This window comes from Cydia fagiglandana, chromosome 4, assembly GCF_963556715.1.
Source record: "Cydia fagiglandana chromosome 4, ilCydFagi1.1, whole genome shotgun sequence".
Lineage (NCBI taxonomy): Eukaryota > Metazoa > Arthropoda > Insecta > Lepidoptera > Tortricidae > Cydia > Cydia fagiglandana.
In genome coordinates this window covers 11,361,983-11,434,071 of record NC_085935.1, presented here as the reverse complement: position 1 = coordinate 11,434,071, position 72,089 = coordinate 11,361,983, and the positions used below count along the sequence as shown (strand labels likewise).

The 72,089-nt window shown below is 37.7% G+C and overlaps 1 protein-coding gene across 1 annotated transcript; it reads left to right on the top strand.

Moving 5' to 3' along the window:
- Positions 1-40,005: 40,005 nt before the first annotated feature.
- On the top strand, positions 40,006-69,122 carry LOC134663720 (uncharacterized). The gene is made up of 9 exons (XM_063520179.1): positions 40,006-41,304; positions 42,921-43,071; positions 51,920-52,148; positions 54,251-54,347; positions 59,866-59,998; positions 62,273-62,490; positions 67,446-67,707; positions 67,922-67,997; positions 68,193-69,122. The coding sequence occupies exons 1-9, from the start codon at positions 40,006-40,008 to the stop codon at positions 68,422-68,424; spliced, it is 2,697 nt and encodes an 898-aa protein (XP_063376249.1). The 3' UTR covers positions 68,425-69,122.
- Positions 69,123-72,089: the final 2,967 nt, after the last annotated feature.

Genomic DNA, 72,089 nt, shown 5'->3' with positions numbered 1-72,089 from the left:
TAACGTTTGATATTACCTTACACTCTTACCTGCTTCTAAACAAAAGCGTACAGGGATACAATATTTTATATTTAGTATGTAATAAGGGTTTATTAATATTTAAAACTTTTGTCAATATCTATATATAGGTATGTACCTACAATATTTATATATTGTCCTCATCTCTTATCTTAAGCCCTTAAATGGTAAAAAATGGTTTAATGATCACAAAGCCGTCGACACCAAAGAACTTTAGATTTCAATGTACCTAAGACTGTAATTTACAATTCATTACCGCAATTAGAAATTAATTTGCCAATAAACAAAACCAATACCGTAAAGTTTGTGTGTACGTGGGCCTGATAATTGAATTGTAAGCATTCCATTATAATATTCGTACACCGCAACTTGTGTTCATGTGGTTTAGCTTAGCATAACACTAAATATTTGGAAAGAGCCTGCAATTATTTACATAGGTACCTATATAATTACATACCAATATAAGGTGTATTAATATTTGATGTTTATATGATGTAGGTAAATACCTACTTTTATAATAGAATCGTAATATAAACAGTTCCATTTCATTATACGATTTTTATGACCATATTGTTATTATCAATCATAAATTCATATTGAGCCATGAAATCGTGCAGATTGGCAGATCTACTTCACCAAAGGTTTTATTGTAAATATATTATAAAGTGACATTATATAATATTGTATGATTGATATAAGCGGAGGATTTTTGACATAAAATGAATTAATTTGGATATAGGGTAGGGGTTTATTTTAATTTACATTTAATAGTAATGTTTGAGTATATTATGCGTACAAGTGAGTTTTAAGTTAAAACGGTCTTGTGTCAGTATGGTATGGTAAACGGTCATACAAAAGTACTGCAATTTGCAATTACACTTATTTGGTGCAAAATCCGATGAAATATTTTATCAAATTGTTCATTTAATTAACGGAGCATCAGTAGTGTGTTTATGCCGCTCCGAGACCAAAACTTTTCCGCCAGAGGGCGACAGTATGTATGCGCAAGGTAGTGACAATTTAGTTCACCCTACTCCCCGCTAGATGGCGCCACTGTGTATGCGCAACGTTAGTTCCAAAGGTCGCCGCTAGATGGCGCCACTGGTTAGTTCACCCTACTCCCCGCTAGAGGCGCCACTGTCTATGCGCAACGTTAGTTCCGAAAATATCCGCCAGCCCCGCCGGAGGGCGACAGTATGTATGCGCCGCTGGTTAGTTCACTCTACTCCCCGCTAGAGGCGCCACTGTGTATGCGTAACGTTAGTTCCAAAAATCCCCACCAGCCCTGCCTGGGGGCGACAGTATGTATGCGCAAGGTTAGTTCTAAAAATCCCCACCAGCCCTGCCTGGGGGCGACAGTATGTATGCGCAACGTTAGTTCCAAAAATCCCCGCCAGCCCTGCCTGGGGGCGACAGTATGTATGCGCAACGTTAGTTCTAAAAATCCCCACCAGCCCTGCGTGGGGGGCGACAGTATGTATGCGCAACGTTAGTTCCAAAAATATCCGCCAGCCCTGCCTGGGGGCGACAGTATGTATGCGCAACGTTAGTTCTAAAAATCCCCACCAGCCCTGCCTGGGGGCGACAGTATGTATGCGCAACGTTAGTTCCAAAAATCCCCACCAGCCCTGCCTGGGGGCGACAGTATGTATGCGTAACGTTAGTTCCAAAAATATCCGCCAGCCCTGCCTGGGGGCGACAGTATGTATGCGCAACGTTAGTTCCAAAAATCCTCACCAGCCCTGCCTGGGGGCGACAGTATGTATGCGCAACGTTAGTTCCAAAACTGCAGTATCAGAGGAGAAACGCAAAAAGTGACGGGGTGGTCTCCAGTGGCGAAGGTCGGATTCGAACCGGCGCATCTTTAGCTAACCGGGGATATCGTCACCACACACTGTATGAACCCTCTAGGCCACCCCGTCACGGTAGGACCAGCCTCAATTTCTCGACTACATTCTCATAATCACCTCGCCCCCTACACCCTGCCCCCTACGCCCCGCCCCCTACACCCTGCCCCCTACACCCCGCCCCCTTCCCCCTGCCCCCTACACCCCGCCCCCTACACCCTGCCCTCCTGCCCCCTACACCCCGCTCTCCTATGCCGCGCTCCCTACACCCCGCTCTCCTATGCCGCGCTCCCTACACCCCGCTCTCCTATGCCGCGCTCCCTACACCCCGCACTCCTATGTCCCCGCTCCCCTCCACCGGGTTTATAAAAGAGCATGTTCAGCCATAGTAAACAGTCATTTTACCACATTCTCACTAGAGTGTCACTACAATTATCGTGTTGAAATAATATTCTACAACAATGGATCCACAAGCTTCATCACATACCAAATGTAAGTTTCTTTTCAAGTATAGTTGTATCATACTAATTTTTTGAGTATATGAACTCTGTTCTGTCTTTGTAATTAAAAACTTCTCAATTAGAAACACTTTTTGCTTACTTTTAATATAAACAATAACAATATTTTTATTACGTCTTCCCCAGCTGACATTAGCAGTACCATGACCGCTTGGTGCTGCCAGTGCTGGTTGTCCACGACTACAGGCGGCGGCGGCTGTGACGGTGGTTGCAGCAGCTCCACTTCACACTCACCACCCGCACAACCGATGGCAACAGCGAAAGCACAAGACGACGGGGGCCAGGAAAAACACACCAATCCCTTGTACTACGGCCACGAGAGCGATTCCAGCAATGAAGTGAAATCTTTTCATCAACAATGTAAAAACGAGTGGATGGAAGCGTTCCAAAAGAATACATTGATTAATAGATGGCGCGTGCCCATGCCATTACACTCGTTTAGAGCAGAAGTGGCGAGATTGTTGAAAAGTTTATATGTCGAAGGTCACCGTGACGATTGTCATATTTATCGTTTAATTGTAATGTGGGACGATTTAAACGATGAAGCGGAAGAAATAGTGGGAGACGCCCAAATCAATTTTCAAGACTGGATTGACTTGTTACGTGGTGTTACAGCGGAACTTTTTTCACGCGCAGTGTGCAATGCGGAATCTTTTACATATTTAATTAATGTCATATTTTGTGTGGTAGGTCCAAACATAATAGATTCTGGTGATTATTAATTATGGTGTATTTTTGTTTCCTTTTCATTGTTTACTTTTAAATTGCTAGCTCACTGCACATGTATTATAACTGTACACGTATAGGTATACTAATAATAATTAATAACAATAAATATATATAATATTACTGAATATAGAGATGTTTTATTGAATGAAACCTCATTGATTTAGAGTAGATAAATGTTTATTGAACATAATAATAGTTAGACAATGTTATCTTTATCTATCCAACTTTTTTCATTTAAGCCGAGCCATTTTACATACACTTTATTTCCACGACGTTTCAACACTTTTTCCACTAGATAAATGTCATGGTGTTTAGTTTTCTGCAACTCTTGTTCATAGAAACATCCAGAGATGGGTTGGTGATTAGCGTCTTGAAGTAAATATGTCACTGGATTAGTAGTTTGCACTCTAGTTATTGTAAATATCTCCGTAGTCCAATTGCCGGTGTAGCCTTTGGCGAAGGTGGATTTATATTTACTAATTCTCACATGTTGACCCACCTTGAACTTGGCCCGTGGTTTAATTTTAATGTTATCGTAGACTTTATGTAACAACTGTTTAGAGTTGTTTTTATTCACACTCGCCGGCGCCATACCGATAGTACGATGCGGTTTGTTATTGTAATAATGCTCCACTTGGCTTATCAGTTGTACCCATGTGTAAGAACCATTCAAGCTAAATTGCTTCCAAATCCAATGTTTTAAGGTTCTAATTAGTCTTTCCACTATGGAAGCTTTCATGACGCTATAGGTAGAGTAGTGGTTGATATGATGACGTGTCATGAGCGATTTAAACTTGAGATTGAAGAATTCCTTGCCGTCATCTGACTGAATATTCTTGGGCCTTCTCCCACCTTCACTCAAAATTTTGCTCATTGCCCTTGTAACATCGTCAGCGCTCTTGGATTTTAGCGGCTGCATCCAAGCGTATTTCGAAAAAGTATCAATGCACACTAGAATGTATTTATAGTTGTTATTATCCTTGGAGTACTTTTGCATATCAATTAGATCAATCTGCCATGTGTCATCGAGCCCCCTCTGAATGAATCGTCGACGTGGAAATGTCTTTCTCGCATACTTGTGTATCTCGTCGACTACTTGAGCCTTACTCATTTTTCTTCAATGCAATGCGCTTTCCTGGAACTGTTGCCGCTGTCGATGGTGGTGTTTGAGGTTGTGACGGAGTTGGTGCAGTAATTCTTTCTGATAATTTTTCAAGCTTTACCCGTAAATCTTTTATATCTTTAATATTCGCCTTTAGCTTTGTGTTTAAAAATACTACTTGTTCATCTAGTTCAGCTCTACAGATGGCATCAGTTTTGAGGAAAGACTTGTGAATTCCTGCCACTCGTCTATTTTCAAAATTGACTAAATCTCGTTCCACTTTTATATCGTCACGGATTGTAGATTCGCTGCCCAAGTATTGTCCAAACTTGTTAAGAGGCATTGTGAAAGTGAGCGATGGAGGGAGCCTTCATCAGTATTTATAACAAGGTAACCAGGGAGAAACAGATCGGTTTTACCGGAAAACAGCTTTTAAAACAACAAACAGAAGCGGGTCTGTTTTCTTACTTTAAAATTATACCGCTCTCAGTTAGTTCCTCAACGATTGCATTGATCTCGTTCGAATGAGAGGTGTTGCCAGCGTTTTGTGATGCTATCAAAAGCTGTAAACGGCTCACCAGCTCGTTTGGGTCATCCCAATAGATGTAATCGGTTTTTGGATAAAAAGTTTTAGTTGTTAATATATCTCTTTTACCAGAGTTCAAACACCCACCTTCTTTATGTTTCTTTGATTCTTGTGGTTGTTTAATGTAGCGCAGATACTTTAAACTTCTATCTCCACTCAATTGGCCGTTGGGTGAGAATCCTCTACGATGAGCGTTTGTCATGTCTAAAATCTTATTGTAATCATCTACATCTTTTTTCAAAATTACATTCTTGTTTGGTACTCGTTTAAAGATAAGTTCCAACAGTCCAGGAGTCATGTTGAATCGTGAATCTTTAATATACAACACGTCATCAATGATTCTAACTCGACTATTACCAATATGCATTTTATCATCCTCGAGATAAACACCAAATGGTATCTTTGGTGTTTTAACAAGATGTTTAATATATTTATTTTGTAGATCATCAATACTACTATTACCACCTTCATCAATTTCAAGAGCCGATTTCATATCTTCATCATCATCGCTAAGCTCTTCATCTCCCTCTGTTTTTTTCTCTTCATCTCCCTCTGTTTTTTTCTCTTCATCTTCATCATCATCATCATCATCATCGTCATAATCATTAGAATCAACATCATCATTATCAATCTGGTGTGTTTTTGTTAAAGGATGATTACTCCACTTGATCAGTTTACTATTGGGTTCTTCGGTATTGATCAGATATTTCCTTTTACGTGAACGTTGTGGCAATGGTGTGGAGGTTTTTATCAAGGGTCCATGAGGTTTATTCATAACTGCTGGTTTAGCATTGTCATCGTCATCATCATGATTCTTATTACCCTTGGATTCCAAAGCTTTATTCATTAAAACATTGAGCGGTTTTGTGATTGGTTCAAAGGTTTGCGCTAGCGAAGTGTCAAGCGATGTCTTATCTGCTCGCAACGCCTTTACTTTTCTCTTTACACTCTCAATTGAATTTACGAGTTTCCGTTTCAACTTTTTATTACCAAACATGTTTGCTTTTGTTATTTTAGATAAAGACGTTGTTCCTCAGTAGCTGACAACATAAAACTGATGATAAACCGGAGATGACACTAAATTTTATACAATAATGTAAACGTCAAATCCTTTACGATATCGACCCTTGTTAATGTCTCTCTCCTTGTCGATTGTTAAAAAAGTGTACTTTTTCTGCCAACACTCGCGACAAATTCCCTTAAACATTTCCCAACTCATGTCGGTGTTCACGTGATCGTCATAGGCATGTTTTAAATTCAACTCGTCCTGTTTGAATAGCAATATAAGATTGGCATTGTCACGTACCAACTGTTTAGGTATCCTACTATATGTCTGACACAAGTAGAAACAATCCAACCAACGATGCCGTCCCATTGCAAAGTACTGACGAATGGCATCTTGATCTTCCAAAGCCACATCATCGAATACAATGACGCTGTCCTCGGCGGCTTCCTCCGGTGGGACGACTTGACTCTTATCATTGTACGTGTGAAACGGAATGTCACCCGCTTGCTCTAAAACTGTACTCAGAAACTGGTATTTGGGTTGATTCAATGATTTAGAATAAAGATAAACATTATGAAACTTTACACCGTTCGGATGTAAGAGCAGAGTCAATAGAACATTTGTCTTGCCACAGTTGGAAGGTCCACAGATGAGACATCTAATGTTATTCGCCAGCAACGAGCCGTGTTTAAAGGAGCGATGAGTCACTGTTTGTTTCACATTATCATCCAGAACAACACTCCAATCTTTAATAGCGAGCGACGTGTTTTGTTTTTTAAGCTTCATTTCACTGTGACATATCAAATCATTAGGACGTTTATTTTATACTCACACATATACACACACAAATATTAAATATATATATATATAGGCATACTTTATACTCACGTACACAGTCAAGTATAGGTATTTGAGATGATAACACACACTGGTGGGGTTAGTGTTAAACATAACCCCAAACTACGTAGACGTAGACAGCAGACTCACATAAGCGGTGGTGGTATTATAAATAGTTTAATTAATAATCTACCATTCGAAGCGCACATACCCGGTTACAATTATTGCGGTCCCGGTACTAGATTGAAGGAGAGATTGGCTCGCAACGATCCCGGTGTGAATCCGCTCGACGAAGCTTGTAAATTACACGATATTACCTACTCGCGTGACAAGTCATTGGAGGGACGTCATCAAGCAGATTTACAATTGGCCAAAGCTGCTGAAAATCGTTGGCGTGGTCACAATCCAATTGGTGAACGCATTGCCGCGTTAGCGGTAGATAAGATTATGAAGTATAAAGTTAAACACGGTATGGGCATGGTCCCCATATCAAAAGTCATAAAAGCAAGTCGTGACGCTGTAAAAAAACACATTGCGAAAAGGAAGGATACAACTGCTAATAAACTACTCAAAGTGGGCGTAAAAGCGGCAAAACATTTTGTTAAAGGGAAAATTGTCAAGGGACATCAGAAACAGCGAGTCATCCCAATACCTAAGAGAGGCGGTTTCCTACCGGCTTTGATACCGCTACTGGGTGCATTAGCCGCCACGGGAACTTTGGCCGGTGGTGTTACCACTGCTGCTAAAAATATTTATGAAATGGTAAAGAATAGAAATAATAATAATAATAATACCGAAAGCAAGATTGTCGGTAGAGGTTTATATTTAGCACCTTATAAACGTGGAATGGGACTCTACATTACACCGGCTAATGGAACAGTAGCGGCAGCAACTGCAAAATTGATGAAGAAAAGAAAAAAAAAAACAAGAAAATAAATTTACCTCCAATGGATAAAGCTCTCACCGATTTGGACATTGTGAGATTTGCACGTAGAGAGAAAATCCCCTACTTTAGAGGTGTTTTCATGCGAGATAATCTCCCAAAGAATCCTCACTATTATGAAACTGGTATCATTAATTTAGACTCTCAGCGTGGTGAAGGTACACATTGGTGTGCCTATGCGAAAAAGGGTGATTATTGTCTATATTTTGATAGCTTTGGTGATTTGAGACCACCTCGAGAGTTTATTGATTATATAAACGGTGCCAAACTACAGCGCAACATGCGAATAGAGTATAATTACAATCGCCTACAGAAATTTAATACTGTAAATTGTGGACACTTGTGTTTGGATTTCCTGTGTACCAATGCTAAGCGTTTGTTTTAAATAAATATCATGAGCATTACATGTGTAGTTTCATTCTTACATTAAACTTCTACTCGTCAGCAGCAGCAGCAGGTATCATGTCCATGACATCATTCACAATAAGTCTGAGCGGTAACGAGTCTGTGTTGAATGTAGACTTTCAACCGGCTCTAGAATTGGACAATGATGGTTTTTACGAGTGTGCTCTCGTGTACTTTAAGACTTTCAACACTATTCCCAATGTTGATAAGAGCAATAATCTGTTTCACTATGGATATGATGTAATCGCGATTCCTGAAGGTTCATACGAGCTCTCCAGTATAATACACCTCTTGAAGGAGGAAATGACCAAGAGGGCTAAAGGCCCAGAGGGTGAAAGAATGGCGGTGGCAGATATCTTTGTAAACAACAATACCTCCAAGTGTATGATATTCTCGCCAAAGTATGATATTCACTTTGACAAACCAAACAGCATAGGATCATTGTTTGGTTATTCACCGAAAAAGCTTAAAGCAAAATCATCACATTGGTCGGATAAAACAATAAACATAATCATAACAAACACTATAAGAATAGAGTGCAATATTGTGGAGGGCTCATTCGTAAACAACAAGCCGTCGCATGTTTTACACGAGTTTTCACCTGACGTCCCGCCCGGCTATCAAATTATTGAACAACCTACCAACATTATATATTTACCTGTCAAGAAGAGTAACAATCGCATACAAAACATTGAGTTGCGCATTGTAAACGAGCACGGTAATACGGTGAATTTTCGAGGTGAAAGCATTGCACTTCGTTTGCATATTCGTAAAAAGTAAAAAATAAAAAGAAATGATTATTCATAACAATAAAAGCCTTGGTAACAACACTTCTACAATTAGTCGAGATCTTGCTCTCGTGGGGGCAAGTACTACTCGTCGTCGTCGTCGTATTAACAACGAGAGACAGCAACGCCAGTCACTACAACAGCCAAAGAAATTGACTAGAGAAAATAGTGCATTTTTACAGAGTATCGGTTTCCAAGTATGTCCTCATCATCTATCTTAAACATTGGTGAGAAGGTGTTATTCGATGATAGTATAGAAAGTATAGAATTTCACCCGTACACTCCGTATAATGACTCGTTCAAAAATAACGACAACATCCACATATGTATCAACCGTCAAGATTTAATTCTACTACCGAGTCACAGTCAAATATTAGTGGAGGGCACAGTGGAGAAAGGATGTCTACTGATCAACAACGGTGCTGCATTTTTATTTCAAGACATTCGTTATGAATTGAACGGTGTGGAGATTGACCGCGCGAGAAACTGCGGTATCACGTCCACCATTAAGGGACTAGTCTCATACACCAAGGAAATGGACCATAGTCTTCAGACAGCGGGGTGGGAAGTTGGTGCTAAAAAGATTCAAGACAAGTTTACTGTGACTATACCACTATCTCATTTCTTGGGTTTCGCCGAGGACTATAAAAAGGTTATAATTAATGGGAAACACGAGTTGATATTAAATCGCGCCAGTACAGATGTAAACTGTTTAGATTTAGCACCCGTTGATGCGGAGAAGGTACCGCAACCGCCAACACCAAATGGTGAGATTGAAATCACCCGTGTCACATGGAGGATGCCAGTCATAAAAGTATCTGATAAGGAGTAATTGCGTCTAATGTCGTATGTTGAGAGGGGCATACCGGTTCAGATAGCGTTCCGCACCTGGGAACTGTACGAATATCCCATACTGCCTGCCTCACAACGTCATATTTGGTGCATCAAGACTAGCACTCAACTGGAGAAACCTCGCTATCTCATTGTTGGTTTCCAAACGGCTCGTAGGAACGAGAAGAGCAAAGATATGAGTATATTCGACCATTGTAATCTTACCAATTGCAGGGTGTATTTGAACGCACAGTATTATCCATACGATCCCTTTTCGGCTGAATTTAAAACAAACAACTATGCGCTCTTATACGACGCATTTACCAATTTCCAACGGTCGTACTACAACCGTCATCATACCAGCCCTCAAGTAAATTACGCTCATTACAAGACACAGTCTCCATTAATTGTCATTGACACGTCAAGACAGTGTGACAGCTTCAACTCGGGAGCTGGTGCTATTGATATTAAATTGGAAATGGAGTTTAAAGAGAATGTGCCGGCTAACACCACGGCATACTGTCTCATCATCAACGATTCACTGTTTGAGTATAACGCTCTCACCAGTACCACTCGTAAAATTATTCAGTAGACCATTGACCGTCCTCACTCGTAAACGTGTCGTGGAGCCTTTAAAATAAAATAAAAAATGAATTATTCAAACATTTATTCACCTTCTTACACACCGTCGATTGATTGTTCCGGCAGCGGTGAAGGTGTCGGTCGCTGTGAGCTGAGCAAGAGTGTCTACAATCTCAAACGCTGTCCTGCTGGTGCAAGTGCTCTGATTGAAAATATCCATGTATACTTGAAGATGCAGTTTATTGAGGCTAAAATCAGACTAGATGTCTGTGTCAATTTTAATGGGCGATATGAACTCACCAGTGAAGAATGGAATGCAATGTTTGCGGAAAAAGTTGAAGTCATTGGAAACTTCTTTCATAACCCAATGAGTGTTTCACCGCAACTGATACAGTGCAATCGTCTTCAGATGTGTATCTCTCCGGTGCCGTTACTTTTACTCACCTGTGACGATTATCACGAACCTATGACAAACTCACACCCCTTGGTGATAAACCACATGGAATGGAGCCATATCGAACATGTCGTGGAGTGTATTAACGCACGTATCGGATACTTGAACAAAACAAAGTCTACCTACGAGAACCGTCTCAACTTTTTCAAGAAACATTTCAAGATATATCACCCCGTCAATATTCAACAGGCACGCAATATCATAGGTAGTTTGTGCAATGTAAACGATATTGTCGACTCTGAAATCAAGTGTTATGCCGCCGATATTTTGTGTAATACCTATATTTTCCATTGAATCGGTTAAATTTTGATGAAAAATAAAAAATAACTAAACGAAACCCATCTTCTTTTATTTCACAATAGAAACTTCCAGAGAATACTTACCCGATGACGCAATATTGAGTCACTCGCAGTCGAAAGAAACACGTGCAAATTGCACAACATTGCGCAATATTGCGTCACTCTCAGTCGACTGAAACGCCGTAAGCGCCGTGAATTCCCCGGCGCTTACACGTTTAGGTCACGAGATTCACACCCCGCTTCTGTAACGATGTAAGCGCCATGAATTTCACGTCACTTACGACGTTTTGATGTTGCGATGACCGGGGGGCCGCCCCACATCACGCGACATCGGCCTTGATGGCGCACCTGGCCGGCGAGTCTCCCCTCCTCCCTACGCCCACCGCCAGTTGTGGGTTTGGAAATGCTCCGCCATTTTGGTGCCACCCGACACCTGACACCTGCGCATGACGTCACTGCTCCGCCGGGGCAAGGCACACGTGCACATTCAAGGTCGATGTCGCGTGATGCAGCGCGTCTCCCCTCCCCCGCTCTGCCGCGCTCCGCAGCCGCACGCGCAGGGCCTGGCAGTTGCCCGCGGTCCGCCACACGGCACACCCGCAAATCATTTCCTTTCGCGTCAGTCTCAGTGTAGCCACGTAACAAGACAATTGAAAATGTTTCCGTGTGAATATTGTAATCGCAACTTTACTCAGAGAGCCAACATGCTTAAACATGTGACTTACTGTATGAAGTATTTAAAGTCGGATAAGTCAGCGAGTTTAAAACGTGAAAATACCATACCTACCAAATGTGAAAAATCAAATCAACGGTTGGTGGGGGAGAAACGCAGTCGAGTTAGCGATGAAGGGCCATCAGTACGAGCTAATGATGACGCATCACCCTCCAAAACGCAAAAATGTGATACTTGTGATATAGAGGTAAAATCATTGCATAATCATCTGAAAAGTGCAATGCATAAACACAGTCTAAAATGTAAGATGTATGACGAAGACACTGAAATATTAACATCAGCGTTCAAGAGCCGGATCATCTCTTATAGACTGTTTACCAAGGAAGAATATCTCACTCCTGACGATTTCATGGACAGTGTACGCCAACGAGTTGTTAATCTCATAGAGGAGAATATATCTAGGGTTAAGAGCGCTGTTAAGGTGAATTTGGAACTTTTCGGACGATATAGTAAATGGATCAAGGTGAATGATAATGATCAGGAGGTGGAGGAGGTGAAATCTTTCAACACCAAGAATAAAGTAATTTCATTAGATGGGTGCAACGTAAATGAAATTTATCAATTGTTTATGGAGGAGATCAGAGTTAAGGCTGAAGACTTTCAAGAACGGGACAGTGGGTGGGCTATAAGTAAAGTGTTACATCTAGAAGTGAATATTAACAAATATCAACCTTTGCGAGGATCATCATACCTGCCCCTACCAAAGTGGGTGCAAGGGAGGCAAGCCTGTATTAATGTTAAGAATGATGATGACGCATGCTTTGCGTGGGCCATTGTAAGTGCTTTATATCCCGCTGATAAACATGGGGATCGTCCCTCGTCATATCCCCACTTTAAGGACATACTAAGCCTAGAGGGGGTGTCTTTTCCCATGTCATTGTGCGGGATTAAACGGTTTGAACAGTTGAATAATATAAGTGTTAATGTTTTTGAAATTATTGATGAGTCAATAGCAGGACCGGTATATCATACAAAAAAGCGACGCGACCGTCATATAAACATGCTCATAATAGAAGATGGTGACAAAAAACACTTTTGCTGGATTAAAGATATAAGTAGGTTGATAAGCACACAGCTTTCAAAACATCGTCATAAGATGTGGTTTTGTGATGGATGTCTTTTACCTTTTTCCAATGAAGTAAAATTCAAGGAACATATAAAACGCGACTGTTCCCATGTAAAGACCATTTTACCGAATGATGGAGAAAATATATTAAAATTTAAAAACTTTCGCTATCAATTACGAGCACCAGTTGTCGTGTATGCAGATTTCGAGGCTATGTTAAAACCTATTATATCCACTTGCACGCCATCTCAATCTTCCTCATATACTGTAGACTATCAGTCACATGAGCCGTATAGCTTTGGTTATTATATCAAATGCTCATACGACGAATCAAAATCTAAATATGTGACATTTCGCGGCGAGGACTGTGCGAAAGAGTTTATTAAATCATTGGAGACCGAGTTAGCGCCCTTTGCGAGTAAGATTAAAACTATAATACCTATGCGTTCTCTTACACGAGAGCAGCAGGTAGAATTCCAGTCTGCAATAAACTGTCATATTTGTGGGGGAATGTTGGGAGATGATAGGGTACGGGATCACTGTCATCTCACAGGTGAGTTTAGGGGCGCTGCACATTCTAACTGCAACTTGAATTATAAAATTTGTAATGAAATTCCAATAGTGATGCATAACTTCAGTGGGTATGACTCACACTTTATAATTAAGTCCTTGAAAAAGTATGACAATGTTAATGTTATACCTCAGAATAAAGAGAAATTTATATCTCTTACTTTGAAGAGTGATGTTTTAGAGTTAGATCTTAGGTTTATAGATTCTTTTAGATTTATGGCGTCCTCGTTAGATACATTAGCGCAAAACCTTCCAAAAAATCAGTTTAACATTATCACCTCACATTTCCCTCATGATAAAATAGATTTACTAACACGCAAGGGGGTGTTCCCCTATGAGTACGTACGGGGGTGGACGCAGCTTGAGGAAACTTCGCTACCTCCTCAGACCGCCTTCTATAACAGTCTCGCCAGCTCCCCCATTTCCGATGAGGATTACCAGCATGCCCAAGATGTTTGGGATGCCTTCAAAATTGGAACTCTGGGGGAGTATAGCGATCATTACCTTAAGACTGACGTCATGTTATTGGCAGAAGTTTTTGAGAACTTCCGTGACGTCTGTCTTGAGACGTATAAGCTCGACCCGGCTCACTATTATACCGCCCCTGGACTCAGTTGGGACTCTATGTTAAAGCACACTCAAATTGAGTTAGAGCTACTCACTGACATGTCAAAAATAAAATTTATTTCATCCGGAATACGAGGGGGGTTGAGTCAGTGTTGTGGGAAATTTGCAGTAGCAAATAATAAATATTTAAAAAATTATGATTCAGATAAACCCTCTAATTATATAGTTTATTTAGATGCAAATAATTTGTATGGATGGGCTATGTCCCAGTATTTACCTGTAGGAGGTTTTCGCTGGCTATCTGAAGAGGAAACCATCAATTTCGATATGACTAAATTATGCCCCGAAAATGAAAAGGGTTACTTTTTTTAAGTAGATTTAGAGTATCCTACGAGCTTACATGATTTACACAATGACCTCCCGTTTTGCTTTGAGAATAAGGCTCCATCGATAGGGATGAGTAAAACAAATAAATTATTAGCTACACTAGAAGATAAATGTAATTATGTAATTCATTATATAAATCTGCTACAGGCTATAAGACATGGGTTGAAAGTAAAAAAAATCCACCGCATCCTTGAGTTTACTCAACGTCCATGGCTTAAATCGTACATTGATCTTAATACAGACAAAAGAATACAGTCTAGAAACAAGTTTGAGAAAGACTTTTATAAATTAATGAACAATGCAGTCTTTGGTAAAACTATGGAAAATGTTGAAAAACGACAGGATGTTAGAGTAGTAAGTGCTTGGGAGAGTCAGGGAAGACGGTTAGGTGCGCGCGCTCTAATCGGTCGTCTTAACTTTCATAGCTCATGCATAATCAATGATGATGTTTCGATAATACAAATGACTAGAAATTGTATAAAATATGATAAGCCTATATATGTAGGGTTTACAGTCTTAGAATTAAGTAAAACCCATATGTTTGATTTCCATTATAATTATATGCTACCTAAATATAGTGAAAATATACGACTATTATATACAGATACAGACTCATTCATCTATGACATTAATACAAATGATTTCTATGAGGATATCAAACCGGATGTACAAGATAAATTCGATACATCAGATTTCCAAATAGATAATATTTACGCGTTACCTAGAGTTAATAAGAATGTATTGGGAAAAATGAAGGACGAGGTTAGTGGGAGAATAATTTCAAAATTTATAGGAATAAGATCAAAGTGTTATTATGTGGAGAAAGCAGCAGCAGAGGATGTTTTAATGGGGAAAATGGGGGGTAAAGAGAAGGAAGGGGATAATGTTATTAAAAAAATCAAGGGTATAAAAAAATGTGTCATAGCTAAAACTGTTTCCGGTGAGGATTATCACAATTGTATTATGAACGCTCCACCTCAGTATAGGAACATGAATGTTATCCGTAGTAAAGGTCACCAGTTATATTCGCAAACTGTCAACAAAATTGCTCTCAAGAATTATGATGATAAGCGATTCCCAATCCCATCCAAACCGCATCAAACATTAGCCTTAGGACATAATGAAATAGATACCTATTATAGATTATTTATAGATTTATGCTAGATATAATAATCTTTCTTGATTTTACATATGTACTATAGTTAAAGTCTATTGACGAAATAAAAATATTATGTGAGTAAAAACATTATTTTATTATGCCTCTCCTTACCCATTGGGACATGTGAAAAAAAAAAGTTATTGAGTCTTTTTGCGGTCGGTAAACTACAAACTCCATACATTTGATAAGCACAAGCGACAAAACCAAACGCAAATAAAAATGCATCCGTGGTAACAATAGAATTCGCAGGCGTCCATGGGCTACGGTGACTGCTTACTGTCAGGTGGGGTCGTCTGCTTGTTTGCCACTGACGTGGTATTAAAAAAAACACCGATATATGCCTCATATTTTAAAACAAAGTTATTGAATCTTTGGGCAGTCGGCAGCGCGCTTGTATCCACCCTGGAGTTGCAGGCGTCCAAAGGCTACGGTAACAACTTACCATCAGACGGACTGTATGCTTATTTGCCACCAATGTGGTATCATAAAAGAAAAACCCCTTTGCAGTTGGTAAACTATAAACTCCATACATTTGATAAGCACAAGCGACAAAACCAAACGCAAATAAAAATGCATCCGTGGTAACAATGCAATTCGCAGGCGTCCATGGGCTACGGTGACTGCTCACGTGTCGCCGAGGCGCTTCCCCTCTCCCCTCACCCCGTTAGGCACCCTCCCCTCCCGGTCCCCCTCCCCTCAAGGTCACGCCCCCTCAAGGTCAAGGTCACTCAAGGTCAAGGTCACTCAAGGTCAATGTCACTCAAGGTCAATGTCACTCAAGGTCAAGGTCACTCAAGGTCAAGGTCAAGGTCACTCAAGGTCAAGGTCACTCAAGGTCAAGGTCACTCAAGGTCAAGGTCACTCCCCTCCCCTTCCCTCCCCCCCACCCCCGCGGGGGGACTTGAATACCTAAACTGAGGCAGCTCTCTCAAGCAGGCGTCCAAAGGCTACCGTAACAACTTACCATCAGACGGACTGTATGCTTATTTGCCACCAATGTGGTATCATAAAAGAAAAACCCCTTTGCGGTTGGTAAACTATAAACTCCATACATTTGATAAGCACAAGCGATAAAACCAAACGCAAATAAAAATGCATCCGTGGTAACAATAGAATTCGCAGGCGTTCATGGGCTACGGTGACTGCTTACTGTCAGGTGGGGTCGTCTGCTTGTTTGCCACTGACGTGGTATTAAAAAAAAAAAAAAACGCCGATATATGCCTCATATTATAAAACAAACATGATGGGCCTTTTTGCGTTTCTCCTCTGATACTGCAGTTTTGGAACTAACGTTGCGCATACATACTGTCGCCCCCAGGCAGGGCTGGTGAGGATTTTTGGAACTAACGTTGCGCATACATACTGTCGCCCCCAGGCAGGGCTGGCGGATATTTTTGGAACTAACGTTACGCATACATACTGTCGCCCCCAGGCAGGGCTGGTGGGGATTTTTGGAACTAACGTTGCGCATACATACTGTCGCCCCCAGGCAGGGCTGGTGGGGATTTTTAGAACTAACGTTGCGCATACATACTGTCGCCCCCAGGCAGGGCTGGCGGATATTTTTGGAACTAACGTTGCGCATACATACTGTCGCCCCCACGCAGGGCTGGTGGGGATTTTTAGAACTAACGTTGCGCATACATACTGTCGCCCTCAGGCAGGGCTGGCGGGGATTTTTGGAACTAACGTTGCGCATACATACTGTCGCCCCCAGGCAGGGCTGGTGGGGATTTTTAGAACTAACCTTGCGCATACATACTGTCGCCCCCAGGCAGGGCTGGTGGGGATTTTTGGAACTAACGTTACGCATACACAGTGGCGCCTCTAGCGGGGAGTAGAGTGAACTAACCAGCGGCGCATACATACTGTCGCCCTCCGGCGGGGCTGGCGGATATTTTCGGAACTAACGTTGCGCATAGACAGTGGCGCCTCTAGCGGGGAGTAGGGTGAACTAACCAGTGGCGCCATCTAGCGGCGACCTTTGGAACTAACGTTGCGCATACACAGTGGCGCCATCTAGCGGGGAGTAGGGTGAACTAAATTGTCACTACCTTGCGCATACATACTGTCGCCCTCTGGCGGAAAAGTTTTGGTCTCGGAGCGGCATAAACACACTACTAGCATCCATCATGTATTGTAAGCAACGGCCTCTTCCACCGTAACATTTCAGTAGAAATCCCGAAGGATACTCTGAAGCTATTCGAGTAATGTGCGTCATCTTGATGATGTATTAAATAAATTCTGGAAATGTTGCAAAAAAATGTTAAATACATGTGATGGCATTTGGATTATTTTATGGTCTGCAACAACAGTTTACCCTTCATAAATCGCAAACCTCGTAACTCAATCTGACCAAATTTTACAGGAGGCACAAAAAACAAAATTACCAAAAATTTTGCATGAAGACTCGGTTAGTTTTTTTTTTATTTAATTCATCTGAACCTGGAAAATTTGGAGTTACGAGTGTTTCTTAAAAAAATTTTGAAAGTTAATCGGGAGTTAAGATTTTTGCTATAAAAATCCTTGAAGATAGAGGATAATCTTTTGATCTGAACAAGGTAAATTGTGGATCAAAAAAAAATATTTTATTAAATTTTAAGCAGAAAAGCATCTTTACGCAAAGCTGACATGTAATCACAACGCCATCGCAGACTGTACTTAAGGGATTGGCGGGGTGGAGATACGAGGTATTCCTTTTACAAAATGGCGATCGGGAGTTGCGAGGTTTTCTATTTTGCTTTTTAAACGTAAACGGTTTCTTTTTGTTATCTAAGAGTTTTGCCGTTAGATACGAAAATATAATTGAAATCGGGTGGTTAATACCACTAGATTCCAAATTTATATCGCTCGTATTTCAAAAATCAGCATTTCTCCGTTTCCCACCGATTTTTGAGTGACGAAAACGAGCGATCGAAATTCAAAAAACGGCCCCCTGTACCTATCTCTCGCGTCGACTGATGGTCTCTATGACAGTTTTTTCACAGGGTGTCCCAAGAAGTAGTGATATACTGAAACTGGGAGGTAGAGGACCTAGAGGGCTATCTGAATCACCCCCATGTATGTTCCGCGATTTTTCGTATTTTCGGAGTTATGATTTTTTTTTTAATTTTTCACCTATCGCCGAGTACGATGAGATTTTTATTTATGGTGACGTGAATTATTGCGGTAGATGCTTGATTTTTTTTGTGTGCTAAGCTGATAGATAGGCCAATTCAGTATGGTAACATTTACTATCGTTAGATCTTTGAATGGAATTAAAAAAATATTTAAAGCCAAGAAAGATAAAATTACCCAGTATGTTCACAACTTCAAGGGCCCTTAAAAAATAAAATCACAGTAAAAAAATTACCGTTTGGCTTTAGCATTTGGCATAGGTGAAAAAAAAAATCATAACTCCGAAAATACGAAAAATCGCGGAACATACATGGGGGATAATTCAGATAGCCCTCTAGGTCCTCTACCTCCCAGCTTCAGTATATCACTACTTCTTGGGACACCTTGTATATTTTGGTTGGGTTTAATTTAAAATATATTTTTGTTAAATGTAGGTGTGTGCTCAACTTCCTAAAGACAAAACAGCGATTAAGGTAAAATAAATAAATATGGGTTCCTTATTCACCTTTTGGTACAGAACCCCGTTAAAGGTGTCATTTGGTACGTCTGGATAGGGTAGTATTAGGTAGGGTAGGATAGTACGTTTAAGTATTCCTTGACAGAATGTATTGTTTCCTTAGGCAATTACATTTTGTATGCAAACATAAAAATATAAAAAGTTAACGCAGCGGATAATAATGAATCTTCATACCTGCACGAAAACTCATTAATTTTGTCCGCCGGGTCTTAACTTTTTAAATTTAAAAAGATAAAAAATGGGCACTTCCTGTGTTTTACGAACAAATTGCGGGCACTGCCGAACATGTCTGAGCAATTTATATTTTACCACTACATAAGTACTACGTGAATCCCTCAAAACAAAAATCAGATAAGTGTTTCCACTTATATTGCTTTTAATTCACTTTCTTGGTCGGCACTGATTACCTACCACCATATCGGAAATATCATTTCCTTGCCGTGATGCAGTCGTCGAGTTCACGTACAAGCACATCTACGCTACACTCGGAGTAATTAACAATGGAGCCGCCATTAACAGGCGTTCCCCTCTGTCGAAAATAGGCGGCCAATGGTCAACCTCATGTCAACCATATGTATGGACTGACGTTTATCTGACATGACGTACCTATACATTTGATGTGCCCCTCCCCCGCAAAAAAAGGCAGACTATTTTGTACCGAAAATTTTAGACATGGCGTCTCCGTTGGTTATATCCTCCAAGACGCTACACCATGTTACACATCCCATTTACGCTCAAATGATTTCACTGATTTTATTTTATGGGTATGATAAGAAACAATCATAACGTGTGAGCAGTACCTTGAGTACATTGACATGCATGACGTAAAGTTAAATATTGTGAACGTAAACCCTTTTGCATTATCAATGTGCCATATATTTTTTGTTTAATCTTCGGAAAATGTGTTTCGAAACCTACTAATGAAGTAAATTATAACATTTATTAATTGAATAAATCAAGACTCGGGTGTCTCTTACGTATTTAAGTGCCTAACTAACTTCATTTGAAAACGCAAATAAGTACCGTCAAATGGGAGAACAGGGGACAAGAGAGGGGTGTAACATTAGATATAAGAAATATTCCCCAATTACCTACTTGAACATGGCTGACTTCTTGAATCTTTGGATCGGGGTTTACCAGTCTTAGGGTCAAATTTACAACCAGCTAGATGATTTCATAGACAAAAAACCGGGCAAGTGCGAATCGAACTCACGCACGAAGGGTTCCGTACTATAAAGCAAAAAAAAAAACAGAAAAAAATGCAAAAAGAAAACGGTCACCCATCCAAGTACTGACCACGCCCGACGTTGCTTAACTTTGGTCAAAAATCACGTTTGCTGTATGGGAGCCCCACTTAAATCTTTATTTTATTTTGTTTTTAGTATTTGCTGTTATAGCGGCAACAGAAATAAATCATCTGTGAAAATTTCAACTGTCTAGCTATCACGGTTCGTGAGATACAGCCTGGTGACAGACAGATGGACGGACGGACGGACAGCGAAGTCTTAGTAATAGGGTCCCGTTTTACCCTTTGGGTAGGTGTACCCTTGTTTTGCCGACAAACTTTTCATCGAATATTATTTCATCGACAACGATTCATCGAAAGGTTAGTACTAGTAATATTGTTTCGCGTTATTTTGTTTCATATACTATTTATTTCAATTTTTCTTACTGCGTAGAAATACTATTCAACGAATATTACTTGATCGCTGATTCGTTTCAAATTATTTTAATTGGCACAACTACTAAACATTGCAATTCATTTGTTCGACGTATTGCTTTAATATATTTTTATATGTCGTACTACTCATTTATACATTTTTCTGGTGTAACAATTTTAGGTTTAGGTTAGGTTAGAACTGCGACCCCACACAGAAACGAACGGCTATCTAAGTCGGTTTAGGTTAGGTTAGAACTGCAACCCCACACAGAAACGAACGGCTTTAAAAGTAGGTTTAGGTTAGGTTAGAACTGCGACTCCACACAGAAACGAACGGCTTTCAAAGTGGGTTTAGGTTAGGTTAGAACTGCGACCCCACACAGAAACGAACGGCTTCAAAGTGGGTTTAGGTTAGGTTAGAACTGCGAGCCCACACAGAAACGAACGGCTTTCAAAGTAGGTTTATGTTAGGTTAGAACTGCGACCCCACACAAAAACGAACGGCTTTCAAAGTAGGTTTATGTTAGGTTAGAACTGCGACCCCACACAAAAACGAACGGCTTTTAAAGTAGGTTTAGGTTAGGTTAAAACTGCGACTCCACACAGACACGAACGGCTATCAAAGTAGGTTTAGGTTAGGTTAGAACTGCGACCCCACACACAAACGCACGGCTATCAAAGTCAAATATTACATTTTGAAATAATTTTATGTGTAATAAATTGTATTAAATGCAATCCAAAATGAAATAAGAAAACTCGTAAAGAAATACCACGATATAAACTATATACGAAATAACTCGAGTGCCAATTAAAAGTCCTAGATTTAAATTTACTAGTATCAATTCTTCGACGCAATGACTTGTCGATGAAATGAAAATACTTGAAACGTTGTCTTCGAAATAACATTCGATGAAATGTCTGTCGGCAATTCAAGGGTAAACCCTTTGGGTACGGAACCCTAAAAATGTCTAAGTTACACCTTTGTCCTCCCCAATTACCCCACTTAAACATTTAACTATCTCCCAAACTTAGAAACATGCTCGGGGGAAATATATTTATTTAACCGCATTATTTAAATATTTTTTATGCCTTATTATTATGCCACGTCAGTATTGTCGGTGGTTTGCCCAAGTTAAAATGGAGATGTTCGCTTTCGCTCGGTCACAGAATAAGTAAGCTCGGTTATTGTTTTATGTTTCACCGCTCTAATTATTAAACACTGTGAATAAGAGGCACTAACAACCCTATAAAAAACCTGGCATAACCACGGATGGACTGACCGACAGATAGCTATTTGAGAGAGCTACGAAACTTTCATACAAATGTACATGTCAGTTGACGCGACCCGAACATCCTTTTACTACACTCTCAAGAGATGTATGGAGGTAGTGGCGTTTCATTCACTTTTCTTTTCTACTTGATAGCCCTTTATTACGCCGCCCCGTTACATTATATATATTATCTTGGAAAAATTTCCCCTCAATTAAACTTCAAGTTCCAAGAGTAACTTAAGGTACGAACGATTATCATTCAAAACTTTTTGATCGATGAGACAAAAAGTGTTCGTACCTATTACCTACGGGAGATTTTATTTTCCTCTGTTATTCTAAAAATGGAAAACCATTAATTTACTTCCATAAATAAAAATCTATTGAAATCAGCCGCGAACCAAGTACGAGAGCATTAAATCTTCGTGAAAAGCCATTTGAACACAAAGGATATGGTTAATAAACAAATGGGACTCTGAGCGGGCACTGGCGCGAGTCTCGTCGCGGATGTAACTTTTCCGTTTCAAGACTACCTGCCGCGATATATATCACGACGGGCCTCATTTCAGACCCTTTATCTGCAAGAGAGCGGTGGAAATCAGAAATCTTGTTTCTTTGGCCGACCACTAAATGCGCGACTAATAAACTGGTCACGTCAACGTTATTTATTATTATCGCAACAGAGAAGAACAAAACATCCAAGCCCAGTCTCATTTTATTTTATTGCTCAATTCCTACCGGATGAAGCGTAAATATAGCCTGACAAGAAATTGTAGAAAATTATTTAGGGCGCCACTTCCTAAGTAACTGTTATATTTTTGACGTAAAATGCTTAACATGGCAACAATTAAGTAGGTATGGAATTTTTTAGTTCCATTTTATTCTATTTATTACAATTTTATGTATATTTAGATAGGTTTTCTGAATTTTTAACTTTATTGCGCTATCTTAGCTTCGTTAGCTGTAATAAAAGGATTAATCGTTGCAAACCATTGATTACGTAATAAAAAATAACCAAAAAAATTTTTACTCGTTATATCGATATAACGAGTAAAGCTTTTACTTGTTTTTTGCTCTCCTTTGGGTTTTAAACCACTACTCATATTTTATTATAAACTTCATATACAGGATGTTACTGATCATCGGGCTTTAAATCCAGGGCTCGATTCTACTCGCTAAACTGTTTTATTTTTACTTTTATTATGGCACCAACCCCGACTTTTTACTTTTTCATATATTTTGGCTGATCAGATGTCGACGTTTTCTGGAAAAGCCAAAAAAAAATCCCCGATTTTAGGGTTGGTCCCATGGTAAAAGTAGCTCAGTTTAGCTAGTAAAATGAAGCCCTGGAATTAAAGCCCCATGGTCAGACACATACTGTATATTACAGGTTAATATAAATTAACTCTGGAACAACTAGTATTACCCGAGCCTTTTGGTTAAAGTCCGAAAATTTAAACAACATTAATCTGTATTTTCGGCGTTTACCCTTACACGTCTAGGTATATGGCTATGCAATGTCAGAAGAGATGCTGCGACACCTAACAGTACCCATGTTAAAATTTTCGGACTTTACCTAATAGGCTCGGGTAACACGAGTTATACTCGTATCAGGGTAAACTTGACTTTAACATTACCCCTAACATATACACTTTTCATAATTCATAGCAAAATAAATGATATAAACCGCCTCATACCTAAACTTCAACTCTAGTAAACTTTCCTTGAAGTTTCTAAGTCTAATATACCACAATATTAATTTACTTCTAATGCACATATGAAATAGTGTATCTAAATAACTGAAAGACGATACATGCCGTAAAAACGCATTTCGTTGCACAGATTCTAAAATTATTTGAAATTGTGTCAACATGCGGGGCGCAGGCGGCAGGCGGCGGGTGCAGGGCGCGGGCCTGTGGCGGCGGGAGCAGTCGGAGCCGGCTCGCGCGACCGCCCTCCGGTCCGGTAAATACAGCCTCCTCGCTGCTCCGGTATGGATTATTCGCGCCGAACGGCGAGCGGCGGTGGCAGTGCGACCCACGCGCTCCTCGCGGCTGCTCGCCCCACGCCGTCGCGCCGTTAGCGCCGCCGCCGCGACAGATCCGCTCACCGCTCCCGCCGCCGCTCGGGCCCACGCTGCCGCCGAGCGGAGAGCGCTCTCTCGTCCTTCTCACAGCGCCGGAGACGAACGCTCTGCGCGGCGTTAAAAGCATGCCATTAATACGGACCTCGTTGTGTTTGAATGACGAGACTAATGTCACATTACTATATCATGAAAAGCTTCCGTGGAGCAATTAATTTATACGACTTTCGTGCGACATTATAGTGATTGTTGAACATTATCTTCAAGTGGAGAAGAGGTAGGTATTTATATTAAAGAGAATTTGTTTACTAAAAGTTTACAACTTTTTACCAATTTAAGTTTTTGTCCTGTTTAACTACGGCACGTATAATTTAGATGCAGTAACCATTTTTATTCGAGACGTTATGTCGTGTTTTAATTCTGACATTCCACTTGTACACTTCGATAGGTACCTACTTATGTAACATAAGTAAGTTATAACGAAAAATTGGTTACAATACTACAGCTAAGTGGGATTCAAGCAGGTGGGTATATTTTGTAATTTATTTATGTACATAAAATAATAATAATATCGTCATTACAGACTGTACTGAACTACATATCGCTCATCACATAATATTTATATGTATTATCGTTCGCTGCTAGCAACGTACATTGGCGTTTAATTATTAAGTCGTGTATATTTTTAACCATCAGTAGCAGCTGCGTATTACCTGGATAATATTCTATTAAACCATTTAATAAACAAATCAATCCTTTTACAAACCTTTTTTACGAAACAAAACGGGACAAAATCAAATTTCGCTACGAGCTACAATGCTACGCTGCGCCAGCTGCGCCTACGCAGCGTAGCATTTAGAAAGTCGTAGCACTGCCTTCGCTGTAGGTACGATTGACCAATTTGCACCGATGAAGAGGATAGTGGACGACCGCTCGCTTCTCCCTACAAACAAAGTCCTCATTTTCCTCTCTGTATATTGAGAAGATTGACATTATGCTAAATATTTATACAGAATTTATGAATATTAACTATCTATGCCCCTTCGTTTGAGTTTTTTTAATTTCATTTATGCCTATAAATAGTTAGGAGTGAAAACAAATTCCATATAAAATTTTTGAAGCTCCTAACTCATGTAATAATTAAAAAATCTAAAGTCATCTTAACCATACAAATTGTTCGATAGGTGTTCGAGAGATAATTCTACAAAATTAATTTAATAAATTATAACATGTATTGAGATTATACTGGATCGCACAAACCTGCTTTTTCTAGTAAAAATAAAGCAATGTTCGTGCAAAAATATTTTAATTATGTTTTAGAACAGTAGACTAGAGAAATAAATGAATTAAAACGTTAGATTTCTATAGCGTGGCATCGTTGCTGAGTATATTTAGGACCATCCGAATATAACCAATTTCAATTCAAATGTTTATTAGAATCGTTAGGATGCATGATATAAATTATGTAAATATATTACTTAAATGACCATCTCGCTTAAACTTGCATGGTCGATTATTTTAACCCAAACGCAATCAACGATATTACCAATTTGTAAAGATTTATTTCTGAATATTATTTATTTTTGTTAATAGCGTTATTGATCATGATTTAAGTATGTACAGCGCAAAATAATTGCTGACAAATCGTTGAAGCTCGACTAAATGCACAGGGCAAAATAATAGGACCGATTATTGCTCATTCCAGTTTATATTACGTGATGATAAGCTTTTAATAATCCCCTATTTGTATAGGAGGCTCGAACTTTGTTAAAGGGGCACTGATTGTTTGAGCCGAATAAATACTTTCGGGATATTTCTGTGGTAGCCTTTATTCTCAATCTTTCTGTAACTTTAAATTAAATTTCTTAACCCAATTTATATATAAAGGGAAATCCAGATTTGTTTTTCGTAAGTAGAAATGGAATCATTACTAAAGTGAAATAAAATATTCAAATATGTAAAGGTTGTCTGGAAGAGATCGCTTATAGCGATAAGACCGCCTGTTGTTCACCTCCGCTTGTGATTTCTTTTGTTGAGGTGTGCAATAAATAAAGAGTATTTGTATTGTATGTATTTTAGATTCAGCCTAATAAAATGTTTGGAAAATGCGAGCACGTTAATTTAATTTTTTCATATTGAGATTTCAAACATTTGCGCTCTAAATGCAAAATCAACTTCTGAATAATAATATCAGACGGGTATTTTCGTAGTCGCAGCTGTATTTCCTTAGCCTCAATTATTTGCGATATTTTTATTTGTCGTACCTACGTCAGCCCGACACGGCGACAGTTTGCAACAATTCAATTCAAAATATATTGATGCATTATTAAAATTTTAATAAAATTAATTTCCGTAGGGATAATGGGAGTGAAACAATTCCGCCTCATCCCATTGAGGACGATCGGTTATAATTATTCTTATATTTTTGAAAACGAATTTTTTTATCGACTTTAGGTATGTACGTTAAACTGAAACCCGCCGAGTCTCATCGGAAATTGACTCTTGCCTCAACCCCGACTGCTGTTGTTTTTCCCAAGGGACGAGTTGTGTTTTGACGGCGACTTTCAGAACAAATTGTATTTGCTTGCGCAAGAAGTACAAGGTATAATATAGGAGTGTAACTTAGTATTATTTGATTTGAAATATTATTTTATGAAGTGATTGTTTTTGAGGTGGAACTTAGGTTGATCATGTCTGGCGCATGAAAGATGACTTGCAGGAAAATATCACCACATATTTAGCGTCGAGACTTAAAATTAAACAACTTCTTTTTGGGAGACTGACTTAAGATCCTATGTCCCCTAGACAGGGCAGAGGGCGTCCACAGTGACTCTCCATGTAGACCGATCTTGAGCTTCTCGCTTCATTTCGCTCCAAGACTTCCCGATCTTGTTCGCCTCGTCTAACACCGTCTTTTTGAGAGACTGATGGGGTAGAAATAATCCCATTCGATCCTGATTTAATATCACTCACAATACTTTTTGTGCACACCAATGCACGAGCAAGATGCACTACGAGTAATATCAAATTACGTTTAGTTTTTTGCTTATAATTCGTCTCATCAAACGGGACGAATGGAGAAGGAGGCGGCAACCCGGCCCAGCAGTGAACACAATGGACTCATAATACTTACTGCCTACCATATGGTACTCGTACCTACATTTGAAAACTCATTTAATATTTAAAGCATTCGCGCGCAAAAGAGTACAAAGAATGACAGTTTTTCCATACAAATATAGTTGGTGTGACAGAATTAATACTATACGCATTTTCGTGTTTTCTATTTTTAGACGGAATTAAACAAAAAAGGATCTAGTTAGATAAATAGAAGTTAAGTGAATCTTATTTGTTTCTACAAATTTTAAACCACAGCAGCATAGGCTAGATATAAAAGTATAAATAAATAAATTACATAAATTGATTAAGCCCCACGGTAAGCTCAAGAAAGCTTGTGTTGTGGGTACTCGGACAACGATATATATAATATATAAATACTTAAATACATAGAAAACAACCATGACTCAGGAACAAATATCTGTATCATCATACAAATACATGCCCTTACTAGGATTCGAACCCGGGACCATCGGCTTCATTACATAGGCAAGGTCACTACCCACTAGACCAGACCGGTCGTCCACAAAACCACAAAAGGATTGTTAAATTTTTTTATTAAATGTTGGCAGGTAGTCAGTTAATAATAGGATACAGTTATAAAATAAATATCAAACACCTAATCGGTCATATTGCAGAGATGCAAATTTAGCTATTCTAGATTCTAACAGATTCATCTGAAGAGATACACCAGTATACTCTACTCTTAGCTTAGTTTTAATTTAGTTTAATTTAGAGTTAATTTATTAATTTAGTTTAGTTTAGTTTAGTTTTAGTTTAGTTTTTAAATCTTTAATTTATAGTTAGTTTTAATGATATTGTTAAGTATTAGTTTTTAATCGGAAATAAAAAAAATTACTATTTTTGTATACTCTTTATATAATAAGGCATTATATGGAACCTTGGAAAACATAAAAAAACTTCATAGCTATATTATCAAATTAGTTTCATTTAACATTGTTGTTATCAATAGATCTAGCAGCGTGGTTCCATGAATTAAAATATGTACTCAAATATGATTGCCAAAATACAAATGCAGGAATACGCGCTATCGTTTAGCGTTTCCAACATGTACTTAAGTACGGTTATTTTGACGAGAAACGAGCCACGCCAGGTCCGCACGCAAACTTTACCCACATCGATTAATCTGTGTGTCCGCACACGCACACACGCTCACACTGCCCATAAAGACCATTTTGTTGAAGAGGGCAAATACGAATATCCAGTACCCGACTAACGAGAGATGCCTCTTAATATTTTACAAGAAACAACCTTTCATTTGCAATTTATATTCTTTGATATGGTAATTATTATTTACGATTGTACGCGCAAATCATACAACACTATGTACCTATTTATGTATATTTATTACATAGGTAGCAAGGGTACCTAACAGAATAAAAAAATCTTGTTGTGACTGGTTTTATCTATTTCTTCTTTTTAGTATTATTTTTTACGTGTCTACATGGTTAGGGTCAGGGGGGAGACTTGTCTTGTCAAATTTCAAAGAACAGTCAAGCAAAACGGAAAATAAGATCTTGGCAATAAAAATATTTTCGGTACAATCTTTTATCGCTGACTGTACTTTTTTTTCCACAGGCAACTAATTATATAATACGCATTGAGACAATTCTAAAAACTTGAACACAATTAGGTTGCGTTGTTTTATCACAGAGTTCCTATGGCTACCTCCTGTCTCCATCATCCGATCACCTCGATGGTACCATAATATTGCATTGTTACCCGACTTACATACTCATATACTGCAAAATCAAAGGGTTTGACCCGTACAGACATAGACACATACACAGGTAGCTTAATAAAAAGCTGTTAAAAAACATACACTTATTGTATAGCTGTAGGTGGGTAGTACTCGGAGTAATTAACAATGGAGACGCCATGTCTAAAATTATCGGTACAAAATAGTCTGTCGTTTTTTGCGGGGGAGGGGCATATCAAATGTATAGGTACGTCATGTCAGATAAACGTCAGTCCATACATATGGTTGACCATTGGCCGCCTATTTTCGACAGAGGGGAACGCCTGTTAATGGCGGCTCCATTGTTAATTACTCCGAGGGGTAGTAGGTACTCAGTAGCTTCAATCGATCTATTCATCAATAAAATATTGGCTTGTATTCCATTTACATTCTGTAGAGGCGAAATAATCAGTAGGTACCGCGTCAATCTTTAGGGCCTTTACCTTATTCAAATCCAATTAAGTATTCACGACTGCCATATAAAACAATAACCTCAATTTGAGTCTCGGCAAATTGTTTTAGAACTGATGCTGACAGTTAAAAAGCGAGCTTCTTTTGGAGTTAAACTGAATATACTTGTGGTCTATATCATGAAAATAATTGGAATTTTAATAACTTTCACCGTATATTCTTTTCTTTTCGCTACGTTTAAATGTAGGAAGGTAGGTCTTGAATAATAACATTGCGTAAGGTTTTTAATGTTTTTATTTTAATCTCTATCTGTACTTAATATGTACATAATATACATATATTTTTATAAACATATAAGAAAACCCTTTCCTAGGATATAAACTGAAATAGATATCTTACACTAAAGAAAAACTGAAGAAGTTCACCTGTGGCCGACTGGCCGAGGCGGGAATCGAACCCGCTTCTTTATCTTACGTGACTAGCGTCCAGACCATTAGTCGTTGGTCAAATGAGATACATAGCTAATTATTAAAAAGTTATAAAATATCATAAGTACCTAAATAATAAACTAATTAATAAAGACTGTCCGAAAATATCTGTATCTAATACTTACTCGTAAATATAGGTGTATTGCGAAAGACCAGAGAAAGAGACATTTAATTTATACAAAGAGTAAAACCACACACAACACATTTAACTTTAAGAAAAGATACAGGAGCAAAAGAAATCTTGAATCACAAAAAATCTCAACGGAGTAGTATGCAAACCATCGTATGTTAGGTAATCGAAACTCCCAAGGTGCGACCAAACAATACACGAGAGGAATTTGCTGCCTTCTTTCTTTGTGCGATTCATCCATGTTGAGCTGGATAAATCCAATTTCCTGCGAGAGATCACGTGTTGAAACTTTTCTCAAGTCACTTCAAACAGAAAGAAAGAAAACTATTTTGGAATAACTAAGTAGAAGTATTATAAAGTGCCAATGGAGAGCATCACTACATTTGGATGAATATTCCGGAAACTTGGAAAGTTTTATGACAAGGTTCTACATACTTACTGTACTAAAAAGTTTGTTTCACAAAGTAGTTTTCAGCGTCCCAGCATTTTGTTACGCAAAGTAATTCGTGGCCATCGCCTCTATGGGGTAAAAGAGTCGGTCGTTTGCCAGAACCGGTGTTATTTGACTGAATAATATACATAACTGCATTAGGTCAACCTTCTCGAAAAACCGATAGCGACTGGGGCAGACTTTGAATGGCAATCTGGGAGATATCAAAAAATCTGCACGAAAAGATGAAGTCTTCTGGCCTGCTTCCTTTTTTAGGGTTCCGTACCCAAAGGGTAAAACGGGACACTATTACTAAGACTTCGCTGTCCGTCCGTCCGTCCGTCCGTCCGTCCGTCTGTCACCAGGCTGTATCTCACCAACCGTGATAGCTAGACAGTTGAAATTTTCACAGATGATGTATTATTTCTGTTGCCGCTATAACAACAAATACTAAAAACAGAATAAAATAGAGATTTAAATGGGGCTCCCATGCAACAAACGTGATTTTTGACCAAAGTTAAGCAACGTCGGGAGTGGTCAGTACTTGGATGGGTGACCGTTTTTTTTTTTGCTTTTTTTTTGCATTATGGTACGGAACCCTTCGTGCGCGAGTCCGACTCGCACTTGCCCGGTTTTTTCATATTTGAATAAATCTAGGTAGGTACGTACGAGCACACGATTTACTATTTGCACCCATTTGAATAGACGATCATTCTTGTGTATTCAATTGTTCGGAAATACTGGTGTTTACACAGTGTTTCGAGAGACGTCGTAAATAACGGTGAAAAATTCGCGTAAGAAAGGTACGTCGCTAACCGTTCTCGATTATTTTTTCTGGACGAGTGAGCATTTTTCTCGGCTGCTTACAAATGACCGCTTACTTACTAAGAAATCTCTTAGCCACTTTTATTTTCTCCCGTGTAGATATTTCCTATTCTATTAATGGAACGCTGTTTGAGAGATGCCCAAACAATGTAACTCACTGTATGTTGGCGTACCTCCACTTCGTTGGAAGGATGGATTTCGTAATAATTGGAATAGTGTAATACAATAATATTTTTCTTTGGTTCTGTTAATTGCTTATACCTATTATTTCGTTGGTTTATTGTATAAGAAGGGTATTCGTACTGAGTCCCATTATCGTTTGCCCCATATTCGGAACATTAACAATAATCAACGTTAATTGAATGTTTCTTTTACTAAACCTTTTGCACGTAATGGTATAAGAAAGTAATGTGTTTCGACATATCACAATAGTAGTCGTAGTGTAGTAGTGCAATATAATGTAATGTCATAAATTCATAATTATACAATGTAGGTAACCTTTAGATTTTTACAAAAAAACCTGCTAAGTGCATAAAAAGCCATACAAGCAAGAAGAGGTACCTTCGAGGCACTTACGTCTTTTAGAAAAAATCATGTTGAAAACAATGTTCGTGGAAAGTATTATTAATTATATAAAGCTATATTTTCTTAATTTTTTTTGTAAGCCTAGTTAAAAAGTTAGAGGAGGGAGGCACATTTGTTTGGCATTCGATTCAATTATTTTTATATGATCCACTGAAACACGTTTTTAGGAACCAGATATTTTTAAATATTTATCGAATAATTACCATACGTTAATTTATACCAAAATAATATTTTACACAATCACTTACATAAATGGAGTCGTGCAACCTATTCCCCCCTCCCTATTTTTTTAAACTTCTAAACTAAGTGCGGCTCACAAAATACTCCTATGTTCCAAATTGCATTAGATACAATGGCTGTGACAAAAGGATAGACGCCATTTTAGCTATGGAAACATAAAAAGCGCTAGGTGAAAACGCAGATTCTTGGGAATTTAAAAATATATTTATAAAAGGAATATTAAATTACCTACAAAGTAAGTCAGTGAGCGTCCTGTAGGACTAGGTTTTCTGTGTTTCAGGCTAAGATAGAATATTTTTTATACGATTTTCACATAACTTTTTTTAATATTCAGCGAGGTAATGCCGCTCCAGTAATTTTGGCACATTTGGTCCGCGGGATAATAAGAGTGGTAATATTGTATTTGTTAAGTTATTTAGTTTTACTCGTTCCTAGGTTTATTTCAGTTTATTAGTACTTATTTTGTATGTTTACTTAATTGTTATATTTATTTTATGAATAAAAATCTACAATTAGGTACTTAGTTACAAATATCTCAATTAATATCGATCAAACGTTGAAGGTTTGACCAACAGTTAAGGACACGTTGTATGTATACGAGTCAACGACGATGACGGCAGGAATATGTACCGAAAATGAGCACTCGACACATCCGTACGACAAAGCTGTAAAAGCGTATTGTCATTGCAGAGCGGTAAAACGAACAAGACAAAAATGGCTTACCGTCGTCCGCCACGCGTCGCCGTGTCTGAGACACGTCTGTCGAGATACCTATATGTCTACTCATTGTCTCGGCTCAGGATTTTCCGCCGCTGACACAAACACGCCCCCTCGTGATCTGCGAAAACATGTCAATGATTATTCATACGGCAACTAGGAACGCATCAAGCAGGGCGAACGGCGACATTAAAAAGCTGTTTTATGGATAGACATATTACACATAGTGCAACATTGTCAAGGAGAGAAATTGTAAATAAAAAATACAGATGTATATTGGATTTTTTATAAAGCTGTTTTCGCAACCACAGTTCAAGCTATTTTTTGCTATCACAAACAATGTTAAATATATACAAATAGTCACAAACCTTTATTTAAAACTGGTTGCCAATTTCAATGTACCTACCTATTATCCCTCTTATTTCAAGAAACACTCGATGATGTAATAGCCAAATCATAATTATGTTTAACAAACAATTAAGTCGGCAATAGTTAATAGTAGTATACATAGAATCAATAAACCAGTGGCAAAAAGAACGTTTTAACTTGAAAATACGACGTTAAAAACCCATATATATATAACTTTTTTGTTAAGTACTCTTTTAATTGGCTCTCACTCGCTCCCCAGTGAGTGTACATAATTTTGTTGGTTAACCTTTCGTATGCTCCCCTATAGTCCTGTATCCTGTAGGTATGCCATTTATTATTAGCAAACATATAAATTCATCGTATATAAATTGAACATACATTCTGCTATTAAGCATACACAAAGGTTAATTACACGGGTTAATTAACTCAAAGTAAATGTAGCTTCACAAAGACATCGCATCAAAAAGACATTTAATTAATCAAGCTTCAGCAAGCCACCGCTCATGAGAGTTTGGTATCCGCTTGGAATTCAAAGAACTCGCCTAGGCACTAGTTTTGACGAAAGCGTCTGCCATCTTACCTTGCATACCGGAGTGGAAACTATAGTTCGTTTTTTTTAGCATTAGAAAGAACTTGCAAGAAGGTAAGCGATCTTGACATGTTTTTTAATTGAAAAACGCTTTTTAAAAATCAAAAACTATTACTTATGAAAGCAGAAGAATATGAATGATTGTATTAGATTCATAATTATTACATATTTGCTGTAACTTATTTTTAAAATGTTTTTTTTCAAATAAAAGACACATCAAGATTGTTTACCTTATTTCTAATGCTAAAAAAAACGAACTATAGGCCTTTTTTAGGGTTCCGTAGTCAATGAGGAACTTTTATAGTTGCGTCATGTCTGTCAGTCTTGACTAAACTAGACTAAACTGTTACCATTTCTAAATGACACACAATATTTACAACCACTAACACGCTATATATCTTCAATACAACCCAAATCGACATGTCACACAAGAAAATAATCTACCCGCCCATTTGGGTAGATTCGGGCAGAGATATATATAACTCCGTATAAGATAAATAAAGTCTAAGAAAAAAACGTCCCTCGGATGTCAAGCAAAAGTCACTGTCGAATAGATGGCGCCATACACCTTTGGCCTATTGTCGTTTAGATGGCGTTGGCGACACCGTTTGATATTTAACAATTTTAACACGTATCAGTGAAAGAACATGGGTCATTGTGGAACAATAAAAATTAATAATCATATATCCGTAAACATATTTTAATTCATTTATACATTTTCAATTTTATTTTAAGTTTTAATCGTGTGTCGATAGATGGCAGTAAATGTACCGTGACTACAAAATTTACTTTGACAGGACCCCTCTATACTATCTATTCTTTTTGATTCGGGTAAATACCCGGCAACCCATCTCTACGCGAGGCAACTTGTCGCGCGTTTTAAAGTAGCTTATATCGAAATCTTTAAGGTTAGTTTAGACTAGAGACACTCGCGTTCAATACAGAGACACTCTGCTCTATTCGAACTTTAAGATACGTCAATTAGTAGATCTCGAAACGATATGGATTAGATGTGTCAGTGTCAAAAGTGGTGTTTTTGTTTGAAGAAACGTCACATTTCACACTGACATATCTTTTAGTAGTAGTAGTAGTAGTAAACACTTTATTGCACAAAACAAGTACATAACACAGAGAGAATACAATAAATGTGTACAAAGGCGAACTTATCCCGTTAAGACCGTCCGTCCGTCTTTTATATCTTATCTAGATCTATTAACTCACGTATCAAAGTTGGAATCGGGCCGACTAGGTAATACACTGCGTGTACCGGTCTAGTGTCGTAATCTAGCTGTAAACTTACCTTAAAGCTTCGATATAAGCTATTTTACAAGCTTTTATTTACTTTCACCTGGGGCCCGATTTTTGAATTTCGATCGGCCGATTTCGTCACTCGAAAATCAGCGGAAAACGGCGAAATGTTAATTTTTAACGAACTTCCAAATCTCAAAGAAGGAGGTTATCAATTCGGTTGTATGTTTTTTTTTATTTTTTTTTATGTTTGTTACTCCATAACTCCGTCATTACTGGACCGATTTTGAAAATTCTTTTTTTGATTGAATGTATATGCATACAGATTGGTCCCGTTTTTGTCAAAACCCAGTTCTGATGATGGGATCCATGAGGAATCGAGGGAACTCCTCAAATCTTAAAGGCATACACATAGTGATTTTTGGTTTTTTATCAACGAATCAAGCATATACATCCAAAAAAGTGACATTTGATGAAGTGGAACTGCTGATGATGATCAGAACGGAACTCTTCAACGACGCATAGTTCACGGTTGGCGATTTGTCCTCTTCGTTATGTTTCTTAAGCAAGTTAAGTTTTTAAGCCACATTTTTGTCAAGCTCGAGTTCTGATGATGGGATCCATGAGGAATCAAGGGAACTCCTCAAATCTTAAAAGCATGCGTATAGAGATTTTTGTATTTACATCAGAAAATCAAGCATTTTCATTAAAAACTGTCGCATTTGATGAAGTGGAACTGCTGATGATGATCAGAACAGAACTCTTCAACGACGCATAGTTCACGTTTGGCGATTTTTCCTCTTCGTTATGTTCGTTAAGCAAGTTAAGTTTTTAAGCCACACTTTTGTCAAGCTCGAGTTCTGATGATTGGATCCATAAGGAATCGAGGGAACTCCTCAAATCTTAAAGGCATACGTATAGAATTTTCTGTATTTTCATCATAAAATCAAGCATTTATATTAAAAACTGTCGCATTTGATGAAGTGGAACTGCTGATGATGACCAGAACAGAACTCTTCAACGACGCATGGTACACGTCTGGTGATTACGAATTTCGATTTTGACTTGGACTGGGACCCGGACTCGGACTCATACCCGGACCCGGACCTGGACTCGGATCCAGATTCGGACCCGGACTCGGACCCGGACTCGGATCCTGACTCGGACCCGGACTCGGATCCGGTCTGGGATCCGGACACGGACACGGACCCGGCCTCGGACCCGGACTCGGACCCAGACTCGGACCCGGACTCGGACTCGGACCCGGACTCGGACCTGGACTCGGACCCGGGCTCGGACCCGGACTCGGACCCGGACTCGGACTCGGACTCGGACCCGGACTCGGACCCGGACCTTGGCCCGGAAAACCACTATGTTAACTAAATAAACCACTATGATTACCTACCATAAAATGTAGGTATAAAGTATGATGATGCCAATCTTACTAACCCCTCCCGCTTAAACCCCCGTACACCGCACCGCATGCGCCATTAAGTGGGTTAGGTTAATTAGGTTTGAACTGCGATCCTCACAGAACCGAACAAGGGTTAGGTTAGGTTGAAACTGCGAGCCTTACAGAAACGGAATGCTACTTGAAAAGTGGGTTTGATTAGGTTCGAACTGCGATCCTCACAGAACCGAACTGCTATCTGAGAAGTGGGTTAGGTTAGGCTAGAACTACGACCCTTATGGCTCCTCTACACGATGGGCCAACGCCGGCCACTCCAAGGGACGCATTTATGCGTTAGAGGGAGCAAGTAATATTGCTATCTCTTTCTACCGCATGGCTGCGTCCCTTGGAGTGGCCGGCGTTGGCCCATCCTGTAGAGGAGCCATTACAGAAGCGAAATGCTAGTAGAAAAATGGGTGGTTTTACCTCCTTTTCTACATAGTGTACTATCTACTATAATCTTTCACCGGCCCCCAAAGAAGTCGGTTTTTTTTTCTTAAAAATTATTGAAATACGAGCGATCGAAATTTGGAATCTAGTGGTATTGACCACTCGATTTCAATTCTATTAGTAGAATTTAAACGCCTAGTAGTGGAGATATCATTTAACGAAATACACGAAATCGAGTGGTCGAATTTCAAAAATCGGCCCCCTGACCGTTGTCTGTCTGTAATCAAATCTTGCAAGTTAAATTTGATCCACTTCCCGGCGTCCGATTGAGCTGAAATTTTGCATACATACGTAAGTCGGGTGACAGTGCAATATTATGGTGTCATCGAGCTGATCTGATGATGGAGACCGGAGGTGGCCATAGGAACTCTGTGATAAAACAACGAAACCTAATGGTGTTTGGGGTTTTTAGAATTGTCTCGATGAGTATTAGTTGCCTGTGGAAAGAAAAGTACAGTCAGCGATAAAAGCTTGTACCAAAAATGAAATTTTTGCCAAAAACTGATTTACACTGTGTTTGTCTGTTTACCGAGATTTTAGACCCGCGCGAAAAAAAGACGGTTTGGACTTACATAATAAAATATATTATATAAATAATTAAGAAGTTTATTTACATTCGCGAAGCGGTGATTGCCGAGTGGATCTGATGTCCGACTTTCATTCCAGAGAGGTCGTGGGTTCAAGTCCTGGCTCGTTCCAACGAGTTATTCGAAACTTAAGTATGGAAAATCATTTCATATTTTCCATACTTGATATTCCATATTTGATAACTTGAGCGTTGCAAGGGTTTCAAGGTACGAGGGTAATTAAATAGTGTCACCGAGTGAAACACAAAATTTATCACCACACCAACGCGAGGAAAATACTTACTGTAAAATATCAAACAAAAACAATTGAAATCAAATCCAAATGAACGTTATTAAATATTTATTATACCAACATAAGGAACGACTCAAAATTTGCATTCGACTAGAGTCGAGTAGAAACAAACAAAGTCTGCAGCGGATTTGATAGCCCACGCAGTGTGTTATGTATACGTCATAATTTCATAGAAGTTTGACGTTTAAAATGACACTTGCACTGCGTGGGCTATCAAAATCGCTGCAGACTTTTTACGGTCTGACTATACTTTGTCACACATGTGGATGAATGAAACGCAACGTTCTCATTCGTTTTTGAACTTTTGCGGTGAAAATATATTTCAATATATTTATTTAAATAACAGTACTAATTGGCATCTGTCTACGCTTAAACAAATCGTCTCAACTGAAATTAGTGCTATTCAACCATTGACTAACAATCTACTACGTATTCAAGACCGCTTTATAGAGCCCTTGGAAATAGAATATGAATGATTTACCTGTCTCTACTGAATTATCTTTCAGATTGGTTAGGCGAAATATTAACCCGACGACACTATTAGTTTTGTTACGCTAGAATGCCGATTTTTGGTCTGACACGGCCAATTTGTTTCTGATACGACTTTCTTTGTCAAGTCATGAAATAAAGACTAGAAATCGGTTTCTTAGCATTTTAAGAAGTGTGTCAATCAGTTTGTGGTCAAGTTTCATTTCTGATACAAAATGATTTTTTGGACAAAATCATTTTGAGAAATAAAATGATAAAATTCACACCCTCATTACCTTCATACAACAAGACAGTTAAATACGTTGTTTTATCAGTATCACAGAGTTGTTATGGCCACCTCCTAAGCCCATCGTCAGATCAGCTTGATAGGACGATACTATTTTATTGTCACCCAACATACATAATTATGTATGTGAAGTTTCAGCTCAATCGAATAATGGGAAGTGAGTCTAATTTATTTTACAAGATTTGACCTGAACATATATACAAACATTGCAAATTAAATAAACTTGCGGGGAAAAAAAAGAAACTTTCACATTAAATAAATTTTAATTGTTAAAACAATTAGTAAAAGTCCTGCATCTGTCATACTGCCTGCTCTTGCCTGCGTCAGCGTCCGCATTGTAAAATATACTCGACCAATTTAAGATAGCTCCCTCTCCATACATTTAAATTGCAGTTAGTTACAATTTTAACTCGATCTGTTATCATACATTACACACAAGTGCGATAGTATAATAAAACAGCACGCGTGCGTACTATCTCAAGGCTCAGGCTCAAGGCTCATAACCCTAGGTTATGAGCCTAAAAGCGTTCAATAAGTTCCACGTTACGAGCAAATGTGTTAAAAAAAAGAGTAACGTTAGGTATAGCAGGTGTAAGCGATACTTCACATGTTCCTGCATTCACAGCGAATTTTCCACATGTTAGTTACAAAAGTCTTATTGAAGATAACTTCGTTACTGCAAACTTTACGGTTGTCAGTAAGCATCTCCAAGTAGGTACCTACACTGTCAGGATTTAGGCTGAATAATTCAAGCGGCTTTCGTGAAGCCTTCAGACATATCAGATTTCCCAGTTCGGCGGGCCGTGGAACATCCGGAAAACCGACCGGATACACAAGACTTTTACCAAACTGATTCAGATAGGCGCTTTTACGAGTTACATATTATTCAGGAAAAGGTGCGATTATTTTGGAATCTTGTTAAATCAATTAGGGGCGTTTATCCAGAATTTATACAACTTTATATACGGAAGGAGCTAGGTGTTTTAGTTGGCAATTAGAATTTATGTGAAATCGGAATGAACTACTAATGTTAGCTAACTGTAAAAATACGTTACGTTATATTTAAAGACTTTAAGTATAAAATATAGTTAAATATAAATTTAAAGACTATATGTACCTATGTAATAAGCAATTTAAAACCAATAAAATAAATTGTTTTCTTTAACTGCTGCAATATGTAGGTACATAGATATTTAGTTAGGTATAATGTGTCATCCCACAATTCGTAGGAAGTAGGTTATTCGGTTAAAGTTTATTTTTCAGACTAACCGGTTAATTTACGTCCAAAAAGGTTTTAAAATACCACAGGTGCACAGATTAGTTTTCGCTACTAAAGTTGTGCCTTGAGCTCCAAAATATGAAAATTTCACGTATGAAGACATTGCGCGTCCTGTAAATAGTAGCCGTTAACTTATTGATTGTTTTTCTTTTCACAGGTAAATACTCCACCAAAGCGAAAAGTAAAGACTGAAGCATGCTTCAAGTAGACGGATTCAAGAGACCATCGCCTTCGCCATCGCGGAGTTCGGTGAGAAGCGACAGTCGAGTATTCCGGCCACCGCGTGTCATCCACGTCAACCGGGACGCCTCCACCATGGTGGACGACGACGCAGGTGGCACGGGCGGTGCGCCCTGTTTACCTAGTGGGGCCGGACTAGTCTCCGACTGGGAAAATGTCGAACAGAACCCAGCCAACTTTCGATCACGCACCTTCAGCGATGGCTTCATCAGAAACACGAGCCTTGAGCTGTTACTGGGTGTCGACTGCGAAGCGTGTCTCGCACTCGCAGCACAACGACAATGTTTCAATAAACACATATCAGACCATGACTTTGACTTAGTTTGCAACTGTAGATTACAACAGAACAATTACTTAAACTGCCATCGAGACATCGTGGATCATCGAGGTCATACGCTTAATATCTATGATTTAGAAAGAATAAAACGCGGAGCCAACAGAAATCATTTAAATATAGCCTCGCATCGCAGCTTAGACAGAAAATATACAAAGAATAAGCATATTGGAGTTTCCAATTATTTTTCTAAACAATTGATTTCGTATGATCCAACCAATACACTTGTGCAAAAGATAAAGAGAAAACTATCTAATTTAAAAAAGATTGGTGGCGAAGCGATTTCTAAGAAAAACCAAAACGCGGTCCAACTGGCCGAGATAACATCTGGCTCGGCGAGCTCTCTCAAGAAACTATCAATGTTGTCTGTAGTCGACAAGACGCAGAGGAGGGTCAACAGCCAAAGCTGCATTTTCACTTCGTCAGAATTTCAATCGAAAGACGATTTGAAAAACAATGCTTCTACTTATGCAAATTTTTCAGGGAACGTCGACCAATGTTTTGATAGACTCAGAGAGTGCAATGTAAATGCAGATAGTGGTAGACGGGCACCCCATAAAATGATCAAAATGCGAAGTTTCGACAATAATGACGAAATGCTAACCAGACACTCTCCTGCGCCTGAAAGGATGAAATTTTCCACTCTAGATAACCGCAGCCGATGTCGAAGTATAAGAAGGCAAATGTCATATAACGATTTTCCAAGTGAACGGTTCAGGGATAGAGGGTCAGACCTATGGACGCGTGATGAGAGCTTGGAGGGGTCAAAAAGTACTCACAACGATTTAGTAGATGACGAGGCACAAAGTTTTGTGGAAGCTGACAGGATAGCGATGGGCGGTCTGCGGGGCGCGCGCTCTCACTGCACGTGCGAGTCGGGCGGCAATAACCGTATACCTTCCATATTCTACGATACCCATGTAAGTTTAACCCGCTTACCCTCTTTTACTTAACATAAAACCGGTATTATATTTTATCCGCGTAACCAGCTCCAATATTGTATAGGTATGCTCTGCTGATGCTATTTAATTTCCATAAAATTGCTTAGGTACTATACCTACGTACAGAACAGTTTATGAAAATTTTTGGAAATACCTATACCCCTTTCAAGATTAAGAAGAAGTACTATTGTTATTGTAGGTAACCATTTTTGCGCTACTTACCGACGAAACAATTAAGTAAGAAACGTTAGGACCATAATGTATTTTGGAAACTTTTAATTTTGGCGATAACGATATTTTTGTAACTTTGTGACTTGTCTTAAAATAACTAAAACACACGTGATTCAAACGTAGGTAGATATGAGTTTTAAACAAGCACCAAGGATTTCGTACATTTTCAATGTACGAATTAAGAGATAGCATACCACGCTGAAAAAATCTAATTTCCCCCTGTATTACAATCCAATGCCATCTAGTTTAACGAGCTGATTTCGACTCGCGTTAATTCTACGTCATGAGTTGATTGCGCGCCTAATTTAGACGATAATCATTTTCACAAATCGCACATTATTAAATGCCAAGAGCGAGCATCACTGGTGATAGAATATGGCACTAATGATGATTATGAAACTGATTATGATCCGTTAATGTATGAAATGAATTGAAAATTAATCATCGTGGAATACTCGATAAATGATACGAGAGACGATGTAATGCTAGACCACAGAGCTAAACGTAAAATGGTTTTTGCCATACATAACATAATGAATATGAATGTAGGATTTAGCATCAAATAAATTTAAACAAGCAACTCCGAGTAAGTTATAAATATAATAAATACAATCTAGGTGATCTATTGAAAAAAATTTCGCGGTGATCTATTAAATAAATAAATAAATAAACGACTGTACGAGTAAGACCAAATAATTTACCTAACCATAGAATAGTATATAAATAATTAAGTCAATACAACTTTATCAACTTTGTAAAGTACATCGAGATTGAATTTATGTTAAACGGAGCAGCAAGAAAAGTTAATTAAAAAAAAGGTTTTAATGCATATACCGTGTTTTTGTCGAAGGGTTTTGCTCATTCACACGCATATGACCTGATTAATTAATTGTTATAAAAAAATGTTATAATCAGAGTGGGGGGCAATATTTTATTTGTTAAGTTAGTTTTACTCATTCTTAGGTTTATTTTAGTTTATATTTGTTTATTTTAGTTTTAGTTTATAATATAATGTATGTTTAATCTGTTTTATTCTAAAGGTTTTTAATAAAATGTTTTGTAAAAAATATACAATTTTAAGATAATTATTTGTGCTTGACAGCGACCGGATAGCAATGATAGCATACAAATATTTTTTTCAGTGTTCTCGTTACCTATTTGCTATGTCAGAATTACGAGTATCATTTGTATGCTTTTGTATGGTTTAACTTAATATTGAATTCTTAATTTTTATTTCAAACCGACAAAATTTTCCAGTGCCATTTTTTAAAGTCACAATATTTTGAAATGGAATTTTCGTATTACTTTCCAGATGTTCACATTGATACAATGCCGTCCTTTTATATTCCTATGCATATGTTCAGGGCAAGAAGCGAGCTGCGCCAGCTCCTGACGTGACTGAGCGTGGCACCGTGCGGCCGGCTGCGTGCAGCGTCTGCAAGTCCCCGCAGTGGTTGTCCACCGGCACCACTTCCACTGCCAGCCACAGCTCTACTACAACAGGCAACTCTTCCAGTGAGTGAGGCTTTAGTGGCTAGCTACCGGCTCTACGCCTAGAGAACCTGCAAAGCTCCACCGGCAACCCGTCGTATCGGCTTTGAACCACCAGGTACGGTAACAAACCTTGCTTTGCCAGATAAATAAGCATAGTAAGCAGTCTCTCAGGGCTCGTCTTGGTGGTACCAAAATGGCAGAAATCAATCAATTCTCACCCTGGTGAGAGAGACACCATAGCCTATATACTTAAGTGCTTATTTTATTGCATTTCTCCATGCAATTTCGCAGCTCACTTTACTTAAATACGCGAGGCAAAAAATCACGCATTGTCTAGGTAAAAATAAATAAAATATTAACTCAGTTAAGCCCATTAAGGCTAAAGTGCTCAATTGTTCTCATGTAAGAACGTAAAAAAATAAGAAGGCCTACTCACAACACAGTAAAACTTCTCATGTACCTATCCCAAATGTCGTCAGAATAAATCCCTTTGAAAATTACACAGATAGAAAATATACCTTTTGGAATTAGGTACCGCCTACTACAGCTGACCGTTACACGACCAAGCACAGTAACACATAAAATTCAGTACCTACTTTATTTTCGTATTTATGCGAAGTAAATGGTACACCGTTTTCAGAAAATCCACAAACGTCATACATTCTCATAATTAGGGCAAGTATATACCTTCTTCCAAAAACGTTGAAATTCACACTGTCATTGGTGGCATAGGTAATAAAATAAGTATTCTAAATGACTGCCGAAAATTTAGTTTTTAGACTTCATAAGAATTTAATTGCAACGTAAAGATATAAAATTGCGCGTTCCTAATCACTAAAATTACGTACACGCGTATTCGGGAAACGAGATAATCACAAGATCTAGAAACGATATAGAGATCAACTAGATTTACATTAGATATCGACTAGATGTGACTTGTATATCTAAGTCATAACTTGTCGAAATCGTTCAAGAGAGGGCCTCCAGAATCGCGGAAACGTCAAATTTGACATATCTATCTTTCAAATATCTTTAAATTATCCATATCGTAACTTGTTGAGGTCTAGTAGAGATCTAATACATTTTCAGAATCGAGCCGGTAGATTTTTTAGTAAATTTTGATCAGTCGATATTTAGAGCCGAGCTTTCACCGTTAATATAAGTATACCTAAACCATGAATGACTTTTTAATGCTTCGTGAATACAACTTTCGGAGAAGTCAAGTTACTGTCAATAATATAATGATTGTGGTTTTGGCACAGCTCGGCTCGGGCCGCCCTCCAACAAATAGTCACGGTGAGCAATTTTCTAACGGGACGTGTATAGCACTTCAGCCGCCGCTCATGCGAACGTCTTTTAATCAATAGACCTCCCGCTTGTTTTTGCCCTTCCTCTGAGCTTTGACGATTGCCATCATTACGTTATAGTTGTACGTAGTATATAAACTTTTTTCTACTCGTCGACTTTAATTCTTGAATTAAGATTTCGTATACCAAACTTCTTCGGGTACTTTTAATGTATGGGCTCTCAACTCAACTATAATATTCATTACGATACAGTTTAGTCAACTATAATGAAATTGACCAATCACAGCTCGCCGCGGTCAAGAGGACGAAACAAAACCATAGCTCAAATTAATTATTTATTTTAGGTTGTATTGTAGGAACAATTGCTTCATAAGTCAGAAACGCACATGTGACACCCTTAATATAGGAACATCCATGGACTACGAAAACCGCTTAGCGTTACTTGTTAGTCTCCATTAGGCTACGGTAGCTAAAATCGAGAAAAAAACTGTTTAAAAATTGAATTTAGCAAGGAGCAAGTACCAGGGCCTCATGAGTTACGAGAAGGTGTCGTTGGCCAGCCCGCCATGGGGCGCGGGGCGCGGCGGCCGGGTCGCGTACCAGTACAAAGGTATCGCGGCTGGTCGCGTATCTTCACTGTATACTTTTGGTTAGATTTTTTTGTATGATTCTACTAGTTTAAAGTGTTATTTTTGTTGACTTGTAGAAAAGGTATTGTATACAATAGTGATATAATCAAGCTTTTCAATCTCGTACCTTACTTAGGCAACTCAGCAAGCTTCGTTGCCTAAACACGGTACTCGACTGAAAAGCTCTGTATTATATCACGATTGTATAAAATACTATTGTGGTGGTGCTCATGAAGAAAAAGTACACTTAGCATCAGAATTTTTCCTTGGTGACTTAGGGCAAATACCCCGGTTCTGGCCCCTGGACCGGTTTAGGTCATTTTGAACTGTGAGTTTACTAAGGTAACAGTCTATGTTCTGGCGTTTTGTTTCCGCTGTGAGCCAGACATGATTGAAAATAAATAATATGGTATATAGTCGCGGTATGGTAAATACGGCGTTTCGTGAACCAAAAATTTCCTTTAGCAGGATTGGTCCTAATGACCCAAAGATAGATTTAAGAAGTGACTTGACTGACTTGGTTTAACTTTATCTTGATATCTACATCATTTAAGCTACTAGGCCACTTTTGGAATCGGGTTTGTATAAATTGGAGATGCTGAATTCATTTATGGTATCATATTGGCACCATTCCAACGAAGTAAAAACAAACAAAATATTTAAAAAATAACCTTTTATAACAAAAACGAAACGAAAAAATTATGCGAGTACAGGTACTTGACTTCATACCGCAAAATTATTTAACGACTCCTCAACACTACAGCTTTGCTCGCGTGCTCGAGCGTTATTGGTCCAGGATTTAAGAATGACCGACCGCATAGACTGAGTACTGCGTCACATGCATAGGTGTTGTAGTATTACAGGAATGTGGCTTGCATAGTGTGTCATTATCCACGAGTCCCGAGATAAGATAAGGTAGGGTAGGCGAAATTAAAACTATTCAAAGTTTTCAAATATCCAAACCCTTTGGTGTGAACGTGGGCGTATGGATTACAGTCAGAAAAAAAGTAAAAAAATTGGAGACGTAAAAAGCATCAGTCAAAACGAACCTTAACCTTAAAGCAACCGTATTAAAAAACACTAAATACACTTTTGAAGGGTGGGCGTGAATGGCGTGATGCTCACTTCCCAGCGTATGACTGATCGTCTAAGGGTCAACAGCCAACTATCGACTACCCAAACGTGAACATAAACGTGTCCAAGGAGGACAAAAAAGTGATCCCCAAAATTGGAAACCACTGCTGTATCAGCTCAAATCGGTGCACAAGTTCGTGCAGGGTGATGTCACATTGTAGGTAATTTTTCCGATATCCCAGTGGCATATCAGTTAGGTACTGTTGCTCTCTATCTTTGGGTATTTAAATAAAAGTAAAATCCTCAAATGGCCTTCCTTAAGCCAGTTGATGGTAGATGAAAACATTACATGATCAAATAATGTAGGCTAAAGTCAGGGGGCCGAGTTTTGAATTTCGACCACTCGGATTCGTGTATTTCGTTAAATAATATCTCCACTACTAAGTAGGCATTTAAATTCTACTAATAGAATTGAAATTGAGTGGTCAATACCAATCGATTCCAAATTTCGATCGCTCGTATTTCAAAAATTAGCATTTCGCCGTTTTCCACCGATTTTCGAGTGATGAAATCGAGCGATCGAAATTCAAAAATCGGCCCCCAGGGGGCCGATTTTTGAAATTAGAAATAGAATAGAAGAAATAGAAATATTTATTTGCTTAAAGCTTAAAAAAAACAACCTTTATTACAATGTCAAAACTATGAAACTAATACTAAATCATTAATATAACATGCAGTCAAGTAGAGTTTAATTATTGAATATATTATATTTATAAGTTTCTTTAACAATTAATTTAAAGTCACTATAATTAAATACATTTAGTTAACAGAGTAATCCAGAAAATCTTTTAAAGAATAAAAGCATTTATCTTTTAACCATTTATGTAATCTGGTAGTAAATAATTTGTCGGGTAATTGTCTTATCTCATATGGTAAATTATTGTACACAAGAATACTCATAACGTAACAGTTTTTCCTAAATAAAGAGGTCTTACATAGTGGCCGCTCGATTTCGTGTATTTCGGTCAATAATATCTCCACTACTAGGTATTTAAATTCTACTAATATAATTGAAAACGAGTGGTCAATACCACTAGATTCCCAATTTCTATCGCTCGTTTATCAAAAATTTGCATTTGGCCATTTTCCACCGATTTTCGAGTGACGAAATCGAACGCTCGAATTTCAAAAATCGGCCCCCAGGTCGTTTAGTGCCCGATTCAGTCATAGTTTTGTATTTATTTGGTTAACCAATAAATGTACTAACTACCCGAAAATGTACAAATTGTTTGTTTACTTTTATTTAAATAACTTAAAGATACATTTTGTTACATGGTTTTGGTGGTCTTATATATTATAGTATGTATACCCTCAGTTATAAAACGACTTAATCGAGACAAGCACCTGTCAACTCGCACTTCAAAGCCACTTTATTACTCGGCAAAGCCCTACAGAGTTCATGCGTTATGAAATGCTTTTTATTCCCGTGATACCACAGACATATATTATTTATTCTCGTGGCTTCCAGGAGATATCCTTTTGTTTTGAATTTGGAACCTTTTTATTTTAATAATAGTTCGTAATTTCATTTTGAATAAGTACAATATAATGTACCTATCAGAGTTTCACGAAATTAAGTACTGTCACCTAACTACATCTTTGCGATCTTTGCGTGCCATTAATTATGGTCTACAAAGCCCATTTAACTGGCTACTTTCCTATTTACTACTCAAATCAGCTTCTTTTTTAGAACTTTCGATACGATAAGCTAATATGGAATTTATTTGAAAACATGTACCTACCTATAGTGACGTCATGGTCAACTCGCCTACTTTTTTATATATTTCAATCCGATTTATTCAGACGAAATTGTACTTAAAAATAACTGCTAAGTATCTATATTTTTCTAGTAATTATCTGGTGTTTTATTTCGTACACTGTGTTAAATAATTTCTTTTAAGCTTCTATGCTCGATCGAAAATGCTAGTTCAAATTTTCATCGAAATTGGTCCCTATCGCTAAAGAACTAACGTTAAAGATTGCATAATGATGAGGCGGTGGTGGTGGTGGTTGGGATCAAGCCGATATCTTCTGCCAGTTACTAAATACACCAAAGACGGCATATACCTACATGTATAATGTATATGAGTCGTGACACAAAAACTAGCTTTTTGGTTTTCACACAAATCGCCAAAACATAAGACTTCTGTTTCGGAATAATTCTGTGCGCGATACATCCCCCAGCCATTCCACAATAAACAAGTGAACGGTATAAAATGGCTGCTACGAAATAAAATGCTGAAACGATATAAAAATGCTTTTTGCACCATACTTTTTATTGCAAAAATTGGATCTCTAAATTTCGTACGGCATAAAGCGTTGCGGGCTAACGTTAGAAACTCGATTACGTTACTAGTATTCGATTTCCAGAATTTTCGCATCATCGTCACACTGGTTATTTGGTACACGAATTTTATTATGTAAATCATCAGGTGTTGCTTTAAGCTTCTAGCTATCATGTATTGATGCTATACATGGGATTATTGATCATAAATGGAGCCACTTTGGAGGGCATGGAGAAAAGTACCTTTAGGTATTTTAATATAATTATGTATTTTCGAGTTGTATTTGTTGAGAAATTTCAAAATGTTTTTTTAAATCAAAGAATTGCTCTTTCTTTATCGATCTCGCCTTATCCCATTACAGTTAGGATCGGCTCACTTGATTAATCTATTTTAGGATTAATCTGTTCTAGGCTTCTAGGTCGTCTGTGGATCTAATTGAGCATACCTTTAGATATTGGTTTTGATGTTCAAGTTCATCCGATTCTGCTTCGTCCTCTTGTTCCAATTTCAATATCGAACACTGTTCTTGTAATCTTGCGGGCGTCTCATTACAAATGCAAGGAACACCTATTAATGTACGCAATAAGCTACCAATATTCTTTCAAGTTAGATTAAAGGATTATGCGATGTTTATGCCATTATTGTTTCCACCTAGTCGCGATTCTACATAATATGAATTCCACGCAGCTGAAGTTTATCACGAGCGTTATTCTTCACAGTCATTATTTCAACACAGTCTTGATTCTACCTAGTAGCGATTCTACACAATATTTATTCCACACATCTGCAGTTTATCACATGCGTTATTCCTCACAGTCATTATTTCAACACAATCTTGATTCTACCTAGTAGTGATTCTACACAATATTTATTCCACACATCTGCAGTTTATCACATGCGTTATTCCTCACAGTCATTATTTCAACACAATCTTGATTCTACCTAGTAGTGATTCTACACAATATTTATTCCACACATCTGCAGTTTATCACATGCGTTATTCCTCACAGTCATTATTTCAACACAATCTTGATTCTACCTAGTAGTGATTCTACACAATATTTATTCCACACATCTGCAGTTTATCACACACAAATATATTACTATACAATCGTCGCAACTCTTATTAATGTGGTTCTACACAACTCCGAATGCAACCTTCTCGTTTGCCGTGACGTGTTTTGCTTGGCGCCATAGCTGATGCTAAGAGAAGTGTCGGTCGGCCGATGCTACGGCATAAGGACTGCGTCAAGCGAGACATGAACTCCTTCAACATCCCGGTTCATAAATGGGAGGAGCTTGCTGCGGACAGAGATAAGTGGCGCAAACTGGTGTTCGATGGTCGTAAAATCCACGATGACGCTTGGTTTAAGACACTGGCAAGTTGAATTAATTTTTATTTGTAATCATCTATTACGCCTTTCTAAAAAGTTTCAAAGCATTTGTAATGGATTCTAACTTTCGACCCCTTTTTAACCCTGTTAGAGGATGAATTTTACAAAACGCTGAAATTACTTTTCCTGTCTTTTAATAATATCTCCAAACACAAAGATTCAAGTCCCGCGTTCGAAAAAAATTTTGATATCCATACAATCTTTCAACCCCTTTTTCACCACCTTGGGGGATGAATTTTCTAAAACGCTGAAATAAGTTTTCTTGTATTTGAATTTGATACTGTTTTACAAAGTTTCAAGTTCCTAGCTTAAAATAAAATTTGGACCCGAAGACGAACTTTCATACCCTTTTTAACCCCCTTAGGGGTTGAATTTCCAAAAACGTTACAATCACTTTTTTTGTAATCGGCTATTATACCTTTCTAAGAAGTTTCAAAGCATTTGTAATGGATTAAAATTTTCAACCCCTTTTTAACCCTGTTAGGGGATGAATTTTACAAAACGCTGAAATTACTTTTCCTGTCTTCTAATAATATCCCTAAATATTAAGATTCAAGTCCACCACTCGAAAAAAAATTTGATATCCATACAAACTTTCAACCCCTTTTTCACCACCTTAGGGGTTGAATTTTCAAAAACGCTGAAATTAGTGTTCTTGTATTTTAATAATATATGTTTTTTTCGAAAATTCAAATTCCTAGCTTAAAAGAAAACTTTAACCCCATACAAACTTTCATCCCCTTTTTAACCCCCTTAGGGGATGAATTTTGAAAAATCCTTTCTTAGTGGACCCCTAGACCTTATAAGGAATCTAGTTGCCAAATTTGGACTTTCTAGTCCCAGCGGTTTGGGCTGTGCGTTGATTTAAGTCAGTCAGTCAGTCAGTCAGGTCTTTCACGTTTATATATATAGATATTTGTGTGTGATAAACTGCAGATGTGTGGAATAAATATTGTGTAGAATCACTACTAGGTAGAATCAAGATTGTGTTGAAATAATGACTGTGAGGAATAACGCATGTGATAAACTGCAGATGTGTGGAATAAATATTGTGTAGAATCACTACTAGGTAGAATCAAGATTGTGTTGAAATAATGACTGTGAGGAATAACGCATGTGATAAACTGCAGATGTGTGATGTGTGGAATAAATATTGTGTAGAATCGCTACTAGGTAGAATCAAGACTGTGTTGAAATAATGACTGTGAGGAATAACGCATGTGATAAACTGCAGATGTGTGGAATAAATATTGTGTAGAATCGCTACTAGGTAGAATCAAGACTGTGTTGAAATAATGACTGTGAAGAATAACGCTCGTGATAAACTTCAGCTGCGTGGAATTCATATTGTGTAGAATCGCGACTAGGTGGAAACAATAATGGCATAAACATCGCATAATCCAGATTAAACACAGCCCTAATATAGCCATTTAAAAAATGTTTATTTTCCCGAATCGATACTAAGAAAATCAAAATGCAGGATAATCAGCGTCGGGCTTTTACGCAGTCAGCAAGCTCGAGGCACAATCGAGAATGGAGCCACTAAAAGGATAAATGTGCAATGTAGTGTGCGGTTATACGGCGGGGAACAAGCCGCTAATTCTCCGTACAATTTCCACACACGTCCGCCTCGCCATCGCATCGCACGCCGCTCGGTGCTTGCGTTTGACAGCAAGATTATCGGAGGCTTCCCCACGACCGATTACTATGACCCCAATCGGGTTTTATTTTGTACTTAAGTCAGTTGTTAAGATAAACGTCGATCACAATTGAGCTTTTATCAAGGAATGGGACATCTTAGGCAATATTGATTTTGGCGTTCTGTCCTCCAATTGTATTACAGACATTTATAAGATCCTGATTTGTATGGCACCTTTCCGACATTTGTACCTATGGCAATACTGAAATTTTATGGCATCGTTAATTTTTTCGACATTTGTATGCCACATTCGACATTTGTATGCCACATTCGACATTTGTCTGGTCAAAGTAGCCGTACAAATGTTGGAATTTTAGCCTTGGGATTGGGACATCTTAAATTTCTCATTTGAAAATAACCTAATAATAATTAACCTAACAGATATTTCTCTTTATTTAACATAACATGCTTACCTACACAGGGTTCTCCGTTTGGCACCGGCGCTGGTGTTGCGTAGCGATCCTAGTCCTCGTGGCCGGTACGGCGTGCGTGGCAGGCCCGCTAGCGCTCCGTGCGCCGCCGGGCGCGCCGCTGCACGAACGTCTCCGGTTGGCGGAGCGCCTTCTCCATGAGTCCCCTCTCATCGACGGACACAACGACCTACCCTGGAATATAAGGAAGTTTCTACACAACAGAATTAAAGATTTCAGGTTCGTATGCTGTAGCCGGCTAGCTAGAGCGGTAAATGAAAACTCCGAATGCGAACCCCGATCTTCGTCGTTCCAAACGAGCAATTCTGGCCGCGGGTGCTACTGCGTCCGATGACTAACGGCTCGATTCGGGAAATGAATTAGAGATTCACTAGATATTAAATTAAATAGTAAAGATGGATGTGACGTTCCCTGGCAAAAGGTACCTTATGGCGGCTAGCGCCGCTATTCGGAAAATTAATGAGAGATTCACTAGATATGAAATAGTAAAGTTAATATTATCTTTACTATATCGTATCTAGTAAATAATCTCTCATTTATTTCTCGAATCGCGCCTTTAGGCCCACCAAGACCCACGTAGAGAAAATCTTCAGCAGCAAAAAATAAATAAAATAAGCAGCGACAGTCATAGGTACGTCTTCAGTTTAAAAGCAGAATACCTAAACAATCGTGCGTTCATATACTTCGGGTCGGAACCTAAGCCAAGCCTCATGCAGTCACAAAAAACCAGTGACATATATACAAATAAGACTTGGATTAGGTTAAATTTAAACATAAACAGAAACTTAATACTATATGTAAGTATTACATAAATACAATTATACAAATTTTACCTGCATTAATGCAGCCCTTGTATTTACTTTTAACACAAGTCATAAGCATCGAGTCACATTAAATTAAATAAATATAAAAACAGAGTTGTGCTATTTGCAACAAAATTTCAAGAGAAAATTGATGAGAAAAAACCAAAAGACGGGCGAATGGCTTAGTTTTTTTTACCACCGGCCAGTGCGCGCGGTGACTGCACTATTGCAGGTTTACCATGTGGAGCGGGCTTTACAATATTTAGCTAACGATCGTCAAGTAGCCTTAAGGTGACAGTCCATTTCCAACGACAGCAGCACTACCATTCATTTTACTATGGAAATTGACAATAACACCGACGCGTTCGTACTAGTAGTGCAGCTGCAGTCAGAAATGGAATGTTACCCTTATTAGAAGTGCAGTAATGCATTGAGATTAAATTTTAATCAAATCGAATACCTTTAAACGAGCAATTCCTAAATATAAATAAATATACATAAATATAGTATATTACGGGGATCTCGGAAACGACTCTAACGATTTCTATGAAATTTGCTATATGGGGGTACTCGGGGGCGAAACATCGGTCTAGCTAGGTCTTATCTCTGGGAAAACGCGCATTTTTAGGTTTTTTATAAGTTTTCCGAGAAAAGCTCGGTCTCCCAGATATTACACTTATAAACGTCAACAACTAGTTCATATCCACCGCTCCGAAAAGATATCGACGCAAAATTGGATTGATTGAACCCTAAAAACCGAAACAAATAAAATCGTCTTTCTTAGAAATTTATAAAATATATCAATAGATGTGACTATCAGAATTATCTATCCTCCACTATTTTCGTGAAGATGCCTTTTTAAAATTAGCTTAAGATTATATTACTTTACCAAAGCCACGGTATGTCAAATTAGACGTTAAATTAGGTAACCGCTTATCCGTTTGAAGGATTATTGCCCCAATTACAAACCTTAATGGCAGCGCAGTAATCTATTAATCTTATACGAGCTAACCTCGATAGACAGGAATGGAACTAAGGAAAATTGCAATTTACTATTTTTGTTCCCTCTTTTTCGTCTGTGTTATCTCCTTTGCTTCTCTTAACAAGAATACGTTATTAAGGTCTTTCATCTCCGCGAGATGAAATTGTTTGCGAGCCTCGAGGACTTTATTACCTGGTGTCCTGGAGTTAATTATTTCTATATTATATACTATACTATACTATAATATACTACTACGACAAAAGATTTTTAACTAATGCTTCTGTAAATTTACTGACTGAACAACTGCACTCTGCTTTGATTTGTGCATTAATTTAGTGCGAAGCTTTTCAAGATAAAGAGATATGGCAGTGCTTTAAACAAGTTTTTAGGGGTTTATAATTTTGATATTTTTGGTTTAAAGTTTAAACAAACTAAACATATTCCATATCGGCTCGAATGTGCATGAAATGCAATAATATAACTGTTATTACAGCACCTAAGTAATTTCAAATTCTAGTTATTCAATTTTGTTTCAGATTCGATGAGGATTTGCGAACAATATCACCGTGGGCCACCAGTTCATGGAGCCACACCGATTTGCCGCGATTAAAACAAGGGAGGGTGGCCGGACAGGTAAGTAAAATTTATTATCATAGAAGTCCATTCTCGAATGAAATTATGACTTATACCTATGTATACGCACGCCAAGCGCGCACAGATGATCGGATTTAATCGCAAAAAAAATCTTATTATGTTCTCTGCACATACAAAATTCTGATTTTAATCAACAAAGGAAGTTTCAGGGGAACTTTAATGTAAATTAATAAGAAAAACTTAATTAAGTAAAATGTTACATCACAGCTATCTCACTGATAAAGTCGACAAGCCACCTGTAAGCTTTTATTCTGTCACACTTTTTCAACCACTGGTACACAGTAGCGTTAAGGGTCAATTTCACCAAACGAGCATTTTTGTCTAATTTCCATGGAATTTTGAAATACCAACATTACACAAAAAAAAAATGCTGAGAATTTGAAAAAAAATATAATAAATATTAATTTTCTTATGGGATAAAAATATTCATAAAACTATAAAAGTTATTTAAATTTAAAATTTTGGTCAGGGCACGGGAATTAGTGTGTCCATGGAAATTAGATTTTACTAGGACGGAAATTAGAACACGGCACGGGAATTGTTTTCTTAACTTATTTTGGTACTTAAAACTATTATTTATGTATATTTTAACCTACAATAATATACTGCAACCATACTGAAGTGGCATCGGACATATTTACCTTCGTTAATTTTAGTTTCGAACGACACATCTACGAAAGTATGTTACACTAAAAAGTACGTATATGACTAATACTTTCCTTTATTTTAATGACAACTAATCTCTCTTTCTTAGTAAAATGTACATATTTCAAAACAATACTTTGAGTAGTTTCGTAAACTTGTCAGCCTTTACATACAAAACTATTCATTAAAAAGTGTCATTATGTATCTGCATGTAGATAGGTACAAGGTGTATGATCTGGTATATGGTCTTATAGGAAATGATACTAAGAAATAAATAGGGGCACAGTGAGAAGAAGTTATTGTGTAAGTTAATCTGAAGAAATCGAATATGCTGCCTTCATAAATTAATAACCCGAAAAATTGTTTGAACACATATGAGGTAAGGTGGGGTAAGACTATCACCGGGGTAAGACTATCACTTGTATGGAATCCTCATACTGTTAGTCTTGCCCCGATCAAAATAAACTAAGTTAGTCTTACCCCGCCTTAGTTTACACATAGGTATACGGGGTGTCCCTGCCCTGCGGAAAAATCTTCATAGCGTAGGTTGGTTAAGTAATTTCTCAAAAATATCATAATCTTCCTAAAAAAAACTTGCTTACAAAATACCCCCTGGCACTGACTAAAATAACCGACTTGGTTTCACATTACATCCCAAAACTTTTTTGTAGTAGAGTAGAAGAACTGCGTTGCGAGATTTGCATCTTTTTACATGAATTGAAATGATCCCATCTCTTTTTGTAGGCTGTCCTTCTTTTCGGGTAAACATACCCATACCATACTGATACTATGTATATACATATCATAATACATCTTTATTCATACTCACATCGTCCATCGTAGTGTACCTTTATTTTCCCTACTAATTGTAAGAACTAAAAGGTAACGTTGTTATCGCATATATTTCTATAGGATTACAAACTTAATTATGCATTTATCTTTAGAACGTGACTAATATTGCAGTATTATTAGATTTTTATTGGCTTAAAAACTTCAAACCTAATTACTTTTCAAATTTGGAACTTGTGGGTATGTTAGAAGTACCTTAAAATAATATTGATTGAGAGTGATTGTGCCAGTGACAAAACTAAGGGATTTTAAAGTGTATTAATTCTTAGACTACATGCTCAAATTAAATGTTATTTAGATAGAATGTTATTGAGATTTGATGGTACGGCCGTGCCACTTTGTTTTGCTCGACTTGGCGGTGGCACTGCCGTGCCCCCAGATCCTTTGTCCTTCTTCAGGCCTCAAACTATCTCCATGCCAAATATGTATCATCAAGATGATATTGTTTCAGCGGCTTAAGCGTGACGAGATAACAGACAGACAGACAGAGATACTTTCGCATTTATAATATAGTAAGAATAGGATATATTTATTTTTTCTTGTACCTATTAGAAAAGCTAATTTATAACAACTAATCTGTTAAACGAGCAATTCTTGTATATCGGGGATCTCGGAAACAGCTCTAACAATTTCGATGAAATTTGATCATATATGGGCGTTTTCTGGGATGAAAAATCGATCTAGCTAGGTGTCTCTGGGAAAACGCGCATTTTTGAGTTTTTAGGTAGGTATATGTTTTCCGAGCAAAGCTCGGTCTCCCAGATATTTAAATTTTATACGGCTTACGCTGTCAGCTGTCAAATTTACAAAATAAAACCATTGTAAATTTGATTCATTTTGTTTCATGTAACCTTAGGTACGGGTATTATAATATGTAATAATTCCAAAAATAGTTTTATGTTTATATAATATTTTAATATTATAATATGATAAATGAATAAGTTAAGGTGGCGCAAGACTAACAGTACGAGGATTCCATACAAGTGATAGTCTTACCCCAGTGTCGTCTTACCCCACCTTACCTTACGTATTAAAATTGCCCGGGTTATTCCGGTCCACCCTGTAAGTATGTACTATAGTACTTATACTAAAAAACCGTTCATAGATTTTTGTGCATTCTCTGAGATTTCCTTAAATGTAAAATAGAAAGATATACGTCATATTATTATTACATATAATATATATTCAATGCCAATATATATATATGTAATAATAATATGACGTAAACATTACCAATTAACTTACAGTGCCCCCAATTAAAAATTTGTTGACAATAAATGTAATACTTTCTAATTCCCGTGCCACTTAATCAGCTGTTTTAGGTAAATATTCTACGGGAATTAGGGCACGGAAATTAGAATTCGTAATAAAAAAATTCGCCAAAAATTTAAATCGTTTTTAATCAAACTGTTATGTTATCGCTTACATAAAGATACATAAAGGGCTCCTAAATATGACAATTGTTTTTGAAAAGCTATGTGGGAAATAAAATTTATAAGGGGCATCGAAATTAGAAAAAAATTGTCGCCCACCCGGATTCCGAAATACTTATGCGATTTGCTCGAACACGCCACGGCTTGACGTACATCCGCTTGCTTTGAGAATCAGCCGAATATTGCCAGTACAGGTGAGGCGGGACACGAGGCGGTTCAGATACAGACGTCGGCTGTGAGAGCCCTTTGAGTTTTGCCGACGAAATTTTACTCGCGAGCTCGGACAAAATTTAAACTTCGATCACGAGTTATTTACCACAATGAAGTTAATAGTGTATGTGCTCAGTGATAGTAAATATCATCTAGTTTAAGTATTTGACACTAAATTAGTGATACTAATGTAGAATTTTTCGTAGGATTTTTCATTATGCTCAAAAGTAGATTCCGGACAGGGCACGGGAGTAGTAATTTGAGCCTTTAGGTATTTTTAAGTGTACTCTAAAAACCAATTAATCAGTGAATTCATATGGAACCCGGTGTAAAAGTGTGGCTTCTTTATGTAAAAAAAAAATGGTAAGTATTATTTGATGCTATCCCGCGATTTTCATCACGGACAGAAAAAAAATCGTGTTCAGAAATTGACCCTTAAGCGTTATTTCTTTCGTAGCGAACATTCTACTACTAAATAACACCTTTATTGTATGCGTCCGTGTCTCGTGACTGACGTTGTAACAAATTACGGGATTTATTTGAAAAATGCTACATATGATTTCATTTTCCGCGCTAATAACCAATTTATTAAATAGCTCTAGGGGGCTCCCTGACGGTTATTTTTTCGAAGTCCTTATATAAAAATTCCTAATCGTGAACCGTAAATATATAATTTGCATGTGTGTCAAAGGCATTTATTTCCTTGCAACCGTTATTTATTGGGTGTTAATTGTCGTTGTCCACATGCAATCCTGTACTGTATTTAAATTACATAATTTTTACTATGGTTCCCAAGAATCGCAACAAAACCTACTGCCGAAAGGCGTAAAAACTGCATTAGAAACAATATTCAGTAATTTATTAATTGCTGTTATAAACACGTCTACCTATGTTTGTACCTATGCGCAAAAAGTGCTACTAGCCTAAGCAAATTAGAAAAATCTGCGGAAATAATTCGTGTAGTTTTGAAAATTGGTACAGGTATACCTTGTGGTGTCCAGATAAACATACTAAAAGTCCTTGAGGGTAGGGGGTGTGCTGGGGGTGTAGAGGGGGTTTGAAGGTACTTTTTTTCATATTTTTGCTCATATCTCGAATATCTGTACGAATAGCATTATAATTACTTAAGACAAAAGTTTTAACATAAAATTTACTACAAATTTGGTTATGTTTATTTTTACTCTGCGATCAATACTTTAGGGGCTACAGGCTGTTAAAGTTAAATAAGTAATAAAAAATAGACGGTTTAAGAAAACGTCGTTTTTTGTAATTGTTCATCACAAATAAAAAAATTAGCTTAGAGTAAGCAATCTAAGCAACCTGCTGATAAAATATAAAAAAATTGGCCATATGCATGTCGGGCCATGCTCAGTGTAGGGTTCCGTAGTTACCCGAACTACTTTTTTATCTGCTTAATATTTTCGGAAATAATCGATCTGAAAGAAAAAAAGTTGTGTTTTCCACTTTAGTTCCCCTAACATTTGAACCATGGGTCCAAAAAATATGAAAAAAATCGTGAAAGTAAAGCTTAGTAAAGACTTTCAGAGAAAAATATAGCGAACCTAATCGATTAAGCAGTTTTTGAGTTTTTGCAAATAGTCTATTTTGACGGACGGGTAACTACGGAACCCTACACTGAGCATGACCCGACATGCTCTTGGCCGGTTTTTATTATATTTTATCAGCAGGTCATTTAGCTTGCTTATTCTCAATTAAATTTTTTATTTATGATGAACAATTATGAAAATACGACGTTTTTTTAAACCGTCTATTTTTTATCTCTTATTTAACTTTAACAGCCTGTAGCTCCTAAAGTATTGATCGCAGAGTAAAAATAAACATAACCAAATTTGTAGTAAATTTTTTTTTTTTTACTTATTTATTTATAAGGCAGATACAAACGTTAAAAATAGTAAATTTTATGTTAAAACTTTTGTCCGAAGTAATTATAATGCAATTCGTACACATTTTCGAGATACGAGTATGAGCAAAAATATGAAAAAAGGTACCTTCAACCCCCCACTACACCCCCAGCACACCCCCTACCCTCGAGGACTTTTAGTATGTTTATCTAGACACCACAAGGTATGCCTGTACCAATTTTCAAAACTACACGAATTATTTCCGCAGCTTGCCCAAATTCGGCTTAATTTGACGTGGCTATACGCTTTTTCATCTTGTTTGAGCACCCGTGACTTCTTAATTGGTTGGCATATAAAATTGTCGTTTGTGCGTAAATAACTGTATCAAAGAACAAAATAATATTGAACAAAAAGTATTTTACTTTGAGTCATTCTCATTCAACGCCATGTGGGGTCGTGCGTGATATTTAATCAAGTTTGTGTCTTCTGTTCCCGCAGTTCTGGGCCGCGTACGTGCCATGCGACGCGCAACACCGGGACGCGGTGCAGCTGACGTTCGAGCAAATTGATCTCATACAGCGGCTCACGGATAAATACCATCCGCAACTCACTCTCTGCACCTCTGCTGACGGTATGTTACCTGTTTATTAAATATTTCCCTTATACGTTGTCATAAGCGCTGCCGTTGGCCGGCTAGCTCCGGGTAATTTTGTACGCTATTAGTGCTATTATTACTAGCATTAATTATTAACGTTTGCAGCTGCACCATATATCATACATTTTAGTTTATAATTAACAAGCGTCCGGTACAGTCGACCACAAAGACATGTTTACACTTTTGCACCTTACTTGTTTGTAATAAGGCGAAAAATTTACACATATATTTACAATTTTGGCGTAGCAGCACGAGATCTGGTACCTTTATGAAAAGAAGAGTACTACTATTCAGTACTAAAGTACATTCTAAAAGTTGCTTGTTGTTGAAACATGTGTTCAATTAAAAGTATTTATGCAAACCCTCAGCCGGGGGAAAGGCTTTGTCGACACACTTATTTTTTAGATTAACATTTCACAAAAGACGGATTGTTATAACGCCGCAGCTGTACAATCAGATTTATATTTTGTAGGTAATCTACTCTTTGCGTCCGAGCTATTTGCATGAAAAACTCGTTGTCTTGACTTTGAGACATAAATAAAAACCCTAGATGGTTTTAATTAATTTCCATCGGCGAGCTTCTTTTTGCCCCGTTGTTTAGGTATTTAAATTAGTTTATTTAAATTTACGAGTACAACGCCTTAAGGATAATTACTGCCCGATTCGAACTTTAAGATACATCAAATATTACGGTTAGATAAGTACGATATGGATTAGATATGTCAGTGTCAAAAGAGACATTTTTCTTTGAAGAAACGTCACATTTGACACTGACATATCTAATCCATATCGTATCTAGCAGAAATATTCGACGTATCTTAAAGTTCGAATAGGGCCGTTAGTCTAAAAATCTACAACTTATTTTCTAATAAACCCACCCGTAGCAAACAATGCTACGTGTGCTACGCTGAATTCCGTAGCAACATTTTTTCACCAAGAGGTTCCATATTTTTTTTCATCAGGCATTATTACTTAGAAAAAGTCGACACTTAAAAGTTAAGACCCTTAAACACCCAGTGATCCCTTGAAAAATATGCTCCATACTTAATGGTAGACGTAGAGCGACCCCTAAAATGTATTTAAAAAATTCTGAAAAAAACTACATTGTTTTTTTTAGGGGTAGATTATACATTAAGCGGGTGCCCCGTAGAAAAATATAACATCGACGAAATAAGGACCACCCTATAGAGTACATTCTTCTCTTCGCAACGATGTAAATTTTTATAAAGCAATATAATTTATTTTTCGTTAAGATATTTATGCGCTATCAAAATCGCTGCCTTAGCTTAGCTTAGCCTTAGCTTGGTCTAACTCTATTAATTTTTTCCTTTAAAATTATGTTAATAAACGGTTTATTCGTTCGGTCAGGGCTTTAAATTTAATTGCTTGTCTAATACCCTTAAATGAGCAATTCTTGTTTATTTATTTATATATGACACCGTAAGATTGTGAACCCGTTAGTTTATAATCTAACGTAGGTTAGGTTAGATTATAATCTCCCTACCGTCAGTTTATAATCTAACTAGCGTTATTATAAACTGACGAGTGTTTACAATTTTACGGTGACATATATATGATCCGGGGATCTCGGAAACGGCTCTAACAATTTCGATTAAATTTGCTGTTTGGGAGTTTTGGGGGGCGATAAATCGATCTAGCTAGGTCTTACCTCTGCATGGTAAAACACGTATTTTTGAGTTTTTATATGTTTTCCGAGCAAAGCTCGGTCTCCCAAATATTTATATTTTATTTAAACTGTGAACCCTGAAATTACACCACAGTTAGATCATTTAGATTACATACCTATATGTCATCATTGAGAAACTGCTTCGTTCTGATGAGTCTTTTATAGGAGTCAAATGAAAGGGGAGTTTTAAGATAATCTATGAACTACGATGTACCTACTTTAATACAAAATTCCAGCCAAGTATCAATAAACTAATTCATCGTGTAAATAGGGTGACTGCTTTACCTAGTTATTGGCCACTACATAGTAATTAGCCTTTCTTAACAAATCAGAAAGAAACAAGACAATTGAAAGAGTGTTAAGAGTGGCCAATTACTGTGTAGTGGCCAATAACGATAGCAGTTACCCTACACATACAAAAAAGGTACCTATACGTACGACCGTAGCTACCTACGTGTAAGTGTATGTGTTAAGCGCTTTTTCGTGGCACAATGAAGCCTTAATACTTTTAGCACCATTATTTACCGAAAAAAATTGCCGAGTGTAATCATGTGTGATCGCAGATATAGTATCGGCGCACGCGAACCACCGCATGTGCTCACTGGTGGGCGTGGAGGGGGGGCACGCCATCGGCGGGTCGCTCGGCGTCCTCAGAACCTTGTACCAAGTGGGGGTGCGCTACCTCACTTTGACCTCCACCTGTGACACCCCGTGGGCTGAGTGCGCCTCTGCCGACCGAATCGAGCCATCGCCTCGCGGTGGACTTACGCCTTTTGGAAAAGTTAGTATCATTATTATTGTGATTTGTAGGACCCAATTACTATTTCCTTTACCTAATACACGGTGGTAAAAAAATAACTGCATTCCCGTTGCCAGAGAGGTTTTGGGATTATACTGAGCAACTTTTACTGTGGGGCCAACCCCAAAATCGCAAAAAAATATTTACCCTCCCATAGAAAATGGACCAGCCAAAATGTATGAAACAACCAAATTATTTTTAGGCGACGGGAACGGGAATGCAGTTCTATTTTAGCCATCCTGTATATGGCTAGATCTTAGAATTGATCGTTTCATGATGTAAACAGTCAGTCCATGAAATGATCGGTTGAATATCAGGAAAAAGTGAAACCTAAATTATATAATAAACTGATCAATTCTGAAATAGCATTTCATGAAATGATAAAATCAGATAATGGCCACGACATACATAAGTATATATGTACATACAGTGTGGAAAGATAAGTCGGGCCCTGGACCCCTATTCGACAAGCGACGTTTGACGTATCGTGTTGATCTCCCGTTGATGTGGGAAAAATCATAAATTCTCGAATACGTACAATGTCAAAATTTGACATTAACAATCCACAGTTAGGGTGACAAGCAAACCAAACCGAACCGCCCTTAGTTTAGAGTTGAGTTTTGGTTGTACCAAATGATATTATCCACCGTTGATGGAATCAACACTCAGTATGGAATAAAATCAACTGTTGATTTGACGTGGATGCGAAATCTGACAGTTGTACATGTCGAATTTGGCCCCTGGAGGGAAACTACCTTAAATCCTTAAGCTGGCTCATTTTACTTAAAGGAGACATTCCTTTATTTTTAAAAAGAAACTAAACTGTATTCAATGTATTTTTCTTTTTTTCTTAAATTTGGCTTGGTTTTGATTTAAGGTAGTTTCCCTCCAGGGCCCGACTTATCTTTCCACCCTGTATATTGAAATGCTGCCATCTATTTAGAAATGCAGAAAACAAGTTTTAATTTAATTACGGTGCGACTTAAAGTAAATTAGATGAGATGTGATATATTTTGGTATTATTTTGCCTCTGTAGCCCGATTTCCAGCTTATCTGTCTGTAGTCTTCATCTTTCTTTAAGAAGTTGTAATCTCTTTTATTGCAAATTCCTGAAGGAAGCTCGTTAGGACTGGATTTATTGTCCGATCCCTTTTATTAAGGACATTTTTATGTCGTTTTAAAGTTTTGGACACAAAATAGTGTTCAATTTGATTGTACATCCTTTTGTAAGCAAATTGGTATATAAATGGTATAATTCACTTTATAAAAGGTTTTTTGATTTAAACAAGGTAGCATTTCTGATTAATTAATAAAACTATGGAAATGGCCCGAAATTAATCATATCGCATACAACATGCCCCTAACCATTGGACAAAGCGTATGGATTTAGGGTATTGAGAACCAGTATACAAAAGAAACTGAATTGAAAATATGATGAGATGTTTTGTACGCTTAATACATAGGTAATATAAAAAAATATACAAACAAGGAAAATAATATTTAAAATTTGCTCGTAATTAGCATATCCCGATTTAATTTTTACATCGCAACTTACATTGACGCCACGCGTAGGTACTCGAAGTAACATTGAAGCAGGTACTCAAACCGAAACCGTAAAGATTGAGACGTCGAGTGAAGTGAGTGTGCCATAATCATAAACATCCTGCCGCACCGCAATATTTCGCTTTGTATCTCCTCCAGCTGCTTGCGAAGCAGACTCATTGTTTTCCTTGCCACGATACTTTGCGAAATACATATTTTCTTTTGTTGGAACAACTCTCAGCGCGTAACGCAGGCTCGTGAGCATCACTTACTAACTTTTCAAATAACAAGTCGTAAAAACATACGGACCGTTAGGTTAGAAGCAGACATTTACATCTTTAACGACTGAATAAAAAATAGATACAGCTTATACGAGTACCTCTTTTGATAACCCAAAAAGCCGTTTAAATCGCTGTAGGTATACATAAAAGGCCAGATGATGGATCCTTAAGGTTAAAGGAGTTTTTTCGCTGTTAAGGATATTATCTGTGGAACTTGTGGAAGTATCCGAAGTATTCATGCCCATTAGCATAATAATACCGAATCAGGACCATCGTTGCGAAAACGCACTCGCGAGGATTTCTGAACAATAATGTTTTATAATAAATTCGTACGTAGTATAAAAAATCTTCCTGAAACAATTAATATGTAAAAATATACTTTTCACTGCTACTGTGCGACGGGCTATGCTGCAAAAGAACCATTGTCAAAGCGAATTTCAGTAGGCAAGCGTTTTTCCAAGCGTGGACTAATGAAAGGATGAATAGGAATAGTATTACAGTGGGCAAAGCATGCTCAGATGTATACAGGGCGTCCCACGGCGATGCCACATGGAAGGAAAGTACCTTAAATATCATAGATAGCATATTTTGCTGAAAGAAGACTTCATTTTATTTTTAAAACTTAGTTAAATTGCATTCATACTTTTTTAATTTTTTTTTGAAAAAAAATGTATGGAAAAAAATTATCGCGTCATTGGAGGAAAAGTACCTTAATTATTGTAAATAAACATCTTACTGAAAGAAGACATTATTTCGATTTAAAAAAACAAGTTGAATTGTATTTTAAATAATTTCATGGTTAAACCGGGAATCGAACCCGCTACACGAGAAAAAAAAATACCTTGTAGCTTTGTCATACCGATCGAAAGGCTTCAATGTGAGAATTATTTTTTTGGTACAAGGTATTTTTTTTTCTCGTGTAGCGGGTTCGATTCCCGGTTTAACCATGAAATTATTTAAAATGCAATTCAACTTGTTTTTTTAAATCGAAATAATGTCTTCTTTCAGTAAGATGTTCATTTACAATAATTAAGGTACTTTTCCTCCAAAGACGCGATAATTTTTTTCCATACATTTTTTCAAAAAAAATTAAAAAAGTATGAATGCAACTTTACTAAGTTTTAAAAATAAAATGAAGTCTTCTTTCAGCAAAATATGCTATCTATGATATTTAAGGTACTTTCCCTCCATGTGGCATCGCCGTGGGACGCCCTGTATATATGTAAGGTTTCTTCTACATATATATTATCTTTAAATATCATGAACTAGCTTTTGCCCGCGACTTCGTCAGTGTGAAACTATTAATTAATTTTTTTCTATCTGCGTTTTGTTGATTCCCCATACAAACTTCAACCCCCCTTTTCAGGTGAACCCCCTTAAAGGGTGATTTCTTGAATGAAAACTACCCTTTGTCCTTCCCCGGGACTCGAACTATCTCTATACCAATTTTCAACTAAATCGTGCACCAGCGCCGGTGCTACTCCGCGCGGGCCGGACAGTTCCTATTGACAAAGTTTGTAGTGCAGTTTGTTGTTAAGTACCCATACAAAATTCCACCCTTTTAAGGGATAACTTTTAGGATAAAAAAAACTATCCTATATTATTCCTCGGGACTCAAACCATCTCTATACCAAATTTCAACTAAATCGGTTTAGCGGTTTAAGCGTGAGGAGGTAACAGACAGACAGACAGACTTCCTTTTATAATATTATAATATATATATAATAAAGTATGGACTAGCTTCTGCCCACGACTTCGTCTGCGTGGAATGATGATGATGAATTGATGATTGATAAAAACTACCCTATGTCCTTTCTCGGGGCCCAAACTATATTAAATACTTATGTACCAAGTTTTGTCTAAATCGGTTCAGCGGTTTAAGCGTGAAGAGGTAACAAACAGACAGACAGACACTATTTTCACATTTATAGTAAGTACCTATAGTATGGATTTGAACTCTAATTAACATGTTTTTATTACGTGGCGACCTCTGACAAAATCAGTCATATATATAGGTACCTGATATCAGGACATGATTATCTATGTTACACTCGATTTACACCAAACAATGGCACACACCGCATGATTAACATGATAACAAGATGCGACATGCGGATCCATCACAGAAACGCATGGATATATCAGATAGATAGAATTTTAGATAGACGAGGTAACTAAAGGGTCTCTTTCCCTAAGTAAGTTTACCGTTTTATTAGCCAAACAACAAAATGCAGTAAATAAGTTATAACGGCTTTTTCCAAAGGGAAGTAAGTAAAAAGTAGATAAATTCAATAGTCCTTGTTTGTTTTTATTAACTAGTTTACTCGAAATACAGCAAGGTTAACGTAAACTTCCCCTTTCGCGCACTTTTCTAGAATACCAGTTGTAGTAAGCACAAGCGGAACCTCTTTTAACTATTACTAAAAAGATATTGTGGTTTAGGCCATATCATGATTTTCCTTTTAAGTTACGTAACGCTCATAAAGGTGCACAGCTTTACTTTGTATTGTATCCAAGTTCCACTTCAGTAGGTAGTAAAGAGCAACACCGAGCGTACATTTTCGATACGGCAGAAATGGAGCGCCATCAAATACCCGGTTGGCACTGGTTCCTAACGTAGCTACCCCGGGCTATTTCACGACTTGCACTGCTTTCCACCTCCATTTCAGAACGAAGCTATTGTAGGTATTGTATTCCAAGCGGCGCCTAGCAATTAATTATACCTACTAGGCAAACTTAATCAGACGGCAGGAAAGAACAATGCCTAGGTAGCCAGGCTTCACTTCCGCGAACAAGGAATGCTTACTATCAAGCAATATCAATACCATATATCTTTTACAATAAATTGTATTGAAACTCAGATCACATTCAAAGTTAAGGAATATTTTTTAAATCGGGATATAATGCTTCTTGTCCAAAAAATCCATTTGGTTTTCAAAATATGACCTGTATTTACCCCGAGAGCAGTTTGATGTATGTATTTGCATCTGTTTGTGACAAAGGCTATGCATGCAGAGGCTAGGAGAAAAATATGCATGAAAGCGATCTGCGGTCTATTCTGTGCTCTCATAATTTTAATATATTTTTTAGATTTTAATTGGACACTATGATTAGGTGGTGGTGAAGGAAATGAACCGGCTCGGCATGTTGGTGGACCTCTCGCACGTGTCGGAGCGCACGATGCGCGACGCGCTCATGGCGTCGCGCGCGCCGGTCATCTTCTCGCACTCGTCTGCGCGCGCGCTCTGCAACGTCACGCGGAACGTGCCCGACACCGTGCTACGGCTCTTGGCCGCCAACAAGGGACTCATCATGGTCAATTTCTACACCTCGTTTCTTACATGCAAGGAAACCGCTACAGTTCAGAACGCTATAGGTACATATTTGACACTTATTCTTCAATAAAAAACATAACATCTAATTAGAAATTAGAATCCCATCGCTACCCACAAGCTTGATATCTTACCACCCGATTTTACCTTTTTGTTTTCTTCATAAGTAATTGATTCGGTATTTATTCTATCACATATCACTTATATTTTGACGGGGGACGCAAAAATAGTGTTTACTTGCATGTTGTAATTTTACAGCGCATATAAATCACATACGCGACGTCGCCGGAGTCGACAGCGTGGGGCTTGGCGCTGGCTACGATGGTATCAACTAGTGAGTATTTACCTGCGTGCCTAGGCAAGGTGACAATCGCTTGCGCTACGCGGCTACGACAACGAACCGCTGTGTCTCTGACATTTGCGTATCGTTCGCTACGGAGTGTTAACGATTGGCATGTTGGCTACGTACCCTTGTAATATAAATCTCTCAGCAAGCATTTTTTTTTTCTAAATGAACTTTATTCAACAGCACGCCACAAGGATTAGAAGACGTGTCGTCGTATCCTTTACTCTTTGCTGAGCTAATGGAGTCCGGTTGGAGTATAGAAGACCTTAAAAAGTTAGCAGGGTTGAACCTTCTGCGAGTGCTAGGAGCCGCGGAGCGCGTGGCACAGGAGCTCGCTTCTGCGCACGTCACTCCTTATGAAGAAGTGCCGCCGCGAACACTCGACACTCATAACTGCTCGAGTCAAGATCTCTAAATTAAATCAACCCGTACATGCCTACTAAATTCATCAATTTGATTATATGCAGTAGGTACAAGCGGCATTTTCGACTCAAAGATCCACTCAGAAGTTCGAAAGCCCAAATGCTTTTCGTTAAGTACTCGTATGTCTCCGGCTGTTGAAAAATCGAGTCGAAGCAAATATATTTCCGAACTTTCGGAAAGCAAATCCAAACTTTTAGTAACTGCGGCTATGGTCGTGTATTCCAAGCTTTAATATTTCCGTAGGTTTATTAATTCATTAGGTACAATATACGAGTAATTAGTTATTATAATACCATGTAGCTATACTCCGATTATCGTCCGTTCATTACAAGTTGAATTTTAGGGTTACCTACTAGACTAGACTGTTATTTGTCGTAAGTTATGTAGTAGCTTAGACTATTTTCAGGCCAAATCAGATCGCATATGTAATGCAGCACAACCCTGGTTCCTGCATAGTACTTAGTACGTATAGGTGCAGCAAGCTGTACCTTTGCATTTGCATTTGCATTTGCATACCCTACGCGTTCATTAAGACTCGGTACGGTACGCAACGCAAAGGTGTAGGTACTAACGCAGATCACATAACCGGACCAGAGCTATGCTGTTTTACGCATAAAGTTCGATTTGGTATTTAATCTAATAAAGCGGCCCACTGATTAACAGTCCGCCGGAGGGTATCGGCCTGTCAGTTAGAACAAAATTTTGACAGTTCCGAACAACTGATAGGCCGATACCGTCCGGTGGACTGTTAATCAGTGGGCCCCTTAAGACAATAGTCATGCATTATAAATTATTTAGTATATTTACATTGTTGCTATTTTTGAGTTTTAATAAATAGACAGTTAACAATAAAGTAAGGTGTACTCGGGTAATACCGAATGTCGGATAATTCCGAAATTCAGATGAAAATCACCCCTAATTCCATCATAATAAAAGTCTCATTTCGGAATTATCCGACAGTTTTCGACATTCGGAATTACCCGAATATATAAACCTTAGGTATTTCATTACAATAAAGGTCTGTCAGTCTGTGTCGCAAAACACCACATTTTGCTTATTCCACATAATTCCGATATCACCAATACACTCGTGGCTCTTTTTCAAAGGTCAGTAATGCGAAGTAAGGTAACCAGCAAATAGCAATGAATATTTGACAACAGTAAATTGAAGTCAAAGTTAAGTGGTTTTATGGTTTAATGTACTTGATACTTTACGAGTATATGATATTTTATTTATTGCCTGCCGTACAGCTTTTATCTATATATATAAATGCAAGTGTCCTGACTGACTGACTGACTGATTCATCAACGCAGAGCCGAAACTACAAAAGCCAGAAAGTTGAAATTTGCACACCAGATTGCATTTATAAAGTGTACAAGAGATAAGAAGCGATTTTGAGAAATTCAACCCCTAAGGGGGTTAAAAAGGGGATGAAAGTTTGTATGGGGTTAAAGTTTTCTTTTGAGCTACGAATTTGAAACTTCGTTAAAAGATATATTATTAAAATACAAGAAAACTAATTTCAGCGTTTTTGAAAATTCAACCCCTAAGGTGGTGAAAAAGGGGTTAACAGTTTGTATGGATATCAAACATTTTTTCGAGTGTGGGACTTGAATCTTTGTATTTAGGGATATTATTAGAAGACAGGAAAAGTAATTTCAGCGTTTTGTAAAATTCATCCCCTAACAGGGTTAAAAAGGGGTTGAAAGTTTGAATCCATTACAAATGGTTTTGAAACTTCTTAGAAAGGCATAATAGCCGATTGCAAAAAAAAGTGATTGCAACGTTTTTGGAATTTCAACCCCTAAGGGGGCTAAAAAGGGGATGAAAATTCGTCTTGGGGTGTAAATTTAATTTTAAGCTAGGAACTTTAACTTTTTTGAAAAAAAAGGTAATAAATTAAAAAACATGAAAACTAATTCAAGCATTTTTGAAAATCATCCCCCAAGGTGGTGAGAAAGGGGTTGAAAGTTTGTATGGAGATCAGATATTTTGTCAGTGCGGAATGCTGAACTTGAATCTTTGTACCTATAAGGGCATAGGTACCTATTATGAGAATACAAGAAAAGTAATTTCAGCAACCAACATCAAAATCCACTTGACTTAAAACTTCATACAACTTGCTAAAAAAGAAAAGTACTTAATTTCAACATTGCTTGGATATGAAAATTATAGGTACTAAAGATGTAAAATGTTGAAGATAAGATTCCACGCGGACGAAGTCGCGGGCAACAGCTAGTTTTGAAATAAAGCTTGAGGAGATTCTATTTGGCCCTAAGCCGCTACAAGCAGCTTACATATTGTGGCAATAATGTGCGTACGTCTTGTATAGTCGGTACAGTGTGTTATGGCTTCGTCTTAATAATTGTGGAATGTCAAACAACTATTTTTAAAACTTACTTTCTATTTTTACGTGGGACTGGGACCTAATTTTGTACTGATAGCAATGATGGGAGCGACACATTATTTTTAGACATAAGTACTTTTTTTGTCGTAGAGATCCATCCTACATAATACTTTACACATTAAACCTTAGATAAGAAAATAAAACCTATTATGTAAATCCAAACCAACTAACCAGTTATTTTTGCGGTAAAATGGTTTATAATTGAGAAATGTTGTCTTGTTGTTTACATCGGTTACATTCGATGACTTTTAACGTCTGTTGTCAAAATTACTCCTTGTCAGTAAGGTAATAGTTATTTAACCCTCGTAACAAAAGCGGAAACTTGAGCGTTGCGAGGGTAAAACAAACTTTGCTACCGAATGAAGAAAGTCACTGAGCGAGACTAATTTTTACCACTAACCCAAGGAAAATTGAAAAACATTGCATCATTCACAATTACCACTTAAAAGCAAATTCTAAACAGCCGATACGATGAACCAAGTCAAAATTTCCATCAAATTACTTTGACACTCTTGTGGATAAAATGCAATTTTCTCGTCAGTAGGTTTTTTTTTCGATGTGGCGCGTTAGAATAATAAAGAGAGCCTTTACGTTACGAGCTGGGGTAGTGAAATATAATTAGTACCACTTAAAATCCGCAACATGGGAAAAGCCAAATAGAATCTTGTCAGGCTCTAATACTTATTATTTGTTATTTCATCTATGAAAATCAAATAAAATTTTCCACTTTATTGTAATTTGGATTGTAACATTTGTAACAAGATAGTCCCTACCAGATAGACAGTGACACAAAAACAGTGAGACAGTCGTCAGTAAGTAAGCATTGATGTTAGTGCGTTCCTACAAATATCTAATATCATTCTAATATTCAGTAATTATTGATTAGGCACCTATGTACTCACATGTCACGAACGTATGCACTCAGTATTGGACTATTTTATTTAAATCATTGGAATTTGCTAAACAAAGACTGGAATATGGAATATAATCTGAAATAAAAGCCACTTTTTCTTCTCAATATAAATTAAAATTGTATCCACATCTTGACTTTATCAATATCAATAGGCTTTTTCCTCATTTCTCAATAACTAGTTACTATATCACCTAAAATTGCACATATTAAAGGACTTAACTATGTATTCAAATAGAGATTTAAAATGATTACTTACTTGGAAATATGTGTAATATGTGACTAGATTTTTACCCACCACTTGGACGTCTATTTTGGCACCAGTCAATAATATGTACTG

Excerpts from the sequence above, each read along its gene's own strand:
- LOC134663720 (XM_063520179.1), top strand. The coding sequence starts at position 40,006 with ATGCTTCAAGTAGACGGATTCAAGAGACCATCGCCTTCGCCATCGCGG. Across the intron at positions 52,149-54,250 it reads AACAGAATTAAAGATTTCAG|ATTCGATGAGGATTTGCGAA; the intron begins GTTCGTATGCTG and ends ATTTTGTTTCAG. Across the intron at positions 67,998-68,192 it reads GGCTACGATGGTATCAACTA|CACGCCACAAGGATTAGAAG; the intron begins GTGAGTATTTAC and ends TTTATTCAACAG.